Source organism: Alexandromys fortis, unplaced genomic scaffold (genome assembly GCF_014885135.2).
Source record: "Alexandromys fortis isolate MF-2015 unplaced genomic scaffold, M_Fortis_MF-2015_v1.1 scaffold_31, whole genome shotgun sequence".
In the NCBI taxonomy this organism is placed as follows: Eukaryota; Metazoa; Chordata; class Mammalia; order Rodentia; family Cricetidae; genus Alexandromys; species Alexandromys fortis.
The window spans coordinates 2,722,125-2,791,437 of record NW_026067974.1 but is presented as its reverse complement, the minus strand read 5'-3'; the positions used below and the strand labels follow the sequence as shown (position 1 = coordinate 2,791,437).

The window sequence follows — 69,313 nt, the reverse complement described above, 5'->3', positions numbered from 1 at the left end:
CTGTGTAACAGTCCTAGTTGTCCTGGAACTAGCTCTTGTAGACCAGGCTGGCCTCGAACTCACAGAGTTCTGCTTCTGCTTCTGCCTCCCGATTGCTGGGATTAAAGGCATGCACCACCACTGCCCAACTATAGTTATATATATTTTTAAAAAGCACATACACATCCTACCTCAGACAGAACAGCCTCTTTAGCTATAGACCTCAGGGTCTGCACTCTGACACGTTCCCCTGATCTTTGGACCAATCGAGTTCAACTGCTCCCGGAAAGGGGCAACTGAGGATGGCATTGGTCTCTCTGGACTCAAATAGCTCAGCACCATAAGACGTTTTTGAAATAAAACTGGAGATCTCATGGGCGGCCTGCCATTCTCTTAACAAAAAACCCAAGAAAACTAGGCAGTGGTATGAGATACCCAGCTGATTAGTTACTAGACCTCTGTGACAACGATGTCAGTGCTCAGGAGCTGACAGCTAGAGGCAGGAGGCTGCAGACACCACAGTAGGTCTCATTTGGATGGGAATCCATTGTGCTTGGGTGTGTTCCCAAAGGAATAAGGAAGGAGAGCTGAATGGTCAGGACTAAGCCCCAGCAGGTAAACAGAAACCCAAGCCGCAGAGGTAATGGAGAACGGGGGAGGCACTGATAACAAACAGGGCTAACCTTCAAGGGTGGGTAAGACCCAACCGGCAAAGGAGGAAGGAACAAGCTTTTCACTCTAGGGTGATAGTGCTCGGGCCTTCAGAGGTAGGCAAGGAAGAACAGTTGAAACCGGAGAGGAAGAGAAAACAATTCTTCTACAAACAGATCCGCCCAAGCTTGTAGCCCAGGTAGATAACCCTGAACTTGGGCACTGCCCCCACCCTTGCCCCAAAAGAATCTAAATATAGCTTCAAGCAATGATGACTTGTCTTCCGTGCGATGCCCAGGGATGGTAAAACAGCTCAGTTGATAGAGTGCTTGTCTTGCAGGCATGAAGGCCTGAGTTCAATTCCAAAAAGCTCTATGAAGGACCTGCGTGTGGTGGCATGCACTTAAAATCTCACAACTAACGGGAGTGTGAAGAATATCTCTGGGGCTGCCTACGTAGTGAGGGGCAGTACAATGAAAGACCCTGCCTCAAAACAAGCATGGGGCATGGTGCCTAACAACAGCCAGCCAGTGTAGCCCTGTGGCCAGTGTGTGTGCGCATGCGCACACAAATATACAAGCACACATGCATACACACACAACACCACACACACACACACACACACACCAGCTAAAACCAAGGGAGAGAATTTTCCTGTCAGTAGAGGGGTTCCAAAGATAACAAACTCTTGAAGTCCCGGGTGCAGCGTGCCCCAGTGTGCATCTTAGGTGAGGTGTGGGGAGGGAGTGAAGCACTGGGGAGAGAGGTTACAAGGCGATGCAGAGGCTTTTGATACTTGCCCTGGGCTGCATCAGCCAGCTTGGCTGAGATACAACTCAGAGTTATGTTAGCAGCTGGCTCTTGGGGTTTGTTTTAAAGATGGATGACCATGTGGCATGCAAACCTTCTAGCAACATGCCTCACCGAGGTGGAACATTGTAAGCAATAGTGGTGACCCAACAGTTGTCGGCATATTCTCCCTCCAGTAATGCTCACATGGAGGAAAACTGAGACGCTCGCTCTTTGGACAGTGCTATTTCCACCTGTCTGTCCTGACTGGACTAGCTTCCCCATTCCCTGCCTCCTTGGTCCACTCCTATCTTCAAAGTTTCCCCATAGCTGCCCTCTGAAGACTTCTCTGAGTCTTCAGAGCTGATCACCCTATGTGCCACCTCCCCACCATAAATGGTAGGTAGCCGGACTGCAGAGGTCTTGGGGCTAAATCAGTACCCGTTGCTCCCCTCTTCAGGACCCATCCAAGTTCCTGATCCATAAGAGCCCTCTCCACTGGTAGTGGCGGTGTGTGTGTGTGTGTGTGTGTGTGTGTGTGTGTGTGTGTGACCGTGTCCAGAAGACCACAATGCTGTCATCTCTAGAAAGCAGTGCTGTTGAGAACCCATCCTTTCTAAGGCTCGCTGCCTGGCATTAACAGATGGAGAGTAGTACACTCGGACACTTGTAAAGTGGAGGCTGAAAAGTCAGGAATGCTGCCTCCTTTGTGCCACAGAGATCAGCAGGTGCCCAAGAGGCATAATGAACAGAAAAAAAGTAACGTCAGAATCCATCGCCAAATGTAAAAAGGTCTGAATCACTCCAGGCCACACACAATCTTTCTTCCCAGGCCTTTCTCTCCAATCCAGGTCCCTGTGATGAATGCCCACATCGACTAGAGAGATCCCCGGTGAGACTCTGTGCTCCTGGTTGGCACTGTCTCACATCTTTAAGCTCATGCTAGTCACTTCCTGTGCTCAGATTCCATGTTTAGCAAAAAAGACTCCCACAAACAGCAGCCCTACAGGGCAGGGAACATACTGTCCAGGTGACAGGTGTTTTGTTTGGTTTTAAGTATTGCTTAAAGTTCAACAGAACTGGCATGCTCCTTCGAGAGAATTCTTGTCTAAAGAAAAGCCTTGCCATGCTAGTCTGCCTGCACAGGGGACACCCATGTGTCTGAGTTAAACCAGCCTGTCCTGGCCTGTAACAAGGGAGCCAATTACCAATGATCCAGCAGAGATACCATATGTAGACATAAAATTGGCCAATCACTCTTGACATGGATCTACGAAAGCCCAGGAACATCATAGGATGGTGACAATGTTGAGGAATCAAAACCTTATCTTGATTTTTAAGGCCCAATAAATAGGGGTGCTTTTCCCTGAACCTATCTCTGTTTGACTGTTGGCTGTGGTGGTTTGAAAAAAAAAATGGCTCCCAAAGAGAGTAGCACTATTAGGAGGTGTAGCCTTGTTGGAATAGGTGTGGCCATGTTGGAGGAAGTATGTCACTACAGAGACAGGCTTCTAGATCTCATCTATGTTCAAGATACTGCCCATTGTCTGATACTATTTCCCGTTGCCTGCAAGCCAAGATGTAGGACAATCAGCTCCTTCTCCAGCAGCATGTCTGCCTGCATGCCACCTTGTCATGCCATGATGAAAATGGACTGTACTGGCTGGTTTTGTGTGTCAACTTGACACAAGGTAGAGTCATCAGAGAGGAAGGAGCCTCGGCTGTAAGGCTTTTTCTCAATTAGAGATCACTCAGCCATGGTCCAACCCATGGTGGTCCAGGCTGTATAAGAAAGCAGGATGAGCAAGACAAGGGAAGCAAGCCAGTAAACATCTCTTCTCCATTGTCTCTGCATCAGCTCCTGCCTCCATGTTCTAGCCCTCCTTGGGTCCCTGTTCTGACTTCCTCCAATGATGTACTATGATCTGGAAGTGGAAGCCAAATAAACCCTTTACTCTCCAACTTGCTTTTTGGTCATGGTGTTCCAGCGCAGCAACAGAAACCTTAGCTAAGACAGTGAGTTGGGCATGACTTCAGGCCTCCCCGGTTCTACGGGAAACAGTCTCCTGCAGTACTTGGTCTACGAAGCTCGTTTTGCAGTCTTCTTCTCTTTGGCCTAAAAATGAACTCTAGTCATCTGAGGTTTAGAAGTGATATTTTAGAGTAGTTGATAAATGTTAGCTTGGGTAAACTGTTCCCCTGACCTATCAATTGATCGAATGACACATTTGATTCTGAATCATAGTGAAACCCTGTGTCCTTCCCTTCAGTCTCTCCCTTCAGCTCTTTGCTCATTTTAAACTGTTACCTAATCAACACGATTCTATTCTGTCACCCCTTACTCTGAACCAAGATAAGGGCAACTCTACGCTACTCTGGACACCTGGAATATGCTGGATTTTATCATCATCATCATTGTTAAAATTTAGGTTGCATTTTTTGAGGTTAGGATAAATGTGATGTTGCTGCCTGGTGCAGGGGAAAGAAGGTGAGAAAAAAAGTATTCATGTTTAGATGCAAAATAGCCTCTAACAATGTGGACTTAAAGAAATGGGTAGGTCGGTTAATCTGGGATGTACCTTGGAGGAAAGAGAAAATGAAGTCTCCAATAGCAAGCCCTCACCTCAGTCTAGCCGGCAAAGTTTACTAAGCCCTTGCCTGTGCACTGTAGGATTTCCGTCTCCTGGTGACTCTGCAAGCTGGGAAACACAGGCGTCTGTTTCTGTCTCATCCAAAGAGATCAGAGAGATGATCCAAGGTCACAGGCTAGGTGCTGAACCCGTTGAAAATTCAGTGGGTTTACTAAAAACATGTGTGTCATTTGTTCTCAAGATAGAGGGAGAGAACCCACATGCTAGAGTCCAGCAGAGCTACTTTTGACTCATAACTAGTATGTGTGCTAGCTAGCCACAGGAAAACATAGCAAATCTCCCATTTCCCTGGGCCTTACTGGCTCGTCCGTGAAATGGAACGATAATAGCCTATACTGTGGGACAAGTCCTGGGTGAGACAACGAGTTATCATGATTAATACTTTGTGTCACAGTTAAAGAGCACAGTTAAGCACATTTTATAAACATACTGCTGCCACCATCTCTCTCCCCCTTTCCTCCTCCATGCTGTTAATATGCATACTAGCAGCAGCAGGTACCCAAGAACCAAGGTACATTTGACCCCAAATTGTGTGCTCGCTCTATGTAATACGTCACATTGCTTTTCTTTCCCTTTACTTTCTTTCTTTCTTCCTTCCTTTCTTTCTCTTTCTAAACAATTTCCTTGGTCTTCTACCACACCAACATAAACCCTGCCATCTATGCCTACTGTTATTTTTCTACACCTCTCTTAGTATTTGCCATTGATGTATACCAGAGCAGGGCTGGACTTAGGGAAAGAGTAGGAAAGTCTAGCCGTGATCCTTTCACGAGTCATTCTTAAAGAAGAATCTAGCATTCTTAACACATGTCTTAATTTTGTTTTTTATATTCCTGAATCCAGTCTTCAGTAGTTAAGCTAATTATAATTGTCCTTTTCAATGTTTTAGGTGAGTTGGAGGCCTCTAGAAAAGGAGAAGGAACAACCTTTGGGTTGGCAATTTGACGCTTTTCACTGCGAAATTAATTCCTGGATAAACTGGCAACAGGACAAACAGGTTCACCCAGAGCTTTGGCCCCACTATACAATGCACTTCATAATCGCAGGGCAGTCCTACCAAGGCACAGGTTCCCAGGCCCTGGGAGGGCCTAGGAGCAGGGGCAGGCACTGTGTGCAGAGCTGTATTTCACAGCCACCGAGAGTCTAAAACAGACACGGCTCACATAGCAGAAGTCCCTCCAGAGAGCTTCAGGGCCAGGGCCAGGGCCAGGATGACTCACTCCCACCTGCCCTCCCCACCTTCCTCTGCACAGCCCCAGAGTGTCCCTACTTAACCTGATTGTTACGCCTCTTGAAATGACAACAGGTAGAAACCACTGACTGTACATAAGGCCAGTTTCCAAAAAACAGAGCAGGGGACCTTACAGCTAGCATAGAACCTTTTCTTCTTCCTGTCCTGTCCCCCTCTCTGAACAGCAAACTGATGGGTCAGAAGAAAGACAATCAGCAAAGTTCTTAGGACTCTAAGGATGCTCAGTCGTTGTCCACTGGAATTCAGAGACGGGACCAGGAAGGCATGGCGTCCCAGGCATGAACAGCTTGAGTGAAGACGTGAGAAACCAGTAGGCATGTACTGTGCTTCTTCCTGGCATAGCCCACGTAGACTGAGCGCCCAGCGCTGGCTCAGTTTGGTTTATCTTTGCATCTCACAGAGAGTTGCACATGCCATGGCTTAGGATGGAATGAATGGCTGATGGGGGCATACATTCAATTCGTGACACCTTGAGCTGATATCCGAAAGTACCGCTACTTACTAACTCCCCTGATGTCTCCCTATGAAAGTAAAATAACAGAATGAGATAGAGAGCTGCTCTCTCGGCTCCTGACGAACTAAACCACCGAGCTTCCATGCCCTGTGTGCTCCCTCCCCTCCCTTGTTGATGCGGGCTTAGCTGCACACCTGATAGATTGGGGCATCAGCTTTGAGTAAAGGCTTCAGGGACGCAGTACATTGGGACTTATCTACTTTGCCGGGAAAAGACATGGAAAAAAATCATTCAAGCAGGCCATGTGGGAAAAGCAAGACCTTGATACTACCAGAAAAAAAAAGGGGGGGGCAACCATGCAAGCATCCCAGCTGAGCTTTACCCACAATACAAAGTGAGGAGAAACAAGAAAATGTTAGATGTATGCGAGCCACTATTTTTGGAGTCTATTGTCCAACGGTAGAAGATTGGGATGATCTTTTTTTTTTTTTTTTTTTTTTTGTGGAACAGTCAGGACAACATAATAGCACGGCATGGAAGGGGCGTGGAAATGGACAAGTGCTGTTTGTAACTCAGGGTGTGGGTTTAGGTCAACCTTTACGGCGATTCACTCCTCTGCATCGACCTGAGAAGCAGCTAAGGGTGAGAGCCACCCTTTCCTGGCAAACAGAGAGCATCACAGAAAACCACCGCTGGACACAATGTGGAGAATAATGGACGGTGAGGAGCATGAGCCCGAAGTCACAGCTTATACATGGATAGGTCAGAGAACATTTCAGAAGAGGGAGCCGAAAGATTATAGGAGACAGAATGCCAGGAAGTCCGCCATGAAGCAGTGTCCCCTGTAACTCAAATTCTGGAACACTGGCGTATACCCTTGAAGTAGAGAGGCAGAGCTAGAGAGAAGAGAGAGCCGCTATGATCTAAGGCAAACAATGCCGTGACCCTTTAATACAGTTCCTCATGTTGTGGGGACCCCCCCAACCATAAATTTTTTTGTTACTACTTCAAAACTATTTTTGCTACTGTTGTGAACTGTAATGGTTCCCTAATATTTTTTTGTTCCAAATATTTTTGGAGCTAGATGGTTGCCCTGGGGGTGGTGACCCAAAGGTTGAGTATCACTTGTTTAAGGGGATGGAGCTCTGGGGTGCCTATATCCAGAGGTGACCAGGCCCAGTGAAAGTAAGGGATAAGAACCAACTTCTGAGGACACTGAGTGATCAGTCACCATGCTGGTTTATTCGCCTGCAATGACCAATGCAAAGCCACAGTGGTAGCTCTCTCGGGTGGAAAGGAAAGGACTGCTCCGGGCAAACAGATTCCTTGGATCAATGATGGTTTCACATGCGGAAACATGGAGGGGTGAGGAAGGGCAGGGAACTCTGAATGGGTGAGCGCTGCGGGATGCTAGTGGGTTGCCCCACAGGGCCTGATGTGCTTTCTTATGCTTGGATCTTCATTTGTTTCCAGCCAGAATGCTTGCACCTTTCTTGGTCTACTGGCTCCCAGGGCTGTGGTGAAAGTGAGTTAGGGGGATACCTCTTCCTAAGATCATGGGAATGGAAGCCCGTGTGTGTGTGTGTGTGTGTGTGTGTGTGTGTGTGTATGTGTGTGTGTGTATGTGTAGATTAATATGGCATTTCACTGAGCCTGAAACTCACCCATTGCCTAGGCTGGCTGGCCAGTGAGCCTTCGGGATCTTCTTATTTCTGCCTCCCCAATGCCGGGTTTCCAGGCCCATTTTGCTGCTTTAGGTTTTTCTCTTTCCCTCCCTCCATCCATCCTTCTCCCTCCCTCCCTCCTTTCTTTTCTTTCATGTAGATTCTAGGGGGTCCAACATTTTGTCTTCATGCTTTATCCACTAAACCATCTCTTTAGCTCCTAGTGAGTCCCTTCTTTTGTGAAAAACCAAATTGAAAGATTTGGGAAGCTCTCCTGGCATGTGCTGTTGAATGGCCACAGCCCACCCCATCTGCTCCACACCTCAGCACCAATGTCCAAAGACTGGCCACCCCACCAGCTTTCAGAAGGCCAGAGGGAAGTGCAGCAGTCACAAATGAATAGATCCCCTTTACCTTCTGACAAATGTAAACTTATGTTAATTAGAATTCAGACCAATTACAGCGGTGCCAGGTCTTGTACATATTGCTAAATTCTCATTCAGTGTGACTCTCTCATGCCATCCTTCTTTTGCAAGCAAGTGTCTTTCTCATTAATTCCCTCTGACAGCGTGGGAGACAGTTCACTTCAGCTCCGTCTGCAGTTTCAGGCGCCTTTCGCCTTTCTACGTTTGCACCAGTTTAGAATTCAGGAAAGTAGTTATTTTAGGTTGGCTATGGAGAGAGAAGGCACAAAAGCTAACCAGGGGCCCGGAGAAATCCTTAGAAGTCGTCTACTAAGTCGTCTACGTTAACTTTTCCTAACTTGGCTTCTAGTTGAAGCCACCCAGGGAGCTTTAGAAACCAACGATTGCCAGGACATCACCCCAGGGGGTCTAATTTAAATCTGGGATGCCACTGGACATCTTTTTTTCCTCCTTTTTTTCTTTAAAAATCACTAGTTTCCACGTTGAAAGCCACTGATGCGAATTCCTCATTGTCCTGCTCACTCTGGTAAACGAAAGACAAAGAACGAGCGTGCAAAAGGAGAGGGGGTAAGGGTGAGTGGGGTTACTCAGCGCTCAAGGCAGTAAGTGAACCCCGAAATCTGGCACCTGCGCTTTTAGCAGCCCAAGGTCCAGAAAATCAGAGCGTGCGGCGATGCTACACACGCAGCCCGGCTGGGCGGGGATGGTGGGCGGGGACGATCGGTGCCCCGCCCCTGCACGCCTATCGGCGCGCGGTGCGGGCCCTGACGTCACTCTTGTCAGGGCAGCGGCACATGGACTGCCTGACGCGCTGAGCCCGGCGCTGCGGGGCCGCGGAGCGCGGGGAGCAGCGGCCGCGCCGGGGAGGGGGGTGGGGCGGGACGGCACCGCCTCGGGTGCTCGCGCCAGGGTCGGCGGCCCGCGCTTTGCCTTCTTCTCATCTGCTACCATCTACCTAGTTTTTCTTTCTTTTTTTTCTTTCCTTTTTTTTCTTGCAGTTTTGAACATTTTGCAAGACTGAGTGTTTGGAGGCAGGTGAGAGCATCCTGCCCAGGGCCGGAGGAGCCCGCAGCGCTGAGGGCTCTTTCCCGGGACTGTCAGCACCGATAACCCGAAAGTTTTTTTGTTTTTGTTTTTGTTTTTTTGTTTTTTTTTTAATTTTGCTATCTGCATGCTGATATATTTACAAAGACAGAAGTAAATTTTTTTTTTCTTCCTTTCTGCAACTGTTTTGAAAGCGAGTACTTTTTGGTTGGCAAAGGACGGAGGAAAAAGCTCATCAACATTTTGGGGCGGCGATTGGCCTTCTTTTTAAAAGACAATTGAGTGCATCACGATGGAGAAAATGTCCCGACAGCTCCCCCTGAACCCCACCTTTATCCCGCCTCCCTACGGCGTGCTCAGGTCCCTGCTGGAGAACCCGCTGAAGCTCCCCCTTCATCCTGAAGACGGTGAGCGTTACCTCGGCAGCAGGGCTCAGGGAAGGGACAACACTCTCAGGGACCCCCCCCCCTGCTTGGCCCGGCACCCTCATCTTTCTTCCCCTCTCCTGGCTTTAGTGAAATTGGGGACTAGCTCATCACTCTTTCTCCTCAATGCAAAGGGGATCCCATTTAAAATAGCGCTGGGGACCTTGCCTGAGCTGTCTAGGTCTGTCCTCCCGCAGCGCAGGTGACAGGTGAACTTGACAGGTCTGGATCCTTGCCTGGAGTGACAGGGCAGGAGCTTCTGAGGGAGAGCCTGATCTCTGTAACTGAGAAGAAATGGGAGGGAGGGTGCTGGTTAGAGCCGGGGGTCCAAGTAAAGGGGAGGGGAGTCTCACTCGGCAGCCTGGCTATTATAATTGCTATACCGTTTCCGTTACTGTTTTGTATTGGGAACTCACGCAGCTTGAGCGGAGAGGGTTTTTTTCCCCCCGCAGCCGGGTAATTCACAAAGCGGGGTGGGGGTGGTGGGGGGAGTGGTCTGTCGGCGGGAAGCGGTGCACGCCTCCAGCGCTGACACTTTCCCGGTGCACTCTTCCCGGTGGGAGGGGAGAGCAGAGCAGGCTCACGTGTAACCGCGTGCAGGAGCCTCCTCTGGCTTGAGCCCTTTCTTGGTAAGTCTCAAACCTTCCCTAGGCAACCGTGACTGGAGCTGGGGACACAGGGATAGGGTGGGGTGGGGGGGGGGGCATGCATGTGAGACCGGGCGGGGAAACCAGCTGATGCCCTACGGATTTGTGTTTTGTTTCGGGCGGATGCAGTTTCTTGCCTTTGGTGGTATCGCAGTGGCAAAAGCAGATCATGCGGCTTCTGCATAAAGTCTTGAAAGATTATTTGGCTGCAAATAGCTTCGGGGTGTTTGCATCATTTTCTCTGGGAGAGAACGCCTGTTGCATTGCAAGAATTGCTGTTGCTTGATTGCGAGCTACATACGACCCCCGCCCCCGCCCCGCAACCCCGTACCCTCCCGCGCCTTAAGGAGTAGCATTTGGGAGAAAACGGATGCGGATGCGGTAGGCTTTTGCGGTGGGTGTTTTAAGTCCAACTCTCTAATGATACTGTGGAGGACTGGGGATTAGAATGAGTGGCAGAGGGGCTGTCTGTCTCTAAGGAATCAAAACTCAGAAGCAAATTCTGTAATCCTAGATTCCACCCACACCTGGATATTGGCAAAATGCAGAGAGCTTGGTAAAGACCAAATCCGGGGGAGCTGTAATTTCCAGGCAGGAAGTCGCTGCATTCTTCCATCCTAGTGTCGAAGACAGCACCTTTGCAATAGCACTGCTTCAGATGAAATGCATAAATGTACACTTTGTTTGTAAATTAGGTAATATTGAAATGTTTGGGGAAAAGAAAGAAGAAACCACCGTTTCGAGCCGCTTTACTCATTTTGTGTGTGTCTCAGTGGCTGTTCAAGCAAATGGATGAGTTTGAAAGTTCTTCCCCTCAACCACCGCCCCCATCTCTACCCATTACACTACCCCTCCCCCACAGGCCCCTGGCTCCTTCTAAGACAGGAGCCTCCTTATCTTCCTTGTAAATGGGGATGGCTGCAAGTTCACTGAGATAGTGTCTGGAAAAGGGTGGGTGTGAGAAGGAGATGCATTGTATTAAGGAAAGGGTAGGAGGGTTGCTTTACTAAAACTGAGCGTGAAAACCCTGGCTTATAAATCTGAACGACCTCAGGTACTGACTGTAATCAAATTGGGAAAGATAAAAATCATACCAGGTTGTTGGTGGCTTCCTTAAAGAGAAAATCACATCAGTTGTCTATAATCTTGGGTGTTTTTTTCCCAACGTAGATTTCAGTGACTTATCCCTTCAAACAGCACACCGGGGACTGCTCTCTTGTTTTTACTCCAAATCAGCCGGTAGCCCATTCCTACAGACCAGGGCTTTCTTTCCAAAGTAAATAGGAAGATGTCGAAACGCTAGATTCAAAAAAGACAGCACCTAGAGGACCTCTGGAGAAGTAGTTTTGTAACAGATGGCAGGAAAGCTGGAGAGAGAGTGACCCTCTTTTCTTTTCTGCTTTTCAAACAAAGCTCACCTTTCCCTTCTCCTTCAGCGTTTAGCAAAGATAAAGACAAAGGAAAGAAGCTGGACGATGAGAGCAACAGCCCGACGGTCCCCCAGTCGGCCTTCCTGGGACCCACCTTATGGGACAAAACTCTTCCCTATGACGGAGATACTTTCCAGTTGGAATACATGGACCTGGAGGAATTCCTGTCGGAAAATGGCATCCCCCCCAGTCCATCGCAGCATGACCACAGCCCTCACCCTCCTGGGTTACAGCCGGCTTCCTCCACTGCTCCTTCGGTCATGGACCTCAGCAGCCGGGCCTCTGCACCCCTCCACCCTGGCATCCCATCTCCGAACTGTATGCAGAGTCCTATCAGACCAGGTAAATTCTGGAAAGTGCACCTTTTAGATGTGGGGATCGTTGGGGGGGAGAAGTAAGCATGAGTAGGAGATCTTAACTCACTGTCTTAGAGAAGAGCCCTCTCATCCTTCTGAACATCCTTCCTCCTTCGGGGAGCATGCGCAGGTCTCACCTGCAGAGTCGGTTAAATTCGGACTCTGTGGACCTCCCCTTCGAAAGCTGGTGTTTTCAGGTCTGGGGTGCTAAGCCAGAGTGTTCATCTTAACTAACTCCCGGGGGGAATTCTGAGTCGTTGGTTCAAAGGCTACAGTTTAAGATACTCTGGCCTAGAGTAAATGACTGAGCTAATGGGTCCATGTAAACATTCATCCTATCTCCTGCCCCCTTTCCCTGGTCCCCAAACACAAAGATGATAAGATCTTGCTGGATAATTTGGGTAGACCCCCAGAAAGCTGGGTTAACCCATATCCCTTCTTCTCTGGCTTAAAGGGGTCAATGCCAGTAGAGGTGAGCGACAGTTTTGTTTTTTCAACCATCTCCTCTTGTCCCTGACTGAGAAAGACCTAGAAGAAATCGGGCTCTCCTATGAAGTGAGGCTAAGCCTCTTTCTTTGTAGCACTCTGTGTCCCTTGAGTCAATCTGCCTTTGTAGTGTTTCCACTAGCATCTTTCCCTCACGTTTATTTCACCTTCCTCAAGGCTGGGACAGGGCTGGGGAGACAAGCTGCAGTCAGTACATGCTTCTTTGAGGACCAGAACTTGACCCCTGTGCCCATGTAAGAAGCCAGGCATGGTGGCACACTTATAATCCTGGTCCTAGGGAGGCAGATACGAGAGGATCACTGAGGTTAGTGGGCAGCCAGCCAAATCAGATTAAACACACATGCACCCACATGTATCTCCCCCTCTCCATTTAAACAGGCTCACACGATACACAAATGAATAATACAAGATATTTTAAAATGAAACAAAAGCATCACCTGGAAAGAACCAGGCTTTAAAGCCCATTGCCAGATAGGCAGGGGTAAGCATGGACGGAGGCAACCCCGGATCCATACCTTTAACTCACCACAGTGCCAACCAAGAAGGAAGAAAGATCATTTTATGCATGGGTACCAGGAACAAAGATTCAGACTGATAAATTGACAGGAAGGTCACGGAACCGAAGGCCTTAGCTGCAGGGAAAGACAGAAAACAGGACAATGAGAGACTTGTGTTAGCGTTTGCTGCTGAACTCTGTGTCCTCAGCTCAGGCAGAAATTTCTGCCACACACAGAGCGGGGTTTAAATGGAAGGGAAGGAGAGGAAGGAAGGGAAGGAGGAGAGAGCACACCTCCCTTTACAGGTTAGGCCTGGAGTTCAAGTTCACCCTTTCATATATCTCTGGGCTTTCAGATCTATTTCACCCCATCTCCCAAACCCACTCTGCTTGATGATAACTCTAGGCCACGGGTTCTGTTGGAATGAAGTCTTAACCAGCAGCTACCCGCAAAGGCTGCATCGCCCTCTTGGTGTGATTGTGACGACTTCCTATGAAGAACGCATAGCGCCACTGTCTTCAGTTTCTTCACTGGGAGAGGCAGCTAGCCCCTCCATTCCGGATATGGTGATGTGTCACGGGGAGAGAGCAGAGTCCCAGAGAGTGAACCCTGGCACTTCCCACGTTCCTCTGCATGTCTGAGTGACCTTAGCCATGGCATAACCTCTTGGAGCCTCAGTTTCCCCTTTAATAGAAGGGTGTAATTTCGATTTGATGAAGCTGTTTAGGAAGTTATAGACAAAGCACCAAGATCAGATGGCTAGCTCCAGGTGTGTTGTTAGTTCAAGCGGTCATGGTCGTTGTTACCTTTTACTGTTATGACAATGTCACCTGAAATACGTTCTTAAAGTCACTAGATACAGTACGCAGCCTCTCTCTGGAGGGAAATAGCAGGAGATTTTGCCCAGTGAGTATTGTCTAGGGTGCTCCTGCTGGGAGTGAGAAAACTGGGATCTTAGAATTGGAGACTCAAGTCATTTCTCAGAGCTCCTTAGAGACCACATTGGTCCGTGACTCAGGTGATGGGGATTTCCCCCGTCAGAGTTGCTGCCCATAGCTAGGAACTCCCAAGTGCCTGTGGGTATCACTTTATCCAGTGACAGAAGAAACATGCCAAGTGGTCTGGAAATAACCCCCCCACACACACTTAAATATCTTTTAAAAACTAGTAGAATTACATTTCAAAATGATTTTATTCTTTGAATTGAAAACCCAGTGTAGTTGTAACAAGAAAAAAAATCAAAACTCTTTTTCAAATGATAATAGATAAAAAAATCACGTTCTATCATTCTTACAATGTTGCTCATGATACAGATTATATTGAGAAATGCAATTCTAAGGTTCACGGGCTTGATGGATGTGTTATGTCAAGCCAACCAGAAAAAAAAAAAAAGCAAAGTTCTTGACTGTTCTGCATAGCTCACAGGAGTGACCAGAATAGAAGTACCAAGTAAATCTTGAGGAAAATAAGTCCCCAGAGTTGGAAGAGCACAGATGCAGCCATGAGCATTCAGGGAACTGAGAGATTTCAGACTCAGCCGAGATTTCTCAACCTTGGCAGTCTTCCTTGAGGCCTAAGTCTTGTGGTGCACAACCTTGTAGATTACAGGATGTGAAGGGCTGTCCCTACTCTCTCCTTTAGACGACCAGTGGCACCCATGCTCCAATTGTGCAAGGCAAAATGTCACCTCCAAAAGTGCCCCGGATGAAATCTCTCCTAGCTGAGAATTAATGACCTGGACCTTCAACTTGGGCAGCAAAATGTAGACTTAATTTAAGCTGCTATCGTATAAATGAGTCCTCTTTATCCCCTATAATACTCTGTGGCAAGACTTTTGGGAAGATCAAGAGACAATGGGTTGCCAAGAAGAAGAAAAATATGTATATTAATAAGAGTGCTTGGCACTTTGGAGGGATAGAATGAAGTCATCAGGTTAGCCAAGAGATAGTTCAGCACAGTTCAAACAAACATTTGCCTTCAACTGCTTGCTCAGTGTGCAACTTTTGAGTAGTGCCCAGTGGTACTGTGTCAATAGTGCTGCCTGTCTGGGTGAAAGGTGGTGAAGCCAGATCGACAAGTCATGGAGGATGAGGTCTAGCTCCAGAGTGTCTTGGAAACGACGAGCCGAGCACAGTTGAAATTTGTTAATCACAACAGCTCCCTAGACCCTTCCCTTATGTTAAGCATCCTGACCCAGTTCCTCCACATTGGTAGGTGTCTGATCAAAGGATGTCTGAATAGCTGGAGAGATAAAAGTCTTCCTGAAGACCTGTTCCAGAGACACGTTGAAAGCTGTGGTGGTGGTGGTGATGATGATCGTCTTGGGTTGTCTTGTCCACGAAAGGGAGAGTGGTGGGTTTTGGATGTGGGGGCTTCAGAGGGTCTGAATGCAGCATCCTGGCTGTTCTCAGCCCAGCAGGATGGCAGAAGTCATTCTGTAGGCTTTGCCCTTTGCACATCAGATGGCATCAGAGCTAGTGGGGGGCAGGGGGAGCGTGCTCCTGGACATCATGCGCTGGATACTTGGAAAAATAAGTATCTGTTTGCCCTGAGATTTGAGTGACTTCTTTAAGGACAGCTGTCCCTTTAGGGACAGTCATCTATAGCAGACAAAGGCAGAGTTATTTTTAAACCCTGTGCTTGTAAAGATGGATTTGAAACCATTTCTTCTTCTTCTTCTTTTTTTTAAATATAGCTTTGGGGTGTCCTGCCACTTTAAGTCCCAGATTCAGTTGAGAATTAAGAAGGTTTTCTTTTCAGTTCTGAGCCCAGGGACTGCGCTATGATGAAGGCTGGGTACACACAAAAGTGAAAGTCCTTCTGCGTGGTCACGTGAGGAAAGAGGACTTTGAGTGAATGGCGCCGAGAGAAGGGGAGAGGGACAATTGTTCTAGCTTTGCGGTCTGCAGCTTGTGCCCTCTTTCTTCTTGTTGTCCTTGGTGGTCGGACTTTGGAGCCAGGAGGGAAATTCCAGCTATGGAATTTGTGTAATTATGTGGGGAGTTCTGGGCAGGTGGTTTCAGGATTATGGGAAGTTCCACAGAGGAAAATGAATGAGGCTTTTGTTGAAGGACCTACAGATCATGTATTTTCCTACCCTGTGTATGTCCATCCGCTAGCTGGGAACCCTGTGATTGATGGTGTCGTGTCTACCACCTTAAGAATCTTGGCGGTTTCTACTTCCTTTGGATCAAGAGAATTCTGAAAGGTAGACAAGAAGTCCAGTGGGTCCTGAATGAGGTCTCTTAGGTTTGCTTGTCTTGTCCACCAAGCCCCGGAAGGGGACAGACTTACCCTATTCTCACGTCCATGTGGCTGGTACATATAGAATAGCAACCCCTCGCCTGGAGCCAGAGATACTTGGACCAGGAAGTGGGAAGCAAGAAAGCATGGTGGTAGGAACCTAGGCTTTGGTACTGGAGGCTGAGGTTTTCATCCTAGACTCACCCCTGGCTTACCAGGTCATTTTGTTTCTGCTTCTTAACCTCTCTAAGCCCCAGTTTACGTAGAAATAGAATGGAGGCTAAAAATAACCTTTTCCCTCTGGAGTTTTATCAGGCTTAAAACAAGATAAAGCATGACAAGATGCAGCGGAGTGCCCGGCAGGCACAGGAAAGGGTCCTTCGGAGAGCAGTAGCAGGGTACAGGAATGGCTGGGTTCCCTGTCCCCATTCCCCATTCTAGGGATTTGTTCATCTAGTCCTCTTCCCTCTGCAAAAATAGGACATGCGTCTCTCTCTCTCTCTCTCTCTCTCTCTCTCTCTCTCTCTCTCTCTCTCTCTCTCTCTCTTTCTCTCTTTTTGTCCAACAATCATGCTTGCAGCTGGTGTGACCTTTCTCTCTCTCCTGGCTTAGAACAAATTACTTCCCTGATGTTAACCTAGCATTTATCCTCTCTAGGTTAGGGACTCCTATTCTGCCTGTGGGAAACAACCCAGCATCCGTCCCCCACCCCTAGGTCTCATGGGAGCCCTGGACACCCTGGCTGCCTGCCTGCAGGACCGTGTGCTCCAGGCACGTGGCCATGCCCTGTGGAGCTTGCCCAACTCCGGGTGGTGTACTGGCTTGTCTTCTTTCTTTTTCCCCTCCTCCCTCTTGCTTCTCTTCCCAGGAGAACTATAGCGAGTGCCAGGGAGCAATTGAAATCCTGACCCTAGCATGAGAAAGTTGAGCTCCAAAGGGAGGGCCATTGATAGGCCAGGGAAACCTGTTCTGTCTAACATCCAAGCCAGACCCTAAGCCTGGCCCTCTGGTCTGCCTCTCAGAGGCCCTGTCTCCTCTGTCTTTCCTGCGCCGTGGCTGTGGGCAGGATTCCTGGAGGCCGGCTGCTGCCAAGGGTCTTGGCAGAGCGTCTTCAGTTCAGTGCCGTGCCTACCAGACTAGAAAAATAGCGCAAGGAAGACAGAATTAGGCGGAGAAAAGGGAGTGGTGGTGGGGGAGTCGGGAGAAAGCCTTGATGACATCCTAATACAGAAGGCCAGAGGGTGAGGAGACAGCAGTGATTTATTATGTGACTCCGACACCTCTCTTCCAACTAGCACTAACCACTTTTACCCGGGAATCATTTTTTATGTCTTAGCAGTGAAAATGAAGGGGAGAGGGAAGAGAGGGGAAGTAATAAGATGGAAAAACGCATTAAGAGCAAGCCAAAGGCGGCGAGGAACAGGTGACACAGCGCGCAGTTCTGTGATGTCGGGAACATTCATATTCAACCCTCTCATTCCTTGTGTTTGATACACGCACATCCCTGCAGACATCACCACTATTTGGCCATACACCTAAATTCTTAAGACCTAATGGCCTGGTGGCTCCCCACCTATCATGTGTCTCAGAATGTTCTGGGTCAGAGGCATGGATACCCACATACAAGGTAGCGATGGCTTCTTGAGCATGGGCTCCAATAAGCAGAGCTGAGTGTGAATCCTGACATAGTCACTTCCAGGCTCCCAGTTGATGTCGAGTAAGTCACTTACTTGATGCGAGCTTCTGCGTTCCCATCTGGAATTCTGGAATAGTCATGGGGTCTCTTTCATAGGGGTGTGAAGGTCATATGAGCAGGGCATGGCAGGGCAGATGCACAGAGCCTGGTACCCAGCCACTGTGGGCAGCACCCCCAATGTCCAGTGAGTGTCATTCTCTTGGAGGACATAGCCTGAGACTCAGAGAGTCTTGATACTGCCCCCTCGACTAGAGTTCAGTTGGGTCAAGGACCCTGGATTTCTCTGCTGCTTCTCCAGTGTGCCTTGCCTGGGCCTCACCTAGCCTCTCGGTTTTATTCAGGTGCTCAACTGTGGCTAATTGTGACTTGATTCAGTTCTCCTCTCTTACAGGATTTAAAACCAGAAGTGAACAAACAAAGCGCACCTTGAAGAAGTCCTTGCTTAGATTTGCTAGTAAATTTGCTAGTTATTGTGAGTTCTTTGCTAGTTAATCTTGCAATGCCACAACCTAATTTTTTTAATTGTAAGTTTTAATAACTGCACGTGACCCCAGGAGAAAGGAGAGCAAGGCCTCTGAATATGCTGGAAAAAGACGGTTTAGTTGATACTCCTGGTGTCCAGGAAAACTGTTTATTAACATTTTAGAAGGTAATCTCCCCTCCATGTCTTCCTTTATTGTACATCCTCAGACTCCCTGAACTTCCCTTCTGTAAGAAGGGCCCGGCAGACACTAAGTTTCCCACAGGTCAACTCCACTGTCTTTCTCTAGTGATGCAGGGATTGGACTGGGACAGGGAAGGGCTGTAAGATGCCAGGGGCAGGATGGACAGGCCCAAATATAGCATCCGGTTTTGCTTGGTTTCCACTGTGCTCCTCGGGGAAGACAGACAAGGCAGGACCCTGTTGCTTTTCTCCAGCAGACGGTCGTCTCAGAGAGAAGTTCAAACTCCCAGCACATAGACAAGTGCCAGGACAAACCTTTCTCTTGGGGCCAAGTGGTGAGTTTATGGAGGCCTCACGTGTCTGTTGAGAAGGGTAGGGTGCCTTGGGAATGAAGAAGACACACATAACATTTAAAATGATGGAAGGGACCAGTGCCAGGCCTCGCTGACACACCCTACAGGAAGTGCCCCCAGGACTGCCTGGAAGAGCTGGACTCAGTGTTAGGACCCCAGAGGAAGTAGGAGAGCTCGGTTGGAGAGTCGAAAGTAGAGGCACAGAGCTGCAGAGCCATGAAGTCCATGGTGTGCTTGGGCAGCAAGGACCCGACTGAGGGTGGCTGGTGCAGAATGTTCGTCGGCAGGAGCTCTGGTGGCGGGACCCCTAGACGGCTCCGTGCCTAGCAGGCTACAGAGCCCCAAATGTGTCCCCGAGGCAGTGGCGAGCCCTGAGGTTGATGAGCAGGGAAACAGCCTGTGAGCATTTCTGTTTGGGTTCAAGGTTAGATTTGGAACACTTTTAGAAACTTGACAATAGTTTCCTCTGGCAAACTAAGGATTTCCTTATTTTTTATTATTTTGAAAATAAACAGTCTCCCTCCAACATCAAACAGCTTTTTTTAAAAACACGATGTTCTAATTGATCTAGATGAAGTAATTTCAAAACACAGGGTTTAAGTTTCACTTGTGAAACCCATAATTTTGGTGATTGGGGGAAGCACTCTCTGGCAAGAAAGTAGTTGGAGGGATTTGAATGGTTTAGAATTTAAATGTCCAAAAGCAGAGCTGGCCTCAAAGGAGTAAAAAATAGATTTTAATAAACTTAGCCCATTAGTGTTCATTGCTTTTAAATGCCTCTATTTTATACGGCTTACTAGGTTTGCAAACAAGTATATTGAACCATTTTTTATGAGCATATTTGTGTGCGTGTGTGTGCATGTGTGTGTGTGTGTGCTTGTGTGAGTGTAGGTGTGTATATGTGTGTGCATGTGTGAGTAGGTGTGCATGCATGAACATGCAAGTGTGGGAGTCGTGAATGCCTTGGTGGTACAAGCAGTCCTTGAGCATAGTAAGGATTAACTGCAACAGGAATACCAAGCTAAAAAATAGTTACCCAAGTTTATCACCAGGTTATTAATTTTCCTCGAGAAACAAAGGACTCATCCCTGCACTCACGGCTGCAGGGTTGTAATCTGACCTTGTTTTTGTGGCTTCTGTCTGTCTTCCCTGAAATCAGAATGAACTGTACCTCATACTTATAGCATTCGTATGTATCAAGGGGGGTATTGCTAGAGAAGACGTGGTGGGGGGTGATGGGATGGGGGATAACTACTGAATGATACAGGCTTGAGATGAACTCTCTGGGTCCCCCTCGAGTGTATATGTATCAGGCTAGCATTGCAGGAGACTGGACGATGTCGGAGAACCCAAACCAGTTCCCTTGAGTAAAAATAAATAAATAACAGACCATTGTGCGGTTTCACATGTAGCTGCATACAGCAGGCAGTCCCCAGGATAAGTCTGCTAGAGAAGAAATTATACAGGACCTGCTTCTGTTTCCCTGTGACTGTATCTATGAAATCTTCTAAAATGCTTATGTTCTTTCTTTTCTGACTCATTACCTTCTGAAATCACCACCTACCCAGTCTCTTGTTCTCTCCTGAAGAAAAAAAAAATCACTGGTCCCACCAAGTTTCTAAACGTTTTATTTTTAAAAGTTTAGTCTGGCATGTTTATTATTGTTGTGACTGCTGCAAGAATGCTTTGGAATCTGCAGGTCTTGTGATGAGGTATGGCTGGTGGCTAACGGGAACCCCTTGGCACACCAGTCTTTCCCCCCATAGACCCTGGATTCCTAAAAGACAATGAGTGCGTGCTACAGAAAGATGCTCCTGGGACCCACAACTCTAAATCATCTGTGACAGAATGTTCTTGCAAAGAGTGGAACTGCATAAATGGATCGGCAGAAATGAGTGCTTTGGCAGAACTCTTTGGGTGGGGAAAAGCGCTGTTTGCTCTTCTAATTAGCTCTGGGTAGCAGTCTTTTCTGATGTCTTCACTGAGAGACCCAGGCTGAGGTCTCCTTAGTGGTCTGTCGAGCACTGCCATATTTTTTTAAATGTGTGTGTGTGTGTGCGTGTGTGTGTGTGTGTGCATGCGTGTGTGCGTGTGTACACGAGTGCACGTGTATGTGCACGTGGAAGTCAGAAGACAACCTCTTGAATACAGTCTACTTACTTTGAGACAATGGTCTCTTGCTGGCCTAAACTCACTGATTATGCAAGACTGGATGGCCAGGGATTTCCAGGGATCCCCCTGTCTGCACCCCAAGTGCTGCGATTACAAACCACACACCACTGGCTTTTTATGTGAGTTCTGGGGATCAAACCCAGTTCCTCAAGCCGGTGAGATAAGCCCTTTACCAGCTCAGCTAGCTCCTCAGCCCGAGGGCTGCTTCTCTCACTGGAAAGGGTTGAGCCCGCTGCCCATCCTAGCACACAGAATGCCACTTGAGTTGCACTGAGTGAACACGAAAGAGGAAGATTTGCCAAAGATGCCACAGGGCCCTGATCAATGGGGATCAGTGCTGGAAACCAGATGAGCAAGATCACCCAGATACACACAGTCAGCTTACCCAGGACAGAGAGTGTCAGACTTCTAGGTATTATAGATGCTCTGTTAAGGATGTGGGCAAAGAAAGCTCAGTGACCGACACAGAAGATTTGATTCATCTTATTCATTATGGTAAGGGCTTAAAAACTCACCTTGCATTTTGCTTGCGAGAACTCTGAAACAAAGGAAGAAGTGCTCTCTAATTCAATCATGGTAGGACTGATTTACTTTCATTGTATTTTTAAAGATTTATTTAATTTAGTGTGTGTATGTGTGTCCGCGCACACACACACACTTGTGCGAGTACTTACTGCGTGCCACAGTTCACATGTGGAGGTCAGAGGGCAGCTTTTACGAATTGCTTCTTTGCTTTTACCATGTATGCCCTGAGATCAAACGCATGTTGTCAGACTTAGCAAGTACCTTTACCCAGTGAGCTGTCCGCTGCCCTAGTATTGCTTTTAAAGGGCCAAAAGCCCTGGAAAGATCCCGGGGTTGGGGGATGGTAGAAAAGAAAGAAAGGGGGAGAATGTGGAGAGAGAAACAAAGTCTGGGTGGACTTTCTGGGGATGACAGCCCCAACAGTGCCGACTTTCTAACACCCACGTAGGTTCCGTTTCATTCCAGTTGAGTTCTTTGTACTGACCTCCGTTTTCAGGGAAGTGTACTGTTACGTTTCTTCATAGAACTCACAGTAGGTTTAAATGGCCAGCAACATGCATGGAGGTGAACAACTTTTTGAAAGTTTTGATCTGTATAAAAATATATTTCATTTTTAGCTTATGAGTGAAACCCACCCAAATAGAGAAGGCCACCTGATAGTATCCAGTTACTAGATTCCTCAGAAATTTGAAGGAATACTGTAGCTAGGTGGGTATTTTATCAGCTGGGTATAGAGAAACATTTGAGCCTGCTTGTGTCTGCTGCTTCTTTTTGTTTTGACTTTCAGCTTGTCTGGTGGTAGCCTTGCATTGACTTAGATGTCATGATCGTTTGATCTTGAATCAATGATACTGAAGTTTGCATAATTTGGTTTCGTGTGTATGTAGTATGTGCATGTGCCCATGTCTCTGTGTGTGCACGTGTGTATGCAGAGGCCAGCGATTACTATCAGGTGTCTTCCTCTATAGCTCTCCCTCTTATTTTTTGGGACAGCCTCTCTCACTGAATATGGAGCTCACTGATCCTGCCAGAGTAGCTGGCCACTGAGTCCCAGGGTCGTCCTGTCTCTACCCTGTCAGTGATAGGATCAGGCATGTCCATTACCCTACCTGGCTTTTTATGTGGGTCCTGGGATTACAAACTCGGGTACTTACGCTTGCATACATTTTACCCACTGAGTCATCTCCTTTGTCTCTTTATAAAGAAAGATATTCTGCAAACATAATTTAATTTACCTGAGCAGGGAATAGTCATTAAGGACTTTAGCCATGAGCATCTATACTGATCCTCTTAACCACAAGTCTGTATTAGTGAAGTCAAAGAACCTTGGACACCAAGATGTCTCTGTGACCACATCTGTGTCCCCTTCACATTGTCGCCCTTTATCTCCAGCTGTCCCCCTGCAGTGCCGTTTAATATAAAAGCGTTCCTTACTTCCGTTCTAGAATTCCGTATAAGTACATAAAACCCAAGTAGCTTTTTCTTCTATTGATTTGTCATCAGAGAGGATGTCATAGACAATTCCCAAAGATAATGTTTCTTTAATATATATATATATATAAATTTTGCTAATGAAAACTCATCTGTCAGAGCCACTTCTCAGTCATTCCCTTTTTATTGAGAAGCGATTCTTCCTAAGCTTCCTCCCTTGGCTCCCGTCTTGACTCCACTGCTTACCAGCAGCATACAAGCTCTGGCTTTACTTCCTGCATTGTAAGGAATGGAAACCGCTGCTTCTAGGACTCCTGCAGGAGCCAGTGAGACAGTACATAGGAAGCCACGTCAGTGGGTTTCCAAAGCTAGCATCCCCAAAGGGCCATGCTGCCCTTCATCGGAATCTTCTCGGGACTATTTGGAGAGCACCCTGCGAGACTCAAAGTGTCTAGGAAAACTCACACAAGGGAAATGTTGCCCCTTTCTTGACATGGAATGGAAACATAAGGAGATTGCTAAAAACAATTATTAAGAAGAGTTATTACTAACCTGATATGTCTTTGCTTTCATACCACGTTAGAGGTGTGAGGTTTGGGACGTATTTATTGGCACCCTGTCATGTGCTGCATGCCCGTGTGGCCAAGGTAGGGTAAAGTTAATGTAGGTACAGCAACCCAAAGTGGTTACATAGTACTCAGCATCAAACCTAACATGATCTTCCCCCCTCATAAGAAGGATGTTTCATCCCAGCTAAAGTGCCCCCGTCATATCTTCTCATCCTCTCAAGTACCTCTGGACTCTCTGTTTATAAAATATTAGATCCGATCCTCCTAAGTTTAAACTAGCGAAATGCAACAGGGAATCATTGCCTTATGCATAAGAGCTTTTTTTCCTTTGTGTGTGTGTGTGTGTGTGTGTTTGTGTGTGTGTGTGTGTGCGTGTGTGTGTGTGTGTGTGTGTATGTGTGTACAGATGCATGAGGAGGCCAGAGGTTGACCAAGGTATCTTTCCCAAACACTCTTCACTTTATTCCCTGAGCTATGGTCTCCCCTGAATATGGAGCTCCCCAGTTTGGTTAGGTTAGGTAGTCAGCTTGCCCAGTGGGTCCCATCTCTGCCTTGAACTCATGTTCTCATGCTCGAAGAGTAAGTGCCTTACCTACCAACCTATGCACCTCTGTGGCTCCCATGAAAAGGGTGAGCCAGGGGGACGCTAAAGATTTCATGTAAGAGGGGTAGGGAATTTACTCAGACTAAGCATGTTTAGTTTCTTGGAATTCAGTCTCTTCCTAGGAGGCTTGAATGTTGGAAATGCTTTGCCAAAATACATTTCCTTTTGTTCTCCGTCAGCCCTTCCACCTTGACTACAGGCAGCTTAAAAATAATTTGGGCATATCTAAGTGGCCAGAAACCATGGTGATCAGCATGATCAATGCAGAAATAACATGCTTTGATAAAGCTCTCCAGAGAGACATAGTCCTGAGAGCATCCACACACGTGTATGGACCCTTGTGTCCCCAAATTACATTGGATTTGAAATCACAGCCCTTACAGGAAGCCATGAAATGTTGGACCAACTGTGAGCTCTGCTCCTCTCATCTAGAAATGGCGGCCTGTTTCACACGGTCACCATGAGGGTTAAGTTACATTAAACATGATATCCGTGAAACAACCTGGGGCTGGGCCTCCTTAGGAGCTGTGACTGTCATTTTAATTCAGAGTCACATTCTGTTGTGTAAAAGAAACTTTATAAACCGTATTTGCAGTTCCTAGCTTTGCCGGATCAGTTTCAGGTTGTTAGACCAAGCCATCACAAGTTCCCTGATGCTCGCTTGGAGACATGAAGAGATCTTGTGGGTAGTTTCTCTGTGTGACTAGTTACAAGAATAGTCTTATGCTAGCCTCTTCTCCAGGTCTTCCTTCTTTGTCTATAAAATGGAAACAGCTTGTCTTCTCTGTGTACCAGATGCAAGATAGCTAGTTAGAAAGTGGACCAAACAAAATTCAATGCTAAGCTCAAGTTGGGTTGGCTTTATTCCTTTCCACTGGGTTTGAAATGGCAAAAGGGGGAAACGCAGCAAAACCACTTCAAAGGTAGCGTAGCCTTGAGGAACAAAAACTCAGAGTCAGCCAATCTAGGCTTGGCAGCCACTTTGGCAGGATGACAGTGTGTGTTTCTGGACAGGTGACCGCTGCTCTCAAGACCCTAGCGTTCTTGTCTGTGAAATGCAGGTGCTGGTTTTAGCTTTGTGATTTTGTCTGCTAAGATGCCTCGGAAAGATAACACTAATAGTTACATTTGGGGGTCACCCCCCCCCCGAAAGAAAGCAAACATTTTTTAAAGCTTCTTGGAGTCATGGTGCCAATGGATATGGACTGAGAACCTGATAGCCTGGCATTCGTAAGAGTTGATGGTGTTTAAAACTGAAGCTTAAATGCCAGGCATTGACACTGTTTGGGGGCAGGGGAGGAATAAAGTGGGTTTAAAACAACCTTGATTCTGGATGAAAACCACTGGTTTCTTAAACATTCCAGAGCTGCTCTAAACCTCAGTTATCTGTCTAGAATCATTGCTCCAAGGGTTGGCTACATCAGCAGATGGCATACAAAGCAGAGTGGGAGGGGGGGACACCCCCCTCCCCAAGGTCCTCAGCTACTTCTTTTGATGGCAGTTTTTCTGTCTGGACTTCACTGCTTTAGTGTGTGTGTATGCAGGTTTCTAGGATTGTTCTTGGTGGCAAGTTTCCTCTCCCAGCCTGGAATGTCATCTTGAAAGGTTCTGAGGCCCCGCCTGGATCAGTGGAAAGAAAGGGTTCTGTGATTAATTAGCAATGCCTGCCATGCTGAGGTGTGGCAGTCCTGGTGCCTGATATTCACTGTAGCCCAGAGCAGGTTGGGAAGCTCCTTCAGGACGTGTCCCCTCCACTGGGCAGCAGATCAAGGACTTGGGCCAGTGTTGTTTCCGGTGTCCTGGAAAAAAAAAATATGTTTTTCCAAGCCTCTGGCAGGTTCTGTTTCAGTCTCTAGGGGAGGCTCACTCCAGTTAAACGAGCAGAGAGGATGGAAGAGAGGAAGTCTGTTGATTCGGCTCCACAGTCACAAGACAGGAGCTGCAAGGTCAAGAAAGTTGGAAACTTGACCATGTAATTCCATGGAAACTCCAGTGAAGACCAGGCGAGATGCCCCTGGCCCAGCCAAGTCAACCACAGACCACAAACCTTGCCTGCCTCTGGCCGGAAGGTCATGGCTACAGATTCCCTGGACACTAGGCCCTTGGTAGGCAAGCAGTCATACACTCCATACCCAGTGGCCCTGGGAGAATTTGCCAGTCTATTTAAAACTGAGGGTGTCTCTCAGTTATCCCCGATGATGGGGCAGAGCATCTAAGGTCTGTTTCTCTCCAGCTTTGGGAGGTGATTTATGCTCTTACGCTGTTGGTCTGCTTTCCTGGTGATGTTTGAGCAGTTCAATTTTTTTTTTTTTTCAAGAACAGTGGAGGGGGTGAAGAGTGCTTTTTCCAGCTCTCAAAGTGTTTCTCATAGCCAGCCAAATGTCTCCGAGCCTCCTCACTTTAAGCCCATGAATGATACCATTGGCATCCTTACACCTACCTTGTGTGACACTCTTACGATGGGATTCTTGGGATCCTGGTAGCTGTGTGATAAGGGGCGGGGCGGGTTCAGGAGTGTGTTGGGCAAGGTTGGGGAAAAGGGCTGAAGGCTAAACATTGTGAAGACTCTGCTGAAGAAAGACCTCACAGAGTGGAGAGTGGCCCCGACTTCCTTTGTTCCTGCTGCTTCCTGTTGTTTCCCGGTGACTGCACTTGATCTCGGCGTACAATTAACTTTCAATTATCCTGAGCCCGATTAGTCAGTTTGCAGATTAACTAAGGTGAAGGCGCGCCTGGGTCTGCCAGGTGCTCTTCAACTCCCTCGCTCTTGCTGATTAATTAGTTAGTTGGTTATGGCTGATTGCTTGCTCTAGGATTCCGAAGCCCTGGGACTGGGTTACTTACAGTGGGGGTGTGGACTGGGAGGGGGTAAAGGGATGGGGAGTGGCCAAGGGGCAGCTTTGTCCAGGACCTTTGACTCTCTTCAGTCAGAGGTTTTCACTAGTCGTGGAAGTTGTTCTGAACCTCTGGGATTCTGCTCTTGGACCCTCACCCTACCTTTTGTTTCAACCAACATACTTGCCAAATCGGGGAATTTGTGTTGACCACGAGTGCTGTGATTGTAAAAGTCATTGTGAATAGAAATCTAATAGGTTGAAAGGAGGCCCAGTATACAGCAGCTACGGGGCTGTCATTGCCGCTTCCTCCTCAGTTCGTGAACCTCCTCTCTCCACACCTGTAGCCCCAGAACACTAGGCTTTCACTGCTCCCATCCAAGGTCCATGGAAGTTGAGGCTGTAGTGACAGTGGGGGCAGGTGTGCGGGCTCCTCAAGGTCCTGATCTACCAAGGTGATCGTTGGGGATGCTTGTGCTTGGATATCGTCATCCTAGTTCACAGAAAGCTAGCCACCCTGGCCTGTGTCCCCGTGGGATGAGAGAGCAGACATGGGTAGGCTAGCCATACCTTGCACAAGGTCAGAATGAACCCCGCAACCTGGTGTCAAGATCTTACCGCATCCTGGCTTGGGTAGCAGATACCTTGAGTCTTAGGTATATCCCAAACCTTGAGAAGATGTCCGCTAAGGACTTAGGTCTGTGGATCATGGTGAAAGAGGGGACATGTACACATCCTGTTTGATGGGGTTCCGTGGGTTGCTCTTACTGCTGAAGCAGCGCTTGCTCACGGGAGCACCTGACATGTCTTCTTCTCTGGCTTCTCATCTTGCATTTCCCAGCCCTGTGTGCCATGGGTTCAGCATCCACCGCCTCTCTCTAGCCAGGCCCAGGGGTTTCTTTGGTCCTTCATGTTTTCCCAGGGCTGTCGGTGTGTATGTACAGTCTAGAGATCACATTTTATTAACACAAAGACATCTGCTTGGGCTGCCTGGTTTTGCAGTCACGTGGAGAGAAATGTGTTTCTTTGGTCCGCCAGCCTGCAGCTCTCTGTGCAGAATACAGCAGAGAGCTGGGCACTGGGCCAAGCTTACATTTCACTTCGGAACACACTTTCGAATCACTCCTTGGCAGAACATCCCTGGTGGTGTCTATTTGGGGAGTAAGTTAGAGAAGTGTTGTTTTTCTCTTAGGAGTGTGTCAGGAGATAGGACCTTTAGAACGTGTTTTACTTTCCCCATCCTCACCTCTTCGGGGTGCCCAGATATCCATACGATCCAGCAAAAGGCCCGACAGCAGGAGAAAGAGAAGGCTCCTTTTGTCCCCGGCTGCCCGGCATAATCGGTAAACACAGCCAACCCTGCCTGGGATGGAGAAACTTAGGCCGGAGTAATAACATCAAAAGCAAGTTCTGCGACTCCGGGGGCAAAGGAGCTTCTCTCCCAGATAAAACAACATTGTCCAAATCTTTCATTCCAAAAGATCTGAGACTTCCCTAAGGTTGGGCCTCAGCCAGCCAGCGAAGGAAGGAACTCCAGCAAGCCTTTGGAATGGTAAATGCTATGAAAATAAACAGCCCTCTTCCAATCCCCTCTCCCTCCCTTGTCTATTTTTATTTCTTTCTTTCCCCCCGTTGTTCTTTAGCACGCTGCAGTACCCTGCCTGCTCTATATTGCTCCTTGCCCTACCTCTGTATTCTCTGGGACTGTGTTCACTCTTCTGCCTAACTTCCAAACAGGAATCAGAGGGAAGAAAGTCTCATTTGGACTTGAGTAGTCTTCCTCTGTTGCCTCTGGTTCTCTCCTGGTAAAGCGACGACGATCTGAAGCCTAACTTGAGTCTGAACAGTGAAATTGCTTTTGGAATTTTAACTCTCCTTAAGGTCGGAATGGTCAACAAAACATTTATTGACATAGTCTGGACCTCTCTATTCCCTACTGAGCTAGGCCCCTCTCATGAGAAGAAACTCTGTCTTGGCCAATCCTCTACCCAGACACTACAGAAGGATTTCTCAAGAGCCAAGCCTTGCTCTCGTTCTAGCATCTGAAACTTTGGAAGGTTGGGGTTTCTGTCAGCACTGTGTGGCCAAGCAGCAGCGGATGGGGACTTAGAGAACCTTCCTTGGCAGATGCAAGTGCTAGGCTGCTGCTCCATAGGCCAAGCAGCCACTGGGAGGCCCCCCCCCCCCATGTAGAAGCTGCAGAGACTCTCAGAACCAGGCTGCAGCTTCTTGCCGGCCAGCTCCTGGCGAAGCCTTTGCCTTCTCCGCAGAAGGCAGGTGACAGAGACCCATCCACCTGCCTGGAAACCTGTTGGTAATTAGCGTTAAAAATAATGCCAGGTTTACACATGGCTGCTTAGCTGTTTAGCTCAGTGGGGAGGGATGAGCATGCTACTTCGCAAGATCCACGCTGTGGCCATGTGATTAGTCATTCCAGGCAGGGTGACATCAGGTTATCAGAGATGAAGTCACCTTGCGCCTGCCAAGAGATCTTCTGCCAGCACTGAGGAATAGTGGAAGTTCAGAAGCCTATTGAGAGCCACACACCTTTCCCTTCATATATGAGCCGGGGATAGTTTTAAGTCTTGGTTTCTTTTTGGAGGAGACTGGAGATTGAACCATGGCTTCGAACATTCTAAGCGTGCCCTTTACCACTGAGATACACCCTCAAACCCATCATGGCGGTGGGGGGGGGGCGGCAAAGGTTGCGGCAGACGACAGTGGCGGCAGGGGGGGAGACTTGACTAAATCTCTGAGAGAGGATGGAGAGCTAGTCACGTGTCAGTTCTCGGCTATGAATGTGTGCAGTATCTTTTCAGTGGGCTTGGCATGGTAAATGAATACCCGGCTGGTTACTGTTTGCCACCTAGGGAAAGATGATTGACCCCTGCCCCACTTGGGGAGTGCTTGGGGGAATGTAATTTCATTTCACAAATAACAGTATATATCTTTGAAACATTATAACAAGAGAACAATTATGGTTCTGGACCAAGCCATTAAGATTGTAGGACCGGATTGTGGCCCATCTTCTCACCAGTATTAAACTCAAAGCTTGCAGGATTGCTTTTTCATAAGAAAAGGTTTGCAGAAACGGATCTCCTAGGCTCCCGAAGCTCTCTGTACTTCATAATGAGATCTTGTCAACCCTTTGTGACTAGGTTTTTGTCGCTAACACCTGGACATTTGTTTTCCAACAGAATCGGTAGCCAGAACTTATTAGTTGACTGATGTATCAAAGACAAGACCCTGCTTTTGTTAAAAATGGCTTTACATAGATGCTTGTGCTGGCAGAATTTTTTTCCCCCCAATGTGGTAGTTGTTTACAAAATGTCCCGACGGCACAGTGAGCCACTGGGTACGCCTTAGCCAGTGGGTCTTGGAGGAGGTCACATGCAGCGGCAGGCCCTAGGGTCCTTCTTGCAGGACACTGTCATGACCTGCTTTTCTTACGTGTCATTATCTTCTGATTGACTGTGTAACAGGAAAGAATGAAGACCCCTTTGTTTAGAGCAGAGAATTTAGATACTTGAAAGTTCAGGTGGGTATCAGACTCCAGTTCTTCACCCTGTAATCACAGAGACACCTCTGGAAATCCAGCCACTCCTCCTGTATCTGCCCGGTCCCCCTGTTAATTCTTAGAACTCACCCAACAAGTTCTTACCTGGGGTTTGACTGGGTAAGTAGAATCCAAGTGGGTTGAGGGAAGAGGATTATGTTTTTTTTTTTTTTTAAGAAATTGTCCCCCAAGGGCTAAGGAAATGGCTTAATTGGTAAAGTGTTTGCTTTACTAGCATTAGGTCCTGAGTTCAAATCCCTTACTTCACACACACACACACATGCACACACACACACATCATTGACTTACCTCTCTTTGATTAATAGATAAAGCCAAGCACTTCTTTCTCGACATGCTAGTTGCAGCTTCTCTGTGTGTAGGATTTGGCTGGTTTACAAAATGGTGAGTCTCTCCACACCAGGCAGCAGTCGACGCTGAACCGGACGTGGCCAGTGCTGAGGAGACCCCCATCACGATTCGCTGCAGCCACTACTACAGTGTCACCCTAGGTGGAAGGGCCAGCTGCTTCTTCCTGATGCCCTCAGTCCTCCCTCTATCCATTCTGAGCCTGTCAGCCCATCCCGTGGGTCCATGCCAGGGAACGGGGTGTAAGTCTCTGGCAGCAGCTGGAGTCAGTAACCCTGCCTATGTTCACCATGCCTTGGTTCTTCCCCGTTAGGAAGAGGAAGAGCCCTCTTAGCTACCAGGTGGAGAGAGCAGAGTTCTTTAGCTTGAAGTCCTGCATGGCATTCGTTAGCCACTATATTGTCCGTTGTTCATTATAGTCATGTGTGAACCCGACGACTACAGGTCGGGCCGTAAGAACTTTTGTGTCCACAGAAGGAGCGTTTCCTTTTCCAGACCAAACGCTGATGATTGCACATCTGTTTTCTTCCGTTTTAATCTCTCCTAGAATTGCCTCTCCATTTTCTCACTACAGGCAGCCTGGCTTTTGCCTAGTTCATGGATTTTTCTGCATCCCCTTGGTTTGTACTGTGTCAGAGAGCAGGAGACTAAGTGGCTGGGCTGCTTCTGCGCTCCACCCTGGGCTGCTGGAAGATTGTGTCTTGAGCCGTATGGAGAGAGCCCCCTCTCAGTGATTCCGAGAAACAGACATGTAAACAAACAGAACCACCTCAACAGAGGTGCAGCCTCGAGACACAAGAGCAGCTTGGGCCCAAGTGTCCTCAGGGTGGAAGAGAAAGGACCATTGGGTAGGGCAGCTGCACTAGTCAATAGCCGGACATCGTTGTGTTCTGTTGATGAAGGATAGGGCTTTCCTTCCTCCTTCTGCCTGCGAAACCCTACTCTGGAAAGCAACTGTGTACCCTTGACTCCAAATTTCAACCTTCTATCAGGCAGGATGTAGAAGAGGAACAGCTCCCTGGTTACCAACCCCTTCTTTTGCGCTTATGGTAGTTCGGGCGCCGGGCTACACAGTTTTGTATGCTTTAGTTGTCTCATTAAACTCCGAAGCCACCCCGGGGTATTACTAGCATTAGATCTGGTACAGTTATTGCTGTCATTTACAGATGAGGCCCAGAGAAAGTGAGCAGAATGTCACAGAGAGCAGTCAGCCGGCAGGGCTGGGATTGGATGCAGAGCCACCGTCTGGCACTGGGGCCCTATGGTAGGTCACTGCTGCCTCCTCCACTGTGCAGGAGAGAGCTCTTTGCCCGCAGGAGGTAGCAGGATGTTGGGGACCACCAGTGCACCTGTGCCCGTGATACGGCATGGTGGCTGGTCGGTGCTGGCATCCTGAAAGTGGAAGGGACAGGAGAGAAAAAGATGTTTGGATCTAGCGGCATCTTTCAAGTCCTAGGCTCCCTTCAGCCAGCAACTATGGAATCTAATTTTAAAGGACAGCCAGACCAGCTTGTAAAACACAAGGTTTATGTTTAAATCATGAGGATTTAGTTTAAAAGTGAATTCTGTGCTTTTGTATGACTTGCAAAACCTCGGTTCCTTCTGATATAATAGCAGCAGGGATTGTACCCGGGACGAAGAACTCGGCAATCAAGCAGTATGTAGAAATATGGCTGGGGGGGGATTAAGAATATGGAATGATGTTCTACCTCAGGCCACTGGCGCTCAGTTCTGAGCATAGTCAAGCAAGTCACAACCTACACTGCCCAGTGCAGCGGAGGACATGTGAACACAGTCAAGAGAGCCTCCAGCTTTCATGGATAGGTTCCTCTTGTCAAGATACATGCATGAATACCTGTGTTGGGCATCAGCTGTGGCTTTAGCACCCAGTGAGATATGGGTGGGAGACAGAGGCCCTTTTTCAGTATTCTTGTCCATCTGTTTGCCCGTGCACCCGGTGAGGGTTCTTTCCAGTCACACATGAAGAAAGCAGCCTCTCTGGAGATGCTCATGGGAGTCAGTGCAGGGCATCAGCCTCACTCGATAAATATTAGTTTCCTTCCCCTTCCTGTGTGTAAGGCAAGTTGTACGAGCGAGTGAGGCTTCAACAACTCAGGATGCAAAAATAGTTCTGCCTGTGAGGATGTGGTCTCTCTTCCCCGAGTGTGGACCAGATGTCAGGCTGCCTGGTGAGGACTCAAAGAATGTGACAGCTTCCTTCTGCAGGGCTTCACCGCTTCCCTCCAGATGGAAGCCTCCCTCCCTTCCCATGTGATTTTTGGATCTGAAAAACAGGAGCACAAAAGGACGGTTCAAGAGGCTTGTCCTTTATCAAAAGCGTGTGTGCATATGTGGATTTTTAGGTATTATCTTCAAGTCAGAGACGTGGCCATCACATCAGTCCCTTGATTGTTTAGCAACAATAAAAATGAATGAACGCCTATAGCCTGTAGATACTCATTCTGAGCTGCTTGTATTCGTTTTTGACCTCACATTTATTTATTCAGAGTCAGCTGTTGACCGTGCACGGAGCTGGGCGTCTACAGCTGAGGTAGAAGGAGAATGCTATCCCTTGAGAAGCTTGTGAGCGGAAAAGGAGATTAGTAATCGTGACTGGCGTGTGATAAGTGGTGGAGGGAAGATGTGGATGATCATCTGGGCACAGGCAGGAGAGGGAATAGAGATGGTCCTCAATTCCGTCCTCAATATCTTGAAGAATAAACAAAAGCGCTATCTGTAGACAAGAAGGATTTCTGACTTAATGAGTTTTTCCCGAGCAGGCACCAGTAGTGTAGCAGTTATTAGTAGGGAAGAGATCAAATCCGCACCAGTGAATCACAGGCAGGAAGCATTCAGAGTGTTTCAGGACAGAGGGCCTGGGTCAGAAAATAGGGAAGAAAAAAAAAAAAACAATGAAAGTTGTGGTTAATACTCAACCTGACTGGATCTTCTCACTCAGATGAAGGCGGAGTTTGTGGCACAGTGTGGGGCCTGTGTCGGCACTTCCTGGGGCGCCAAACCATGTGTCTCAAACAAACATAGTGTGTTTAAAGGATGTTGGGAGGTTAGAGGCGGCATAATTGATATGATTTAGAAGTTGCTGTGGCAACACACCTACTTCTCGAGAGTCAGTGTCTGCGGGAAGGCCAGGCAAGCTCGTGGCTTTTGCCCTGGACTATGCTGTACCCAGTATCATCCGCTTTGGGCCAAAGGTCTGGACAAATTCAGAAGGACAAATGCCCCACGTGGCTCACGGCAGCCAGTCTTGCAAACCAGCGAGAAGGTTAGAGGGAGACAAGCGAGGGAGAGGGAACCTGAGCCAGCCTCCCCGATTCTCCAGGAAGCATCTCCCCGTATTAGAAAGCATGGAGCAGCCCGTGGATTTCCATGGAAACATAAATGCATATGACCTCCACGAGGGTCAGCTGTGATAAGCCGCAGCGCAGAGTGCGTTGGGGACATAAGTAAGAGAGATTTTTATAGCGTGGCAGGAAGATTTGGGCTAATGAAAAATTGGCTGTGGCAAATTTCAGAGACCTCGGTGCTTGCCTCTGTGGCGCCACCTTCTGGCAAATCGTATACCGCACTTGGAGGCAGGCTTTGGGTTTGCAAGCCCCTAAAGCAGAGGCTCCTTCCGCCGACCACTTTAGTAGTGGTTGATAACTTTGAGCTCACACAAGAATGACTAGGGGCAATTCTTGACATTTTCTATTTTTAAATATTCCACTACTAAAATGCTGCAGGATCATTCTTAAAGTCAGAACCATGCAGCAATATAGCTTAAGTTCTTACAGCCTATTTCCGGATTAGCTTCCAACAGGCTCTTGCATGCTCTTCCAGAGAGTTCCTTTGCCTTTGTAAGTATATACATATGTGTGTGTGTGTGTGTGTGTGTGTGTGTGGGCGTGTGTACATTGTGTGTTTGGGGACATGAAAATATATGTATATATACTTACGTGCTCCTGGCTCATGCTGTCGCACCACTTGCCTGTTTAATATCTGCTGGAGGACTATCCCTATTAGCACATACAGAGCTGCCAGATGCGTGGAATCCCGTTGTCTGGGTGCTCCGGGGTTCGCCGTTGCTTCTAGGCATTTAGCTCGCTTTCCTCCGCAGATGCCATCGTTCACGTCTGTGGTAGACCCAAAATTTAATTCCTAGATGTGGAAATGCTGGATCGGAATGTGTAGGCTCCAGAGGAACCGAACCAATTCGCACTCCCACTGGAAGCATGGAAGAACGCTATTTCCTCTCTCATTGAAAACAGCAATCAGAGCGCCCAGGCCATCTTCTGATGGTGCTGGCAGGGGTGCCGGACATTAGTGTTACCTCAGTGTTCCCGAGAGCCTTGTAGGTGGAGCTCTAACAAGGTGGAGCATAGGATTCATGGGTAGAGAGTAAGAGTCATTACTTGGTCGTGTCCTTTGAGATCTAAAAAGCAAGGCCTCGTGCACTGTTGTGAGTTGTGAGAAACAGAATAATGTCTTTTCCTCGAAGTTCCCATAAAGCGGGACGCCCCATTTAAATAGGCATGGCATCGTAGTTGTTCAATCACGATGCGGTTTTGCCTTGTATAGGCTTTTAAGAAAAAGTTATGGCCTACGATTCCTTCGAAGTAGTTAGTTCGTAGATATGAAAAGTTAACACTGCCTTATGAAGTGTCCCAGGTTGGTGCAAAGCTTGCCTGCTTCAGAAATTCAAGGTTTCTTCTCTCTCTTGCTCAGGTAACTCGAAACATTTAGAGACAGAAAATGTCAATCACCTTAAGACTCACACTAGCTACTGCCCTTCTGCGTGGCCTGTTTCAGACAAACATCAGCAGCCTTCAGCTCCTTGGTCCTGTCCTTTGAGGCTGTGCCATCCCATTCTCTCCTGGGGTTCTCTGCAGCCCCCACCCGCTCCCTCTCTCCCTCGCAGTGCACACTTAACTAGCATGCGCACAGAGATAGACAGACGGAGACCATTTGTCTTCACCTAATAGCATTTCTTTCTTTTTTTTCTTTTCCCTTTTCTTTTTCCAGTACTGGGGATTAAACCCAGAGCATCTTACCTGGCAGACAAGCCCTTTCCTTTGTCACTGAACTATATCCCCTTCACAGTTTTATCATTCCTTTTTTGAAGACAGATCCTGACTAAGTTGCCCAGGTTGGCCTTAAGCTTGTTATGTGGTTCAACCTGCTCTTGAACTCCTGATCCTCCTGCTTCAGACTTCTAAATAGCTGGGGTTATAGGCACGAGAATGGTTGATGTTATGGGCTCCATGCCAGGTTTCTCTCTTTTTCATCCTGAGGAAACTTTCTCCTGTCCCCTCCTACCTAGGGTTTTCCTAACATTCTACTTTCATTTCTGTTATGAGAAACTTGTCCAAAAGCAACTCAAGGGAAGAAAGGGTTTATTTGGCTTACAATTCCAAGGTTTAGACCAACGCTGCAGGGAAGTCAAAGCCAGAACTTCAAGCATTATACCACAGCCAGGAGGAGAGAGAGAATAAACATGATCCTTGCTCGCTCACTTGCTTCAGCTAGCATCCTCCTGCCTCACATAGTTCAGGACTGCCTGCCTAGGGAAGTGTGCTACCCACTTTCAAGATGAATCTTCCTATATCAATTAACAATCAAGACAACCCCCCACCAGACATGCACACAGGCCAACATGATTTAAACAATCCCTTAGTAAGACTGTCCTCGGATGAGGTTCTAGGTCCTGCCAAGTTGACAGCAAAGTAACTATCCAGCCCAGCATGTCCTTACAAATGGTTTTCTCTTCACTCATCTCATCCCCATGGTTAGGTAAGGATTGATTTCGATATGGGGTGTTGTGTAGGAAGCACACACCAAATAGAGTGTTATCTGTCAACACATTGGAATGACAAAGGCCTTTGGAGGTCTAGGATGTTCTTGGTCCACGGAAATGTTGTCGAAGACTAAGATGGGACTTCTTTTTGGTGCATGGTCCTGATGGGCATGGGCTAGAGGAGCCACGAGCATCGGTGACCCAACTGCTTGATGATGACTCAGTGCTGAGTGTCTGTTCACCAAGAAGCCCACAGACCTCACCTTGTGTCTGTGAAAGAGAAAAGCAGGTTTTGTCCCAGGAAGGTTTCTGCACAGACTACATTATGCAGAAGCCAGATGGGTTCAGTTTGGCTAATCTTAGTGCAAGCTGGGACATTTTAACTGAAATAACACATTTCTAAGAAATTGTCTGGTGTGGAAGATTGTTCTCATGCATGTATAAGAGAACGGCTTGGCTATAGGGCAAAGCCGAACGACTGTATGCTTAGATAGGCGCATGAGGGTTTGCCTGTACCCCTCTGAAGAAGCCCCCTCATTTTTCTTGCTTGCGATATCAGTGACTGTTACACTGTCCCATGCAAGGCTTGAATTTATTTGGAAAGTCTGAGTAGGCCTTTCTCCAAATCATGGCTTGCATCTCAATGTGAAAATCAGATATATCCTCCATGACTGCTAATTGAGATTATGGGTGTCTGTAAGAGTCACGTGGCTCGGTGGTGTTCCCTTCCCTACTGCCTCAGGGACTTTTTCCTGCTCTCCTCCGTGCTATGAAGAAAGCATACACCAGGCACCTACCAGTTAGCACAAAAAGACTTGGGCACCGAATACTTGCGCGGCACTACCCTGCCTGTCATCGAGTGCAGAGACTGTGGCATTGGAGATGACTCACCTTGAAGTCTTGGAAACATGAATGTCATTTTGTTCAGGCACCAGTTGACCCCGTGGAATTGACTCAGTTGGTTTTCTGAGGTTCATATTCCTGACTAAGCATATTACCAACCCCTACACCCAACAACACATGTTTCGTAATCTTTCCGAATTACCAATGGCAAATATAGAGGGGGTAATGACCATTATTCGGTGCTATTTTCACAGATGTCCCTATGGGGCAGATGTCCCTGAGAGCAGGCTGTGGAGGATGTCTCTGCGGACATTTCCCTGGCCATCCTTTCCTCTTTCATAATATCATTTTCCAGATCTAGATATAAAAACACATGAAAAGATGGCGTAGCGCCATTCAGCCACGGGGTTTCCCAGGCAGTGAAAAGAGGGACCTTTGTCAAACTAGGTTTTTCAGCCTATGAAGCTGCTTTTAGGAGCACCTCTCTGAATTTTCCCACCTAACATCCCAAGACACATGTGAGGGCCCCAGCATTCCTGCCTCGTGCGGGGGCCATGTGAGCGTTGCCTGAAGGAGATTGCCTGGCATTAGCTGTTTGTGTTAGTGATATCTTTGATGGTCTTGGGTGTGTGGGGGTGGAGGTGTAGAAAGAAAGGACTTTGGAGTTAGCCCTAACTTTGAATATAGCCTCTGTCAACACACCATTTCAACTTCAGCGAGGACTTAATTTGTTCAGTTGTATTGTTTGTCTGTTTGGTTGGCTTAGTTATTTTTCTTTTTTAAACACAGAATCTGGCTACTAGCCCAGACTTGCCTTGAACTCACCACCCTCTTGTCTCCACTTCCCTGTGCTGGGTTACAGTGTGCACCCATGCTCAGCTTGTACTGTTTCTTGTCTATTGGAGGAGATAGGCTAGCTGCTTGCTTAGGAGGCTTGGTAACTGTTCCTGAGCGATAAACAGTGTAGGCAGGAGGATCTCTCTGGGCAGTCCTTTTCCTGTTTTATGAAGAAGCTGCTGGCCTCTTTTAAGTGTACTACCCCAAGTCCTCTCTTCTGCCTGTCCCTAAAGGGTCAATGTGCCTTGCCACAGGCTCTTTTCCTTGACTTTCTTGTTACTCTGTGTTCTCTCCTGGAGCGGCCTCAGGATCACTCTGTAACTGGTTAACAAAGCTCTTCAGACATCTAAATCTATTCATAAAACCGAGTGCGTGTCCTCAAGGCTTCTCCACCAGGCGTCCGTAGGCAGACCACCAGATTCTGCCTCCTCCTCTGAATGTGTTCACTCTACCCATTCCCTCATCGATGGATGATAAGCCTTCCTGCCCAGGTATCCACGTTAACACCATCCTCTCCTTCTCTTTGCAGCCAGTTGTCTGGAACCCACACTTATCCCACGACAGTAATGAGTCTTTGACCCCTGGTGTGTGTGGACCCTCACCCGTTCTGGTTCTCGTCTAACCCCGCCTCCGTGCAATAGCCGTGTGCATCTTTTCCCAGAAAAGAGCCATGCATGTGATGTTCTTGTGCTGAACCTCCCAGCTGGCCCCTATTTTCTGGATGGTAAAATCTGGACATCTCTAACTCTTCTTTGCTGTCAGTCCACACTCCTTGCCCCTGAGCTCCAACTGCTCCCCAACTGGTGTCTGACTTCTCCTGGGTCTGGAGTCTTTGTTTGTTCTTTTCCCTTGATCTCCATCTCTTTACTTTCTGGCCACTTTCCAGACTTGGCCGAGCATAGATGCCAGCTCCATTTGAAAAGCATTTCCTAATGTCCTGTATTCCCTCCAAAGAGATAGATTAACAACCAGCCTTTCCACTGTAACCTTTGGCTCTTTGGACAGAGTTCTTTCAATCACTTAACACTCTTGCTCTAGTCATCCACTAGAGCACTCTGCACAAACAGCCTGCATGTTCCTAGAGTTTAGATTTTTTTTCATGTTCTCAGAACTCAGTCCACAATAGGCACCCAGTAGAACTATTTGAAGCAAGTCACACACACACACAAACACGCATACACACATGCACACACACACATTAGTTGTGGCTATGGTCTTGCCTGAAAAAATTTGCAATCAAGTTTGAGAACTGGTAATTACTTAAAACTCAAGAGTCACTTAGTACGATAGAAACTCCAGGCAGGCATACGCTAAGTGAAAAATGGCATAGATAGTGTCCTAAGAGAGATCAATTTGCCCTAACTCCAGCTAACTTTGTCATAGTTCCTGGGAGGTGGAGGACTGGTATCGGGGCTCACTGGGTGGTAGGGCAGAGAGCCCAAGGCAAAGGCAAGACAGAGTTTGGCTTGGGCAGATTATGAAAGACAGGGCTGATATGCCGCTCCATGAAGGTCATCCACCATCAAAGAGCTGAAACTGAGAGGCAGTGGAAAATTATGGGCTGCTTTGATCATGGCGAAGATGTTCTGTTGGGATACCAGATGGCAGAAAGACCAGGTACAAGTACAGCTTGGTTGTTCAAGTCCTGTGTGAACATTACTGCATCCAGCCCATGACAGGGGAACCAAGTGCAAAGGAGAGGCTACCCTCGGCTCCCTGTTGATGACCACACCCAGAAGGAGCCTTGTCTAGCTTCTAACCTTTTTTTCCCCCGTTTTTTGATTTTTCGAAACAGGGTTTCTCTGTAGCTTTGGAGGCTGTCCTCGAACTCTCTCTGTAGACCAGGCTGGCCTCAAACTCACAGAGACCTGCCTGCCTCTGCCTCCCAAGTGCTGAAATTAAAAGTGTGCGCCACCACCGCCCAGCTTCTTCTCAGCCTCCTAGCTCATTAGTTCGCGGGATTGCATGCTGAGGCTCAGGGAGTTGCCCTGGGGTTGCCATCGCTGATAGAGGGCCCTTGGAGCACAGCCCAGAGCTCAAGTCTCCATTCTGCCTGGGAGTCAGTGGTTAAAGTTTAAAGCCTGACAGCGTTGAGAAAGAGCCAGTTTCTAGGCACGAGGAGCCCTGCAGGAAGGGTGAAGGTCAGCAGAAGCTGGGGGTGATCCTGGTTGAAGACATGCAGGCCGATGACAGTGAGGTCGCAGGTGCTGGCTGGCAGGCGGCAGGGCACTCGGCACTCTGTGTGAACCTCAGTGCAGGGGAGTTGCAGAGAGCGCTTGGCCAGAAGCCAAGACAAGGAGGGTGGCTGGGGGGAGGGAAGCACGTTTACTTGTGGGTGCCAAACTCGGTGCCTCGTGCAGAGAAGAATTTGTGGCTCTCCTTGAGGTGCCACAGACACACCTGAATGCTATTTGTGTTACCCAGAAGTTGGCTTTTCAAACAATCCTGGTTTCCTTCCTCTGTTTTGTTTTAGTTTGGGCTGGGGGCAGGGAGAGGGCCAGGGTGTCACTGTGGAGAGGACAGGCCCTTTGTTTGCGGTGCGGTCCTAGGTTCAGAATGGACAAGAGCAAACAGTCTCTTTTCCTTTGCTCTCCTGCCTCATTGCCCCCCTCTCTAAACCCAAACCAAAATTTGCACGTAGCCCAAAGGAACACCATCCCTGTAATAACCAACCCCGGCAGCACTTTGTAAACTGCAGGTTTCAAATGACTAAGCCTGCAGATTTCCACCAACTCCAGCGATTCGAGAGTCTCCGGGGACCTAGCAGTGCTGATGCCAGTGGTGGGCATCACCGTTGAGAAAGGGAAGCGCTGCTTTCTGAAAATAGACCGCAGGTATGGGCCAGCTCATTTCCCGGCTCTGTAAGGAGGTCGCCCGTCCTAGGGGGAGTCAGGTAGATTGCTTACTGGCTCAGTTCCTCTACCCGTAAAATGTACCCATTTAGTCCTACCCATTTCACAGGGTTGGCAGAAGAACAGAATGAGGTCATAGACTGGCAGCAGATATCCAGAAGAGTAGAAGCCCTCCCTCTTCTTCTGTGGAGATGGGGTGGCCCTGATGGCCACTGTCACCCTGCATACCACAGAGGCCTCTGTAGTCTGTCTCCATTCTTCCCACTCCACCGGACCCTTTGACTTGTCCCTTATTATGTGTGGTTGTTCAAAGACTGCTGGGGTGGCCATTCTTGACTACACCCCTGTCACCAAAGCAGTCTTGGGAAGAGGGAACCCTTTCAGAGGGGCCACTATTATGCCAATCAGTTTATAGAATTCCAACCAGTCAGTAACTGGCTACCTGACTTCACCTGTCATTCCCCAGGACTTAACCCTACCTGCCCGTTCCTCACAAGTGTAGGAGAATCTAAGAAACTATTTCTGTGTAGTTCCAAATATTGGGATGACTGTGGGACAAGGTATGGGGTGGGGGTAGGTATTATTTCCCATTGCATCTGTGGAATCTGTATCCACCTTCCGCATCCCCAGCATGCGTATCCAGTTCTAGGGCTTCAAAGCTGCGAGATCCCAAATGGAACTCACGCTGGTGCTCAGCATTGCTGGCACTGTGAGTTTGTTAGTGGCCTCCTGAAGTGCTGTCACGGCTATAGAGAAACCACAGAGCTGCATATGCTGATTTCTGCCACTCTGTGATGCCCCCACCCAGGTCTGCAAGAAGTTCTGAGCCTCGGGAAGAGCAGCTACAGGGTGCTCTGTTGTCCTCTTCATCGTGATAAAAATGGGAAGGCCTAGGGCCACACACACACTGACCTCTAGTTGAAACATCTGTTCCTTCCCCACTCGATTGGCTTCTGCCAGGCTGTGGTTGTGAGCTCTGGTCCCACCGCTCAGCGGGTTCAAGAAGGCAGATTTTGCTGACAGCCCTGGCAAGAGGCCTGATGACAAACACCCTTGGAATGAGAGGCCTCGCTAATCCTCAGGGCCAAGCTCCTGCCAAGTTAGAAGCTGCCGAGTCAAGTCAGGGCCACTTTGAGTACTGATACACAGCCCCAGGGCAAAGTGCTTGTCCTGGACACAGGGTCACACTTGGTGGTGTCTAACAGGCTTAGCAAGGCTAGGGCTGGAGGAAATGGGGCACGGCAGGAGAGAGGTTAGCGTCCAGACCTATGTGGGCCTTTCCTCTTTCTGTGTGTGCCATGGTTCCCGGTGAGGTGTGCAGCATTGTCTGTCTCCCCAGTTCGCAGGTGAGGAGTTAGGACTCTTCAGGGTAGAGAGACTGGCCCCAGGCCTCAGAGCTCTGTGGGTGAAAAGCCCTGATCTGTCTGGATTTCTGATGAACGATGTGCCCTCCTTTAGGCTAGGTCCTAGTTTATGGTCCTAGGCATGAGTGAGAGCCTCAGAATAGCATTCTACCCACACCAAACAACGATCGTCATGCTAATCATAAAGAGTATAAATGTAAAACACTTCTTCCCCATGAAGTGACCTGGAAGCCAGCTTTTTGTGTATACACACAAGGTGTACATGATGCTCCTCAGGAGGAAGGGTGTCTGGCTCACACATATGCTGATGTGAGGGACCACAGTGGCAGGTGTGCTAGCCCGTGGTTGTCATGGCAGATGAGGTCCCCTCTTTCTGCTCTGATGCACTAGTCTGGAACCAGAACCGGGTGGAGATGGAGCGATGACACAGAGGGAGGAGGGGCAAGGATGGAGACCAACTTTCCTGGGGCTTGTGTCAATAACGGAGGCTGTACTCATCTCTTTGGATTTCCAATTCTTGTCTAGGTGCCTGCTGGGCTGGAGATGTGGGAATCAGAAGAGGTCCTCTTTCTTTTTCTGCTGCCTGTGAGAGGGAGGGTGAAGTGGAGGAGAGTGTACGCATTCAGGGTCTGCCTGACTGGTGGCCGAGTCCCGGCTGACTTGAGTGACCTGATGTCAGTGGTCTCATTACTAGGACCTCTCTCTTCTTCTGTAAGACGTGAGATGGTGTCCCCAGAGCAGGGCAGGCTGATGATTGAGTGTTCAGAGAATCTCTAGCCCAGTCATGATGCGGGGCCGCCTCTAGCTTGCCCTAGCAGCAGGACTAGGCTTCCTGGCCCCACTTCCTGTTGCAGAGTGAAGAAGAGGAGGTGACTTTGTCACTGGGCACGCCTGGCAGATGACGCAGCATTTCAGAGCTGATTTCGGTCCTCTGCTTTCTGTTCCTTCCTTTCCCTGTCTAGAGAATGAGGATCCCAGTGATTCCACCCTTGGAGAGCTGACATGAGGATTAAGCCTGATCTTTCGGAAAAGCCTGGTGGAAGCAAGGGTTCCACCAGGTTCCCCCTCAGTTAGTAACAGTGATACTCGCGGGAGGGAGCCCACCTGCTTGCCCCCCAGGAGGCACTGCATCCCTCTTCACACTAGATGGAACAGAGCAGCTCCCCTCCCGCTGCTCACACACCAGGGCTCAGATGGCTCTGCAGATTTACTGCCTACCCTTGTTTCTGCTGACAGCCTGTTACTCCATGAATAGAGGTGCTGGATAAGAGCCTGGAGATCAAAGGCATCTTTACAGTGGGACTTTCTGTGTTTGTGCTGCAGTCTTGAGAATGAAGACTCCCTGGCACCGTGTCTGAGTAGGTCTTGAAGTGTGTGTGTGTGTGTGTGTGTATGTGTGTGAATGTGTGTGTAAAGGGGGAGATTACACATACATAGAGAGAGACATATATTATTTATTGTATATTATATTATATTATATTATATTATATTATATTATATTATATATACAGAGAGACAGAATGAGTGCCCAGTATCCCAGGCTCAGGACACTTAAAAACATCCAAGTCTTGACAGACTTCTAGTTCCTGAGGGAGAAGAGAACCCTTTCCAACATAACCTTAGGCTAAGCTTTTTCTTTCCCTTTGTTCATGCACATATGTGTGTGAGCACATGTGCACACACACTGTGTGTGTGATACATATATATATGTAAAGACTAGAGGAGGATGAACCACCTGCTGTATTATTCTCTGCTCATTCCCCTGAGCTAGGCTGCCGGGCAGCAAGCCCCCGTGACCTTCCGGTCTCTGCCCCCTCAGTGATGTGGTTATAGCACCCGCAGGCCCGTGCCCAGCTTTGTTGTCCTTGTGCCTTAGATACTGGGACCTGAAATCATCTCCATGCTGTGTGCCCAGAGAGCCATCTCTCCAGCCCGGGGTAAACCTTTTCTATCTCTTTTTTTCTTTTCTTTCCTCCCCTGCCTTTTAACTCATTTCCTCTTCCACATCCTTTCTTTTTATTTAATCTGCATTTCTGCTTTCGTTCACCCTTGGGTCCCTTCTTCGGTTTCTTCCTCCATCCCATTTCTTGACATCTCCTCAGCTCCTCCTTCCTTTCCCCCTCTCCTACTTTCTAGCTCCTTGGGCGATCTTCCCTCGGCAACATTTTAGCACAGCTCCCTACAACACATCCAAGAAAACATGCGCACTTAAAAATCGTGTTTTTATTTTTCAGATTTTGAAAAGTCGAGATACCCCCTTAGAAAATGAAAATGAGAAAGATTAGCCCCTGTTCCGATGCTATAAAAACTAATCTTGTGAATGGGGGTGAATACTGAGAGGAAACCCAGAGGGGCTGGATGGGCAGTAGGGTGGACTGCAGCAAAGCAGAGGGGGCGGGGGGGGGGGGGGGGGGAGGAGATGGCAGTGGAGCCGGAACAAAGTGATCCAAAGGAGCGGGGAGACAACAGAGGGAAGAGCATTGTCGGTAGGGACAAAACCAAACACCCAGGCCCGAGGCAGCAGGCTCCTGGGTGTGTGAGTGATAAGAGAGGGCTAGTGTGGGAGAGGGGTCTTCAGCGCTGTCACCTGTGACAGTGGAATGTTTCTGGAAGCTTTGACACTAGAGGAGACCTGCCTGATGTCTGCTTGCAGAATGTCGTCGTCTGGCAGCTGGGTTACATGGTTGGGGCATGGAAGGAAGGACAGACAATAGCTAGGAGTACAGAGATTCAGGAGAGGGATGGTGCTGGCCTTGAAACAGGGACGGTTTTTTGTGTGAGTCCGTCCCTGTGATCATGGAATCTACGTTTTTGCATTTGTGGTTATGTATTAGACCACTCACCCAGTTCTTTCCAGGTACTGTGCTTTATGCTAGATGTTTACCTGGGTGCTTTGTCTCATTCATTTTCACACAGTTCTCTCCCTGGCTTTGTGGCCAGCATGCTCATCTTCTTTTGTGGTCAAGAGAATAAAAACCCGGAAGGATACCGTAAAACAAACATCTCTGTCTTTCCAACCCTGTCCCTCTCACACTCTTTCTCTCCCGATCTTTGTCTCTCTCCAATTCTCTCTTTCTTTATCACTGTCTCAATCTATCTGTGTCTCACTCCCTCAGTGTCTGTCTCTGTGTGTGTGTGTGTCTGTCTCTATCTCTCATTCTCTCTCTCTCGCTCTGTGTGTGTGTGTGTGTGTGTGTGTGTCTGAGAGAGAGAGAGAGAGAGAGAGAGAGAGAGCAATCATTCCTTTTCCCAAATAGACTTTGATGTGTATGGCAAAGCAGTTCATTCTGTTCCTCTATTCACAAGTGTCTGATGTATAATGTACAGGTGGCATAATTGGAATTAGAAAGAAGCCAAGCACGTTGCAATTCCCAGTTCAACGTCACCTACTTAACCTCTGGCTTATTGTGAACAGGACCATAACCATCCCCCGTGTACTGCAGCTCAGTTCCTGGGTCAGTCATCCGCTGTCGTGAGAATGCTAACTAGTTGCAAAAGCTCAGGAACATACGCAAATAAGGATTTATTGTTCGCTCCTCTGCTTTTGCAGTGAGTCAGACGGTGGCTGTCCTGACCTTAGCCGGACCCACGCATCTAGAGAGCAGGTGATTGAGCTGATCCTCTGGCCTCTCCAGTGCCCTTCATCTTCCAACAGACTCGCCCAGACAGGCTTGTGGTAATGACATACATGTACTGATAAAGAGATGGGAACCTGCATGGAGCCTTTAGGCCCAGCTGCAGAAACACCAAAGCATTCTTCCCTTATTCTCTTGGCCAGTGCAAAGTAGGAGACCAGCTCACAATTGGGAGGCTAGGAAACAGATTTTGCCTGGAATTGCAAAGCCACATGGGAAAGTCATGGGCAGGAGAGGGATGGGTCCTTGGGCCATTGGGACATACCTGAGCTTGTAGGGTACTTGTTAAAGGAAATTACATGCCCTGCCATCAGAGCAGAAACCAGCTGACCTGGACACAGAGTCTAGGGAAACTCCCACTTTTAGGATATGCTCGGGGGGGGGGGGTATTTAATCTCTGTACATTTATCAAAATCTCCTCATTGATCCTGAAGTATCATTATAGTCCCCCAAGATAATGGGCTTTTTACATTCGAAAGGGTCCAGGAACAGGGGTGTGTTATATTGAAGCAAGCAGGCTATGAGCCCCAGTGTGGTTTTCTTCTGAAATTTGGAAGATGCCAAGAAAATAAAAGATCTTGTTATGACCCTTTGGGACCCAGAAGATCATAACAAGCAAACAGACCCAAACTGAAATAAATCCTTATTTGCGTATGTTCCTGAGCTTTTGCAACTAGTTAGCATTCTCACGACAGCGGATGACTGACCCAGGAACTGAGCTGCAGTACACGGGGGATGGTTATGGTCCTGTTCACAATAAGCCAGAGGTTAAGTAGGTGACGTTGAACTGGGAATTGCAACGTGCTTGGCTTCTTTCTAATTCCAACCGGAGAGAGGAGGAGTAGGCAGGAGAGGAAGACCCACCAGAGACTGAGCTGTGGATCACAAGACTTTCCTTTTGACTCATCAGATGGAAAGGGTTCCCTTCCATCAATGTAGACGTCACCTTTCCTTTTCTCTGCCTTTCTTGATGAGGATGGTTTCCCTCGGCTTGCTCATGCTCTTGAGTAACAAATGCTGAGCGATATGCCTCGGACTCTTTCCTCACGGCTGCTTTACATCTAATGCCTGTCTGCCTACCTAGCTACCTGAAAGAGGAGAGCACCAAAGGGGTTGTGGTTGCTGCAACTAGACGTGAGGTCTAAGTAATAAATAAAATATTGATTTATTACTTCGATGCAGCCACAGATTAAGAGCACAAACCCAGCGCCTTAGCAGAAAGGGATGCAGGTTGCTGCCGTCCCTGTCCATGGATGTCTGCCCACTCATCAGCTCACTGAACAGGAGCTGCTAAACTCCTCCTGAAGGGGAGGAATGGGGAGGCTTTTGCATGCTCTCTGGGGACCAGAGACCAACTGTGGGTTTCAGGGCCACTTTGAATCTCTTCCCAGATTTTTTTAGGGCCTCCATTTTCCCCATTCCTCCAGAATCTTCCGTGGCTCTTCAGGAAATGTCATCACGAGGCCTGTAGATGAAGAACCATGCCCAGTAGACTATAGAATTTACACAATAGGGTTGAACCTGCATGATTTAAATAAAACCCTAGATAGAGAACTATCAAGCTTGAACACAGAAGATACAGAGGAACAACCATACAATTATCCTTTACATTTTTTTAAGATGATGACACATTTGAGGAAATTTAATGTTCTTACTTCTGTTTAAAAACAAAAAAAGCATCTGCCAATACAATAAGGGTAGAACTCCTGAACTGGGAGACTGTGACGCTTTCAGGCTTCATGGCACAAGGGGTCAGCAGCATTTTCCACTGCCCCACTGACGTCTGGACAGTGGGATCATCCGCCTCATGTCGCAGGTACAGCTGATGCAAAGATTAAGACTCTTCACAAGAAAGATGTGAGGATTATAAACATTTGAAACAAGCTGTAACTGGCCCTAGAGGCGGCTGATAAAATTATTCAGGGAAGTCAGACTTGCTGAAACTGTTAGAAGCAGGATGGGCGGGGGAGGGGTGGCTGGATATGAGCCTGGCATCGTAAAACCAGCTCCTTCCTACATGCCAGCAGTAACCAGTCAGGAAACAAGGGAACTTCAGCGCAACTGCTGTAGAACATTTAAAATTAATGAACAGCAAAAAAAAAAACTGAGAAGTTAAGACTGCTGAAAGAACTGAACTAACACATGTTTTTGTTTTTTTTTTTAAATGCTGAAAATGAAAATGGGATGTTTAATATGTTAAGGATAACTGTTCCTGCAGGGCTCAGTTGTGATCTTGACAAAATTCCTAATGAAGATTTTATGTAAAACTTAACAAATGCGTTCTGAAATTCACCTAAAAGAAAGGATTGTGTATTGGAGCAACCAGAGACATTTTAAACAAAGAACAACAATAGAGACAGAATTTGTGCTGTCAAACGTTAAGACTCACCCGATATCAGTCATTAGAGGCTGGCATTTGGAAACCGTTAGTTAACATCCTTTTTAGGCTGTATGCGGAAAAATTCTGGGTGGCTCAGAATAAACCAGCTACAGTTGTAATAAAGAAAAGCGCAGGCTTATACACAGGTAGATGGGCACACTGTGTGCATAAGTAAGACATACCGTGACAATGGGAAATCTCTCAGTAGTGAAAAACTGTAAGGTCATAACCAGTGTTGGCAAAGAGTTATATGTAAAGCAGATGAGACGATGTTTGTAAACTTTATAGACACTGAGCTCACGAGATGGCCCAATAGGTGAAGGTGCTTGTCACTGAGCATGATGGCCTGAGTTTGATACCCAAGATCCACCTGGTAGAAGGGAAGAACTGACTCCCACAAGTTGCCCTCTGACCTCAACTCTGCATGCACACATGAGCCCACACAAATATTCATACAGGCTCACAAAATAAATAAAATATAATGCATATATTTTAACATTAATAAAATCTACATCATATTAAGTCTTCTTGAGAAATATATATACATACTGTGTTTCCATTATTAGTTCCACTCTTCCCTCTCTGCCTCCGTTCTACCTGTGCACCTCACAGTCCCTCTCAAATTTATGACCTTTTACTTAATTTCATGTATATTTATGCATATATATACATATATGTGTGTATATCTATATGGAGGGATTTGTTTCTGGAGGAGAACACCAGTTCTCCCTTTCAGGAACCATTTACTACCCGAAGCTCTCCATCTGGAGGTAGGGCCTTGTAAGATTCCCCATCCCATCCGCATGTCAGCTGGTGATGTCATTGTGTTGGTTTTCTTTAGGCAACTGTACTGTTGGAATTTTATGAGTGTAGCTTTCCTGTTATATGTAGAAGACTAGTCTCATAGCAGACATTCTGGTCCTCTCAGTCTTCCAATCTTTCAGCCACCTCTTCCCCCATGTTCTGGGAGCCATAGGTATAGGAGCTGTGTTGTAGATGTATCTGTTGGGGTTGAATAAAATATGTGGGGTACCGAGAAGTGGGTACCCAATAAATATGTGGGATGATGAGCATGACTAGTCGCCAGAGAAGTGAATTCTGTGCTGATCAAACTGGCACCATTTTAAAATGAATGTTTAGTTATATGAAATTTGGACTCTCATTTATGTCTGTGTAAGTATGAATAGGATTGCATTTTAGGGCAAAATTTGGAAGTACATTCATCACAACATTAAAAAATTGTACTTGGCTTCATGTGAGCAGCTCAGTTTCTAGTGATCTTTTGTATTTAAAAAAACTGCTGAAAAAGCTTATTAGCTGGAGAATTATTGAATATATTACTATATTCAACACTGATTCTTTAACAACAAGTAGAGACTTGGGATGGAGCTGGGGGTGGGGTGACAACACCTCATTATCATGCAAGAGTCCTTGGGTTTGATCCTCACATATATTTACTATTATATTATAATATTTTTAATGTCTTAAAATGTTAAAAAAGCAATATAAGATGCACGATCCCATTTGGGTTATAGTGTTTATGAGTAAAAAGCCAAGGCATAATGAGGTAGGGGTATAGCCCAGTGGTAGGGTGTTTGTCTAGCATGTTGGAAACCCTGAGTTTGATTCCCAATACCAATCCCTAAAGTTTTCAAATGATAGGTAAGAGCTTTTCATCACGGTGTTCATCCACCCCCCTGGGGGGGAGGCAGTTAGAGGGGCTGTAGATAGAAGAGCCATGAGAACTGAACATTTACTTTCCTGACACATTCTGCAGTTGAAGTTTTGCTGTGAACATTTTTGATAATTCAAAAGTAAAATGTAATGCTTCACTCGAAGTCAATAATTCTTACATTAGAAGTCTGAAAAAATCCATAAAAAATAGAAAAATATAACAAAAAGCCTTTCTCCCTATGACCCAATGACTCCTGGGAGTTTTCAGTAAAAGGTAAGACAACTTCAGCAGGAGGTAATGTAGCAGAAAAGATGGATGACAAGAAGGATCCGGCTTTGTCCCTTCGTCATTAGCCACTTTCTGCTTGACCCTAGGGCAGCCATTTACTTATGCTCGGGTACGCTTCCATTTTCCCATTCTGCAGGAAATGCTGGCCTGCTCCTCTGGAGAAAGGGGCTGCAGAGATAGAATGCTAGAATGTTCTGCCTAAATGGGAAGTGTCACTCTTAGAAGGGCCATGGATGCATGTCAGAGTTCAGTGTCTCAGAGGACCAACCAAAGGAAAAGGATTGCTCTTTACCAAAGCTGAACATGGAAGTAGATACCATAACAAGGGGTTGTATGGGTATGAAATAGTCAAAATGTGAAGGTCTATGCACTCTGGTAGAAAGTGTGTGTGTGTGTGTNCTGTAGACCAGACTGGTCTCGAACTCACAGAGATCCGCCTGCCTCTGCCTCCCGAGTGCTGGGATTAAAGGCGTGCGCCACCACCGCCCGGCTCTAATGCATATATTTTAACATTAATAAAATCTACATCATATTAAGTCTTCTTGAGAAATATATATACATACTGTGTTTCCATTATTAGTTCCACTCTTCCCTCTCTGCCTCCGTTCTACCTGTGCACCTCACAGTCCCTCTCAAATTTATGACCTTTTACTTAATTTCATGTATATTTATGCATATATATACATATATGTGTGTATATCTATATGGAGGGATTTGTTTCTGGAGGAGAACACCAGTTCTCCCTTTCAGGAACCATTTACTACCCGAAGCTCTCCATCTGGAGGTAGGGCCTTGTAAGATTCCCCATCCCATCCGCATGTCAGCTGGTGATGTCATTGTGTTGGTTTTCTTTAGGCAACTGTACTGTTGGAATTTTATGAGTGTAGCTTTCCTGTTATATGTAGAAGACTAGTCTCATAGCAGACATTCTGGTCCTCTCAGTCTTCCAATCTTTCAGCCACCTCTTCCCCCATGTTCTGGGAGCCATAGGTATAGGAGCTGTGTTGTAGATGTATCTGTTGGGGTTGAATAAAATATGTGGGGTACCGAGAAGTGGGTACCCAATAAATATGTGGGATGATGAGCATGACTAGTCGCCAGAGAAGTGAATTCTGTGCTGATCAAACTGGCACCATTTTAAAATGAATGTTTAGTTATATGAAATTTGGACTCTCATTTATGTCTGTGTAAGTATGAATAGGATTGCATTTTAGGGCAAAATTTGGAAGTACATTCATCACAACATTAAAAAATTGTACTTGGCTTCATGTGAGCAGCTCAGTTTCTAGTGATCTTTTGTATTTAAAAAAACTGCTGAAAAAGCTTATTAGCTGGAGAATTATTGAATATATTACTATATTCAACACTGATTCTTTAACAACAAGTAGAGACTTGGGATGGAGCTGGGGGTGGGGTGACAACACCTCATTATCATGCAAGAGTCCTTGGGTTTGATCCTCACATATATTTACTATTATATTATAATATTTTTAATGTCTTAAAATGTTAAAAAAGCAATATAAGATGCACGATCCCATTTGGGTTATAGTGTTTATGAGTAAAAAGCCAAGGCATAATGAGGTAGGGGTATAGCCCAGTGGTAGGGTGTTTGTCTAGCATGTTGGAAACCCTGAGTTTGATTCCCAATACCAATCCCTAAAGTTTTCAAATGATAGGTAAGAGCTTTTCATCACGGTGTTCATCCACCCCCCTGGGGGGGAGGCAGTTAGAGGGGCTGTAGATAGAAGAGCCATGAGAACTGAACATTTACTTTCCTGACACATTCTGCAGTTGAAGTTTTGCTGTGAACATTTTTGATAATTCAAAAGTAAAATGTAATGCTTCACTCGAAGTCAATAATTCTTACATTAGAAGTCTGAAAAAATCCATAAAAAATAGAAAAATATAACAAAAAGCCTTTCTCCCTATGACCCAATGACTCCTGGGAGTTTTCAGTAAAAGGTAAGACAACTTCAGCAGGAGGTAATGTAGCAGAAAAGATGGATGACAAGAAGGATCCGGCTTTGTCCCTTCGTCATTAGCCACTTTCTGCTTGACCCTAGGGCAGCCATTTACTTATGCTCGGGTACGCTTCCATTTTCCCATTCTGCAGGAAATGCTGGCCTGCTCCTCTGGAGAAAGGGGCTGCAGAGATAGAATGCTAGAATGTTCTGCCTAAATGGGAAGTGTCACTCTTAGAAGGGCCATGGATGCATGTCAGAGTTCAGTGTCTCAGAGGACCAACCAAAGGAAAAGGATTGCTCTTTACCAAAGCTGAACATGGAAGTAGATACCATAACAAGGGGTTGTATGGGTATGAAATAGTCAAAATGTGAAGGTCTATGCACTCTGGTAGAAAGTGTGTGTGTGTGTGTGTGTGTTCACAGATGCATGCTCATGTTTGTAAAGTTTAAAAACATTTAAGATAGCATGATAAACAGAATATTGAAGTGTTGACAGTGGCTTTGTCCTGCCCAGTCCTGCAGCCATTCAGTTCCAAAGAAACACACAGAGGTCTACAATCATAAACTGGTTGGCCTATTTACTCAGGCTTCTTATTAACTCTTACATCCTACATTAACCCATAATTCTTGTCCGTGTCAGTCACATGGCTTGGTAACTTTTATCAGTGAGGCATTCTCATCTTGCTTCCTCTGTGTCTGGATTACAACTGCAGACTGAGCCTTTCCTTGTCCCAGAATCCTCCTGTTCTTGTTGCCCCACCTCTACTTCCTGCCTGGCTACTGGCCAATCAGTGTTTTATTAAAACAGTACAAGTGACAGGGTACAAGACCATTGTCCCACAGCACTGAAGTCTGAAAAAGGAATTTCAAATAATGAAGAAATTCTACTTGGGAAGCATTAAGAGATGATTCAGAGCCAGGCAGGGTGGTGGCCCACGCCTTTAATCCCAGCACTAGGGAGGCAGAGGCAGGTGGATCTCTATGAGTTAGAGGCCATTCTAGATTGACTCTATAGTGAGTCCAGGACAGCCCAGGCTACACAGAGAAACCCTGTCTTAAAAAAGCAGGAGCAAAGAGGGAGGGGCTTAGGGAAAGAGGTGGGTAAGATGCTGAGTAGATAGAGACACCAAGCCTGATAATAATAATCTAAATTCAGTGACGACATAAATTTAAGCCCCAGGACTCATAGGATGGAAAAGAGAACGGACTCCTGAAAATTATCCTCTGACCCCACATTCATGACAACACCACACACACACACACACACACACACACACACACACACACACACACACACACACAAGATAGAATGCAATGTAACAAAAAGACCGAGAGAAGAGAATAGAAGCCTACGAAGTGGTGGTGGGGTGATGTTAGGACATTAGGCAGTGCTGTTAAGTTCAAAGAGATTTCCTTCATGAAAAGTAGCATCCCTAGATGATGGAGATGAGGTTCCTTTTTAAAGCAAGGTCAAGAGGCACAAGATGAAATTGTATTCATCCAATACGAAGCTCTGCAGTCCCCAGAAGCTGGAACTGTGCGGCAGCTTGGCTAATGAGAAAACCCCATCATCTGCCAACGCCTCAGGGGCCGTCTCTTCCTTTCTGGCAAGCAGTACACAGAGAGCTCAAAGCAGAGAAGGGACCTAGAAGGTCATCTGGGTCATTTATTTTTCAAGTTCCCTTCCAGGTCTTTTGAAAAACAGGCGTGCAGGGTTTTGGTTTCACTACAGTATAAGCAAGGGACTTCATGCTTCATCCTTGGGTAGGTTTTTAATGAAACCTAAAGATTTCTTCATACACAGGACCTGCCTTTGGCAATGAGGAAGAAGAGGAGCTGGGCCAAACACAGCCAAGCTGTATCCTCTTATTTATTGCTCGGGCATGAAAGGAGCAATTGTAAAACTCAGATGAAACCGGAAGTTAAGTTTCAGGACTCCCAGCATAAACATTTGGTCTGTTATTAAGTTCACTTTCACCAGCTAGACAAAGAAACACAATCCACCCATTGTTCCATGGATGTTTGTGTAGTCCAGTAGCTTAGTGTGTAGAGGGTTCAAGTGGAAGTTAGGTTCTCTCCATGATGTCCTTTCTAATCTCTTTTTTAAATGTCTCCTCTCAGCATCTGTAAAGCCACTGTTAGAGTGTCCCTTGTCTATTACAGCAGTCTTGACTCTGACAGACTCCATCTGTGCCCCCTTCAGTCCACCGTACTACAACCTTTTTCTAAGCCAGCTCTTCGTTACTTCACTCCTCAAGTCCTTCTGTGACATTCAGTCGTTTGTCCTTTTCCCACAGCTCTCCGTGCTGGTGACCACATCTCTTGCAGTTTTACCTAAACGTATTCTGTCTTCTGGTTCTGGGTTCCAACTGCCGAAGACTATTTGTAGCTTCTCAAGCATGCAAACTGGAGGACTAGGGATATAGCACAATGGCACAGCACTTGCCTATACAATGCTCAGGGCCCCAGGTTCGATCCCCAGTATAAAAAAAAAAAAAGGAAGGAAGGAAGGGGGTAAAGAGGGGGGAGGAAGAAAGAGAAAATAAAGGGTTGGGGAGATGGCTCAGTTGGTAAAGTACCTGCCACAAAAGCAGGTTTAGATCCCTAGAACCCAGGTGAACACCCAAAAGAGAATGAGGGTGGAGACCCCTGAAGCTTATTGATTAGCCAGCCTGACTAAATTCATGAGTTTCAAGTTCAATGAGAAACACCATCTTGAAAAACACAGGTGGCAAATGATTGAGAAATCACACCCACCGTCTCCTTCTTGCCTCACAAACATACATGCATACCCATGTGCATAAGTGTGCCTGCCTACACTGACAAGCACACACACAGCACAACACATACATACACTAAAATGCTTGAAAATGTCTGTCTTCACTTTGCAGCTAGAGTACCTTTCTGCTGATCACTATCTACTCCAGGATGCAGCTGGACCAGGTTTCATCGCCAGGATCACCCCCTAACCTTGTTTATGTTATGTGTGGTTTACTACACACCGGATGCACATGAGATTTCCTTCCAACCTCTACCACTGCACTCTGCCCTACCTGGCTGGATATAGGTCTGTCTCTGGGACTCACCTGGGAAACACCTGAAGTGTCCCACAACTGTATTCTTAAAGCCCTATCATTCTCTCCATCACAGCATCTGGCTTGTGTTGGTGCTCCATGTGTGTCTTAGGGTTCTTATTGCTGAGATGAAACACCATGGTGCTTTTCCAGTGGTCCTGACCGCTGGGGTCTACACTGAAGACTCAGCTACACCCTCACAAATAGCCTGTCCTAGGCTCACTTTGAGGACTCTGATCCAGCCACATAATGGCAAGCCTCAGCTTCTCTCCAGGAACCCTTCAAACTTGGGATTTCTACTTCAACTGAAGCTGCACATCTCCTAGTGGCCTCACCTAGTTTCCCATGGTGCCAAGCGTCAGCTGCTCTCCATGACGCTTTTGTACCTTCAAAACCAGTACCACACAGGAGACTCTTACACATGACCAGGGTTGGCTCCCAGCATGCTCTACAACCTTGGCCATGTCTAGAACACAGCATCTCTGTGCTGACTCCAAGGAAACATTTCTCAGAAGATTTCACCTCAGTGATGTTAGTCTCTTCTTAATCACCAAAATTCTTAACCTGGATACCCAGCATCAGTTGTCCCTAGTAAAGCAAAGGTTTCACTTCTGTGGTCTTGGTCTCTGGTTAATCACAGCTGTCTCTTCTCAAATGCAAACTTGATGGAGTCTTTAAGGAATGCAAACTTTCCTCTGAAACTTCACACGCCAGGCCTCCATAATCTATACTGCAGAGCATTATCTTCCCAGTTCCCATAGAATAATCCACTGATCTCTGAGCGCTCATTGGCTCTTCCAGCCCAAACACCAAAGTCCTTCCACAGCCCTTCCCAAAACAGCATTGTCACAGCAACATCCTACTCTCTGATATCAATTTCTTTCTTAGTTAGGATTATTATTTTTGTGATAAAATCCCATGGCCAAAAATAACTCGGAGAGGGAAGGGTTTATTTAGCTTACACTTCAGCCTCACAGTCCATTACAGAAAGAGGTCAGGGCAGGAGCAAAAACAGAGCAGGACCCTAGAGGCGGGAGTTGATGCAGAGACCATGGAGGAGTGCTGCTTACTAGCTTGCCCCTTAAGGCTTGTGCAGCCTGCTTTCTTATAGCATCCAGGACCACTAGCATGGAGAGGTGACACCATCCACAGTGAGCTGAGTCCTCCCACATCCATCATCAATTATGAAAAGGCATCATAGTCTTGCCCAGACCAACCTAGTGGAGGCATTTTCTCAATTGAGTGCCCTCTTCCCATATGACCAGCTTGTGTCACGTTGACATAAAACTAACAAGCACAATGAATGTAATAGGAAAATAAGAAATATATATATACCTTTCTTAATCCTGTTTGTGAACAAGTACATATATGCCATGTTTTTGCCTGATAAGACGAGTCAATCATATTCTGCCTGCTGTGTTCTCAGAAACACAGTGAATATGAATAAGAACAAATGACAGTAAGGCCAGATATAAGTTGGTTAAAGATTCTCAACACGCCTAGAGAACCACTAAGTGGCTGTGTCTTGGGTTGACTGAGTCAATATAAATGAAAACGTCTGTATTGTTCCAGGCCAGCTGCTGCCAGCAAACCGAAATACACCGAGTCCCATTGATCCTGACGCCATCCAGGTTCCTGTCGGGTATGAACCAGACCCAGCCGATCTTGCCCTCTCCAGCATCCCAGGGCAGGAAATGTTTGACCCTCGCAAACGCAAGTTCTCCGAGGAAGAACTGAAGCCACAGCCCATGATTAAGAAAGCTCGCAAAGTCTTCATTCCAGATGATTTGAAGGTAAATTGGAACTGGTAATCAGGCTGTGGGTAGACGGAAGGCGGGATTAGGAGAAATTAAATGGGTGGTTCCAGGAATGCTACACACAATTGGAAAGCAAGGGCCAGTGAGTTCTCATTGTGTTTGTTGGCATGTGACTTCTTGGCATGATACTTCTTCTCTAGGAGTTTTCTGAAATGTGCTTTCATGTCTTGATACTGATCAGGAGTAAGGAGAAGCAATAAAAGACTGGAGAGAGATAAAGTCCCCAAAGGAAACACATTGGCTCCTCTTTACAAGGGATCCCATGAGCCCCATGTATCAATCCCAAATCTTTTAAGGGTGCAAAGGAAAATAAATAATAATAATAATTAATAATAATAATAATAAAAGATGATTTGAGAAGGGAACCTGGACCTCAGTTTTCTGAGGCATACCTCCTTTGTTCATTGTTTGCTGACAGTGAACGTTACCATTTTCCCGAGTGCCTTGGAGTCTAAACAAGTCTGAACTCCCCCCTCCATATTGCCAGCTCTGGGTGACCAGGATAGCTTATTGTGGGCAGAGACGGTGGGTCTATGGCCATCAATGTGCGTGTCATGTCATGTCCTTTTGATGTTAACTCAGCAGTTAGCTCCGAGTGGGTTTCCTCAACCATGTTGAAGGGGGCGCATCATTTATCCAGGGAAACAGACTTGCTCGTTTATTCTGATACATTTACCTTGGGATGAAAGAGATTCCTGAAAATTATGCCAGCACAGAACTATTTATGATTAGCCATTTCATAGGAAATTTCCTGTTCACTCTTCTTTCTGATCGTGAGAACAATAAATGATTATATGCATGCAAAGCATTAGTACCAAGAATAATTAGCCCTTTCTGACACCCGATCCCCATTGCCAAGCCCTAAATATGCTTCATACGTAGAGATACTCCTAGGAAAATGGGAGTGTGGAACACTCTCGTTGGTTGAACTGATGTAGGCCAGTGTTTTTACCTTTTTGTGTCTAGAAAGAACACAGGAGGCAGATGTACCCAGAAGATCTAAAGACAGCTGTTATCCTCACATCTGAGAACTCCTTAATTGCTACAGAACGAGCAAGTGTCACGGCTGAAGTCCAAAGTTATCCCTTTACAGTGGAGGATGTAGAAAGGAGAACTGAGGTGAATTCTACTTTTAGAGTAAGGCAGGTTCTGGAAAGGGCACTGTAGCGTGTAAGCCCAGACAAGGGGCCCTTGCATAAAAACATCAAGAGCTGTCACCCTAAGAATCAAAACTAAGAAAATCTACAAGAAAAATTCCAGAAAAATGAAACCTCTCAGGGCTTGGATGATTAGACTGTAAGGGGCTATGAGATTAGGTCCGAGCCAAGTTAAATACCTTCTTGCAGTTGGATGCCTTCTAATTCTAATTCTGTGTATTTCAGAGTTTTTGCCCTTCACCTAAATCAGGAAGCCTATTCAGCTGGGGCTACTTCTTGACTGGAAGGTGGTTTGACAGGATGCTAACAAGTAGTAGATTGAACCTCTAGCCAGACCTTCAGAGTCTCCAAGTTTGCGTGTTTAAAGAGTGAGCCTACTTAATGGCCCGTGTACTCTTGGCAGCAAAGAGGCCGTGATAAACCATCTGTGCTGGAATGATACATATTACTGCTGTCATGGCTAAGCCTGCCCTTTTCACTTGCTGGGTAGGGAACTGGCAGGAACCTTCTCCTTCAATGTGCCCTTAGGGGTTTTTTTCAATTGCAGGTTGAGCCACAAGGCCCAAATGAGGAGCTGCTGAGAAGTGGGAAGAAGAGCTGGGAGGTGTTCTTTCCTCAGGCAGGGCTGAGCTGGGGTGGTGGGAGACAAGGTGTGTGGGGCCCTCAGCATTTGGATGACAATCAATCCAGTAGAAGGGGGTGGAAAATCAAGAATGGTTTTCCCTACAAGTGCTTAACTTTTATCTTTGGTTAGCATGCATACAGAGGGAGAGCTAAATGATGATATACAGGGGTTCCTAATGGATAACACAGTCACATCTATTTCTTACCACACTTAAGAGTCATCTACTCACTTGACAGACATCTTTCAGAGGTTTAGGGGATGCTAAAGTGAGCCAACACCATCACTGATCACTGTATTTGGGCCTAAAGGAATTCTAGTCTATAGAGAAAAGGGGAGTGCCAGTCTGTTAGAAGTGGGAGGGATGAGTAGGTCCCTGCTGCGTGAAGAAGGTAACTGAATAGCCAGATAGCATCAGCTCCTGGCAGGCAGTGGATGGAACGGGGGGACCCTGTGTCAAATCTATCATTCCTACTAGAGATCCTGCCTTCCTGGCTCCCATCAGAAGGACAGAAGGAAGTGAGCTGGTTTTTCTAGGCTAGAGCATCCCTTCTCCCATCACTCCTGTCTTCTCCATCTTTTCGTACCACCTCTATTCTCTGCTTCCCTCCTGCTTCCGAGCTTTATTCTCCAGTCCACACCTGTAGCTCATCTGCACATGTGGGCAGATGGGACTGGGGAGAAAGCACCTTCCTTGTGATAAGAGGTCTGAACACAAACCGAGTTAAGTCTGAAGAGAGCTGGGTAAGAAGAGTTGGTTGTTACACTAAGGTCAGTTGATGATTCCGAGGTCCCTAGAGACATGGTCAGAATTGTCGCAGGGTGACAGATCCATTCTGTAGCTTCCCAAGGGCTTGTTCGCACGGACAGCCTCACCTCCTGCCCTCATGTTGCCTTGTGTGTAGGTTCTGCTCCATTCTGACTCAGCCCTTCATCGGAATGTTCTTGGAAACCATACTTCTGGGCATCTTGACAAGTGTGGTAGGCTTCCTGACACACTAAAGGGGGTGGAATGGAGGATGGCAACCGAGTGAGACAAACGTCCTCCGTCAAAGCTGTTATGAAGATACCTTTGGGTCCCCTCGCCTAAGTGATGTCACTGGGTTTCCCAGGACCTCCCAGCCATTCCCCCTTTCTGCCTTTCCCACCTGTTTTGAGAAGCCCAAACAACAAGTCCTATCAACAGCCACAGCATACCTGTCCACACTTGCTCATCTATTCCTCAAAGAGCTGCCTCCTCCCTGAGAATTTTCATGCCAGCCATAGTGAAGATCACTTTGTCCTCCCGTGTCACATTATGAAACGTATCGAAGTCTAGAGACGCTTTCAGAACAAGGGACAATCTTGTGACCAGCAGACAGGAAGCGCCTTTCACACTTTCCATCTCACACACAGTCTTCACCAAAGGTGCATCTCTGCTGAGGATAATGGGCAGGAGGAGGGGCGGACCACGGATCCTGCACTTCTTTTGCAGCCTTAAGCCCCACCCTTGTAAACGACTTTCTCCAATGCCAACTGTCTCTTGGCATCCTGAGAGCAGGGATGGGTTGGCCTCACCCTTTTATTCTAGGTGACATGAACTACAGTCTCAGCCTTGCTAAGACAGGGGTACTGCGTTGTAGCAGTTGTTGATACAAAAGGAGTCTTTTTGGCATCATCCCGTCAATGGATTAAGAAGGTCCAAAAGATCCCCCTCAATCCTCCTAGGAGCTTTCTTGGTAGAGAGCGCAATGATGGAGGCAGATCTGGGAATTCCAGATAGGGTAATTGAAGCCCAGTAAGTTTCAATTGAATAGGAAATTAGAATACATTATTTAAATGCTAGCCACTGGTATGAGTACATTGAGTAATGTGAGCTAATACATTTTTTAATTTTCTGTTTTCAATTACCGAAGTGTGCCTGCCCCTTATGTGACGTTCTGATAGCTCAGGATATGAACTAAAAGGGTGGGAGAAATCCTCCTCTTGTCTGTTACTTCACCGGTTTGGTCCCTCTTTTAGAGGCACCTTTATTGGCCACTACAAATTCACCTGGGCCTCCCACTATTAGTAAAGAATAATTTTAATCGAACTGTGATAAAGATGCATGTTCTCCAGCAGATTGCCGTTGTTTCTCCCCACAACATAGTGTATCACACACATCTTTGTGGCCTCCCCCACCCTAAGGTCTTTATTTTTAATGACTGTAAAGTATCCCTTTGTGTGGCTCTGTGATAATGTGGCTATCTATCACCTCTACTGTAGAGGATTGGTTTTTCTCATTTTTAGCTTTTACAAACAATTCTATAATTAAAAAAAATTGTGCCTGGGTCTGTGTAAATGGAGAATGTGAGACGAAATCATAGAATTGGAGTTGCTTTATCAGCTGCGTATTCATAAAGTTAGATTTTAGAGCGCATTGGCATGATGGTGCTAAGGAGCCAATGGCAGGAGTTCAAGGCCACCTTTGGCTACATAGCGAGTTCAAGACCAGCCTGGGTAATGCAAGACACTATCATGAGGTGGTTATTAGTTAGTTAAAAAAAAAAAACAAAAAATTATGTATGTATAATATTGAGAAACATCACCATATTGCCTTCCAGGGACAGGGTCCCAACCTAAAAAAAGCCTACATGTGTATTTATTGAAGAAAAAAAATAAGTTTTTATAAAAGACTTTCAACCGAGAGAGTGAAGAAAATTGGAACAGAATTTAGGGTGTGTGGTGAGCCTCCGGCTCTCAGCTGAGCTCTGATCTCTGCTTTGCTGGGCACACAAGCCTGTTGTGACAGGTCGGTCCTTTCTCTAGGAAGGAAGCCATGGCTGGCAGACCATTCCCGCAGACGTGTAAGCTGTGAAGGAAGGAGACAGGAATGAAGAAGCCCAGGCTGGTGTCCCAGCACACCCCTGGCTGACACCCAGTACGTGCGGCTGAAACCTAATATCTTGTTTCTTTTTTCCTTCTGTAACTAATGAGCAGGATGACAAGTACTGGGCGAGGCGCAGAAAGAACAATATGGCGGCCAAGCGCTCCCGTGATGCCCGGCGGCTGAAGGAGAACCAGATTGCCATCCGGGCTTCGTTCCTGGAGAAGGAGAACTCGGCCCTCCGCCAGGAGGTGGCTGACTTTAGGAAGGAGCTGGGCAAATGCAAGAACATACTTGCCAAGTACGAGGCCAGGCACGGGCCCCTGTAGGATGGCGTTTCTGTGGGCTGGCTTTTGAATAGATGGACAGCTTGTTTCCTGTCTGGTAGCACCACACCCAAACCAACCTTTCCGACATCAGCACTTTACCAGAGGCATAAACACGACCGACTCATGTTTCGGTGTGCATCTGTGTGTGTATGTGTGTATGTGCGTGTACACGTGCTTACTGTCCTGTGTGTGCTCAGCGGTGTGCATGTGTGTGTGTGTGTGTGTGTGTGTGTGTGTGTGTGTGTTCCTTCAAACCTGCCATTGGAAGATAGTCCTCTTGTTGTCTTTTAGTTCTGAACAAGAAAGGTGCCATGTTTTTATTAGACTCTTGGGACCCCTGTGGGGTTTCCTTCCTTCCCTTCTCCACTCCTGCCCCTTTCCTCCTGGCTTCATGTTCCAGCGAACTTACTTTTTCAGGGTCTGCGTGGCTTCAGGAAGCAGGGCCCTGGTAAAGCAGTGAATCTCAGTTACCTAGAACATAAGCTCTTGTTTCTATCCAACCATGAGTTACCATGCTACAAAGGTGCACAACATACCTTACTAGCACTACACCGCAGCTGAATCCCTTCATAGGTTGCCTCCCCTCCCTCTCTGGCCCCTCTTCCTCTCTCCCACCCTTTCTCGTTTTTCCTTTCAGTTTTGGTGATAATTGTTGTCAAATTTAAAGTGCTGTTTAGATTTAGTAGATCCCGTATTTACTTACTGCTACCTACTAAGTTTCCTTTTCATCCTACCAACCCCAGATAAGTAAGTACCATTATAGAACACAGAGTGTGATTTGCACTGTCTGTACCTAAAGCAATAATCCTAGTGTACGCTAGAGCATGCTGCCTGAGTATTACTAGTGGACGTAGGAATTTCTCCCTACCTAGGAACCTCACTGTCTTTTAAAAATCAAAATTAAAGTAATGCATTTGCGCATGACCAGAATATTCTCAGGACAGGGAAGCAGAGGGCAATGGGAGGCCTAAGAATGATGGGTTGATTTATCGGTATGGAAGCCAAAAAATAATGCATCTTGGAGAAGCCTTTGCCATGGATGTGCTTCGTTCTGCTGTCTCCCTTCTCCCACACCCAGCCCACTCCCACTTTTGTAGTTAACTTTGTTCCATTTCCCTCTTGATATTCAAAACGATTGAGTTACTTAAGATTCAATTCAACCACTTTCTTTTTGTAACATATATTTTTGGGGAGGATATTTTGCTGTTTTTAGAAATCAGTTAATTAGGTTACAAAGTTGGTGTTTTGTAAAGCCCCCCTTCCCTCTGTGGTGTCTTCTTTGAATGCCTCACAAATTAACGATCCTGGAGCCTGTGTTTCTTACCCTCTGTTTGCTTTTGAACATATGTGCGCCTACCAAGTGGACTTCTGAAAAATGAATGTAAAAGACACTGGTGTATCTCAGAAGGGGATGGTGTTGTCACAAACTGTGGTTTAGCCAATCGATTTAAATGTTTACTATAGACCAAAAGGAGAGATTATTAAATTGTTTAATGTTTATACAGAGTAATTATAGGAAGTTCTTTTTTTGTACAGTATTTTTCAGATATAAATACTGACAATGTATTTTGGAAGACATATATTATATATAGAAAAGAGAAAAAGGAAAACTATTCCATGTTTTAAAATTATATAGCAAAGATATATATTCACCAATGCTGTTCAGAGGAGTGCTTGGGGGTTTTTGAAGTCTTTAATATTTTAAACCTATTACTGACACATCAGCATGTTTTCTGCTTAAAATTAAAATTTTATGACAATATTGAGGTTTGCTGTGACGAATCCTACTCCAACGCTTTCTTGTTTCTTATTAGGTCTCAGAAGGAAGTCAGTTAACGTCACCCAAAAGCACAAAATGGGTTTTAGTCAAATATTTATTGGATGATACAGTGTTTTTTAGGAAACGCATCTGCCACATAAATGTTCACTGAAAAATTCTGAGTTGCTGGATTGGAGTGTTGTTGCCAGAGCCCCAAGTGGTTTTGCTCTCTTTTGGCCTGTGTATCTCATGCAGTGTAAGGTTGACCTCGGTGCTATGTGTATGGCTTATGATTTGATAGATGTTTTGATGATAAAGATGGTTGGACTTTTGTTTCACTGAGTTGTATGTCAAGAGAGTCTGCTGTTTCTTCAAAGGCACATTTTGTGCTTGATTAAAATCCCCTTTCATCCGTGGATGTTTTCCAGTTTTCTGCCTCCTCGGTATCGGAATTCTCTGCAGAGCTGGTGGTGCCCTTCCCATTCTATCAGCCACACTTCTGGCTAGTGTTAGCATTCTGGAAGATGAGACCTTTAGGATTGCTTCCCGGGTACCTATTTTGTTTCAAGCCATAGATAATGGCGGGAGATGAGAGAGTATAAGACTTGCAATACATTTTCTAAGCAGATTACTAATTAAAAAAATACTTTGACAATATCACGTGGAACTGAATCAGAGATCATTTGGTAATAGCCCTGAGGTGACAGAGAGTTGGTCTTTCTGAAGATAAAGAGGTGAACTGTAGAACTGTTCAATGACAATATTCATCAGAGCAAAGACTAATCTATCTAGACTTAAGTTGAAGAGTGTTGAAGTGTTGTATCTTGGACCATCCAGATTCATGAAACTTTTAAGCAGTAACTGACAGAAAAGCATACCGGTCTTTCTTGGAATTGTTTGCACCAAATGAACATTACAAATGTTTCCTGCATAAGACATAAAAAGACCATAAAAAAACTTACTCTTGTGTATGCCAGGAAAGGTTTTAGAAACCTACCTCATTAAAAACAATATAAAACAACACTTTGGAGTCTCCACAGGTGCCTTATATGTAGGTCATTGTCACCCCCCTCCCCAGGCTGACTTCTGTCCGTCCATGGACATTAACTAGATGAAGCAATGCAGCTGAATGTCCCGAGAAGTTGGGACCCAGGGTCAGATGATTACAGGAGGTCATGGCCATTAGGAAAGTCCTGTTTTCAACTGTCACCATTTCAACCCAGGCATCTTTCAATGACTGTTTGGCCATTAACAATGCATTCAAGCTATAGCATGCCGTGTCAGGTAGGCATGATTTCGAATGAATCATATAGCACTTCCTTATCAGGTCACACCGTGTCCCTTTTCAACTATTTTTGAAGAAAGTAAAAATCAAAAACAAACAAATGGCGGATCAGCCAGTCTCTCTGCTCATGCTGCCTTCAGGGGATGGGAAGGATCATGATGATCTCTGACTCTAGAGGAAGTGGCGCTTTGAGCCATTCACAAACCACATCAGGCATGGCTGGCCTAGGCTTTGTCTTTAAATAGCACAGTCCCTTAAGGGACCATCCCACGAAGCAGAAGGACCCTGTGTCTGAGAATGTCGTGATGGGATTCAGTCACCAGGTGAGTGGGAAACTAGATTAGAGAACCCAGAGGGTTCTTCTAGCCCATTAGCGTGGTGTAGAAACTTACATTTATTCTAAATATGCCCTTGAAAGGGCCACAGCTTTGTTTTTGAAAGATCTTAAGGGAGGGGGTGAGTCGTTGATATCAACTGCTCTCCTGCCCCAAAGTGAAGCAACTGACGTTGTGCAAGGTAGACTTTGATGTTTCTAAGGGTTCATCTTTTTTTATCCTTGTTGTTCCTTTGAGGGAAAACTCGAACTTTGTCAGAGTTAGATATGAGGTCCCCAGGCAGGGGCCAACTGGACTGTACGTGGCCTGTCTCCATAGGCCACTATTTGACTTTGAGGTTGGTTTCCGGCTGGCGACTAAGCTGAGATGCGATGCCCATTCTGTGGCAGATGCCTTCTGCTCTGGCTCTGACGTGGCTCGTTTCCTGCTGAGAGCTCCTGAGTACATCCCCCTGGGGAAGCCAAATTCAACTCCAGGAGTTTGGTTAAATCAGTGTCCTTCACAAATGAACAAGACATAGATAGGTCCTGATGGATTGAAGTTTTAGTATCTACAGCCAATGGATTTTTGCCAAAATGTATGCACGGCAATGTGTGTTTGTGTACGGATACCTCAGTGGAGACGTAAAATCCGTAAATTTTTACCACCTCACCAGACATAACAATTAGCTATTATCCTTTTGGCAACACCACAAAGACTGCATCTGTTAAACAGGTTCAAGTTAGCTGGAGGTTAGTGTAATTGTACACATGATGTTGGTGGTATTTATGCTGTCAAGTCCAAAACTTTATTTGTTCTTCTAAATGTTTAATAAACTGACTTTTTTTCCTTTCTTCATGTATTTTTTTTTTGTGAACAGCCGGCTAGCAGTTGATTCTGTTTCTGTCACCATAACCAACAAGTTATTTACAGAGATTTGCATAGATGATAATAATTATACCATATAATTAGTAATAAGGTATCATTTGTGAGTGACTTATGTACCAAATACTGCATCATACACATGGAATATTGAAGTCCCAAAATAAATAACGAAGTAACAATTGTTATAGACGAGGAAATGATAATGTGGGTAAGTTAAGAAACTTACATAAGAAGACGGAAAGCTGGCTCAATGGTTAAGAGCCATGGCTGCTATTTCAGAGGACCCAGGTTCAATTTTCTGCACCCACCTGGCAGTTTACAACCACCTATGACTCCAGTTCCAGGTGATCTGACACTTTCTTCTGGTCTTTGTGGGTGCAGACATTTATACAGGCAAAACTTACCCATGCACATAAAATAAAAATTTAAAAATAAAGTGTTCTCTAAGTGATGAACGTAGAAGCTACAGAAGTGCGTACTGATCTGTTGACTAAGGTACCATACAGAGGAAGGTCACAAAAGCTAGTCTGGGTCTGTGATCAAACACAAGATATATTATATTACAGGGGTAGGTTATAGGGGCCCAGATTATGAAACTGGTTTGAGTTGGAGCCCAGAAATCTGAATTTTTTTTCTGCTCCCAGCTAATTGCTACCTGTGATCGAGCATGGCTGACCCTCCAGATCTGAAGGGGATTGGGTCTCAATGGCGGCTAAAACCTGTGATGCTCAAGCCCCTATATTATGTGGTGCAGTGTTTGCATGTAGCCTTCCAACTGATGCTGTAATTCACCTCTGAGATGCCTACTCCTGCTACAGCGTAAATGTTATGTAAGAAGATGCACTTGTGGGGGATGATGAAGAGGGGGGAGGTCCGAGCATGTGCAGTGTAGACACAATCATCCTCGGCCCAACTACACAGCAAGTAAGATCAGCATCCAGCTGGAGCCTTCATCAAGTACTTTTTCAGACAGATCAATTTTCAGGACAAAAATTACATATAAAAGTGGCAGGAACCTCTTTCCATTTTGCCTGTGTACATCTGTTTCTTGGGAATACATTGCCCTCCACCAGCTGTACCAGTTTGACAGTTGGTTAAAGCAAGCTAATCCCTGTGCACACTCAAGTTTGCAAAATACGCCTCAAAATGATGGAGAGGCACTTAAGGGACCAGGGCAGCAATGAGTGACAGTCTTATAAAGGCCTTTGTGTTTCTTCAGTGTTCCAAGACTTCCCAAGTTTTGACCTTCCCGGTGCCTCATTGTTCAAATTCCCTTAAAATCAATAGCCGTGTAATTACCCTCTCCAACTCCACCCTGTAAAGGGCTAATTTGAGAGGGCTTCAATTTCTTACAACCAGTTCTTCCTAGCTGGTAACTTTATAGTTAATATTTCTGAATTGGAGTATTAATGTTATTTTAATATCATTTACATTATATCAGATTCCATATATATGTGAATGTATATACATGTATATATATGTGTGTGTGTGTGGTGTATATGTACATATCACTTGGCAGATATATAATTCCTAGCAAATATGAGTTGCTCCCCAATACTGTCCAGTCCTCTCTCTTCTTTGGACATTCCAAATGACAGATAAGAAGTCCCTAGAATGAACTGGCTCAGGATTAGTGTCCTCTCTCTGGCCTTTGAAAATCAAATGAGCAGCAGGAGGGGCATAAGGAAACAAAGAGCCCATTTAGCCATTTCGTCCCTCAGGCTAGATTCACTTGCAAGGTTTCTCCTGTTAGAGGACAGGAAGTGGATTAATAGTCCGACCACGTCCGTATGTCTGTTATGATCCATATAGCAATCATGTCCATCCCAGACTCGTGGTTTGAATGTTTGGTCACCAGCTGGGGAAGCTATTCTTGGAGGTTTCAAAATCTCTGGGAGCTGGGACCGAGAGGGAAGATGTAAGTCACTGGGACAGATGCTTGGGATCACTGTTTCCTTCTTGCCTTCCCCCTCCCCAACCCCTCTCCTTCCTGTCTGATGTGAACTCCTCTTTTTGCTGCACGTTCTTGCCGCCATATTGTTTTGCCAAGCACAAGGACCAATGGGCCATGGGCCAAATGCTTTGCAACCATCAAGCAAAATAATTGCTACCTTCTTCAATTTTTTTTTAATATCTGCTATCTATCTGGTCACCTCAATGAGAAAAGTCACCAAGACACCTCTGTGATGGTTAATGTCAACTGTCAACCTCATGACACCTAGAATTATCTGGGAGATGAGTCTCTGGGCAGACGTTTGAGGGATGACCTTGGTGAGGTTAGTTAATGGAGGTGGGAAGACTCACCCACCCACCACAGTGGCACCATTCCGTGGGATGGGGTGGGATGACAGCTGAGCAAGCATTCCTCACTCCCCATGTCTGACTACAGGTGTAATGTGGCCAGCTGCCTCAATATCTGTGACTATCCCACTATGATAGACGGAGACCTGGAATTGGGATAATAATAAACCCTTCCTGCCTAAGTTGCTATTATATGAATATTTTATCATATAACTAGAGAAGTAACTAAGACAGCTTCTTAACAATCATCACCATCTACCCCCAAGGTGATTTAGTAGTGTAAGCCCTGTGGACTTTTCTACCCACATCTTCCCCAAAGGCACACCAATTTTGTATATGCACAAGTGAACAGGTTGCTTTTTTTTTCTTTTTTTTTTCTTTTTCTTTTTTTTTTTCTAACATAGCTTTGTTTCAGTTCTGTAACCTCTCCACTCCGAGTGCAACCCCCAAGCCTCCTCGATGAAGAACCCCCGACTGAACATCTGTGTCCTGCAGTTGAACCTGCCGTC

The 69,313-nt window shown here is 46.5% G+C and overlaps 1 protein-coding gene across 3 annotated transcripts; it reads left to right on the top strand.

Annotated features, from left to right (window-relative positions):
• The first annotated feature begins 8,654 nt into the window (after positions 1-8,654).
• Hlf (HLF transcription factor, PAR bZIP family member) lies at positions 8,655-66,472 on the top strand. 3 transcript variants are annotated; one of them, XM_050156776.1, is made up of 4 exons: positions 8,655-9,316; positions 11,418-11,753; positions 57,063-57,283; positions 62,045-66,472. In XM_050156776.1, the coding sequence occupies exons 1-4, from the start codon at positions 9,202-9,204 to the stop codon at positions 62,258-62,260; spliced, it is 888 nt and encodes a 295-aa protein (XP_050012733.1). In that variant the 5' UTR covers positions 8,655-9,201; the 3' UTR covers positions 62,261-66,472. The 3 variants fall into 3 exon arrangements, with proteins under 3 accessions (XP_050012733.1, XP_050012732.1, XP_050012734.1); XM_050156775.1 differs by having other exon boundaries at positions 62,042-66,472; XM_050156777.1 differs by lacking the exon at positions 8,655-9,316 and adding an exon at positions 9,867-9,963 and having other exon boundaries at positions 62,042-66,472.
• The last annotated feature ends 2,841 nt before the right edge of the window (positions 66,473-69,313 follow it).

Bases quoted from the DNA above. Each gene is read 5' to 3' on its own strand.
- Hlf (XM_050156775.1), top strand. From the start codon at position 9,202: ATGGAGAAAATGTCCCGACAGCTCCCCCTGAACCCCACCTTTATCCCG. The intron at 11,754-57,062 runs GTAAATTCTGGA...GTATTGTTCCAG, and splicing joins GCAGAGTCCTATCAGACCAG to GCCAGCTGCTGCCAGCAAAC. The intron at 57,284-62,041 runs GTAAATTGGAAC...GTAACTAATGAG, and splicing joins TCATTCCAGATGATTTGAAG to CAGGATGACAAGTACTGGGC.